At 45.5% G+C, this 72,089-nt stretch overlaps 2 protein-coding genes across 2 annotated transcripts in view; one reads left to right on the forward strand and one right to left on the reverse strand.

Moving 5' to 3' along the window:
- Positions 1-10,567, forward strand: part of SLC13A4 (solute carrier family 13 (sodium/sulfate symporter), member 4) — an 81,289-nt gene extending 70,722 nt beyond the window's left edge. Inside the window, exons 12-16 of the mRNA XM_015429315.1 lie at positions 2,307-2,404; positions 3,998-4,131; positions 7,218-7,379; positions 7,933-8,070; positions 10,417-10,567. Of these exons, the coding sequence (XP_015284801.1) occupies positions 2,307-2,404; positions 3,998-4,131; positions 7,218-7,379; positions 7,933-8,070; positions 10,417-10,554 (670 nt within the window). The 3' untranslated portion in view covers positions 10,555-10,567. The remainder of the gene's footprint in view (positions 1-2,306; positions 2,405-3,997; positions 4,132-7,217; positions 7,380-7,932; positions 8,071-10,416) is intronic.
- Positions 10,568-16,885: 6,318 nt separating this feature from the next.
- On the reverse strand, positions 16,886-36,798 carry LOC107125860 (chromosome unknown open reading frame, human C7orf73). Its single transcript, XM_015429326.1, has 3 exons — positions 36,666-36,798; positions 22,011-22,064; positions 16,886-18,568 (listed from the first exon to the last, which is right to left on the reverse strand). Exons 1-3 carry the CDS (start codon positions 36,678-36,680, stop codon positions 18,491-18,493), a joined length of 147 nt encoding a protein of 48 aa, XP_015284812.1. The 5' UTR covers positions 36,681-36,798; the 3' UTR covers positions 16,886-18,490.
- Positions 36,799-72,089: the final 35,291 nt, after the last annotated feature.

The raw sequence follows: 72,089 nt of genomic DNA on the forward strand, positions 1-72,089 counted from the left end.
TTGATAACTATTGAAATATAAAAGTTAATAGAATAGAGATATATAACGTATAAGAACAAAGCTTGAAAAAGAAGTTACCTATAGATATGAGATGAAGGTGGAAGGAGTAAATAATAGAATTTAAGACATGGGCTGGAGGTTGGAGCACTGTGGGAAGCCTAAGAAGGGGGGGGAGGTGGAAAGGATATATAACAAATGTAAGTTTGATATGTGTTTGACTTTTTTATTATATCCCAATAAAATTGTTTTAAAAAAAGAGAGAGAGTGAGAAGTGGGTAGGGAGGACCCATGTAGCTAGCCCCACCTTTGTGGTGCTAAGCCCTAAAATATATATAATAAATAAAATAATGAATTAATGAAATTAATTAATGAAATAAATAAATAATAAACACTGCAGCAGCACTGTGGGATTTCCTGTTTTCCTTCCTGTCTTCCTATACTGAGGGCATCCATGGCTGATCTCAGAGTCTGTAATAGGGCACATATAAGGGACATCATGGGCATAATCTCCAATAAAAAGGATTATGGGTAGGACAGTTGGGAAGACTTCTCTTCCTGAATCCTCGGAGCGGTTCCGCTAGTCACAGCAGACAATACTGGGTTTATTGAGCCCTGACCTGGATCGCCCAGGCAAACCCGATCTCATCAGATCTCAGAAGTTAAGCAAGGCCGACCCTGGCAAGTACTTGGATGGGAGACCTCCTTGGAATACCAGCAGTCGGGAGGTGGGGGCAGGCTTTATTCAGTCACCTCTCTAAAAATCCTCCAGGCCCCCAGTAGGGGTCAGTCACCATGACTTCCAGATGCACATGTATACACATACATACACATACACACACACACCACACACACACAAAAACCACTGGGTTTATTGCGTTAGCAATCTGAATCAGTTCAAGTCTGCTTCCAATGTTCACATTGTTAATCAGTGATCTCCAAGTATGCTGGGTTGAGGCTACTTCTGGAAATAACTTTAAAAAAAAAAAAACTGCCATAGCTTACAAAGGGGGTGTAAGTTTTACTTAGAGAAGGTATGTAAAGTTCTTTGCCCATTTAGCAGAGCTGGTTCTAGGTTTTGGGGGGCACTGGTCAGAGAGTGCCCAGCCCCCCCCCCCATGCCCACCTTCTTGTCCATCCACCTACATGCCCCCACTTGCCTGTGTATCCCTCTCCAACAGTGAATTCTCCGGAGATAGATCAAGATGGATAGCCATCTTAGTCTTTCTGTAGCTGTAGAAAAGAGCGAGAGTCCAGTAGCACCTTAAAGACTGTATAAGTGAGCAGTGACTCACAAAAGCTCATTCCCTGCCACATATTTTGTTAGTCTTTAAGGTGCTACTGGACTCTTGCTCTTTTCTAGTGAATTCTCTGCTCTTTAACAGAACTATAACAACTGTTCAATCCTTTTTTATTGGGAACAATCAAATTGTTACAAGCTTTAGCATTCCCAGAACTCCTCATAAGGCTAGATGTTCAGCACCCAAAAAGGGGGCGAGGACATGTTTTAGGACATGATGGGAAAGCCCAAGGTCTACAGTTTATGGCAGGGGTGTCAAACATATGGCCTGTGGGCCAGAACTGGCCCGTCCCAGGCTCTTATCCGGCCTGCAAGCAACTGGTCCTGTTTTCAGCCTGTGAGGAAAAAGGGGTCATGGGAGGATGAAAAGCATCCCCTGGAGGTTTTGGAAACAGCCTCTCTGTTAGGCCTTCTCCTCAGCCCTGCTGCTTCTGTGGGATATGCATGAGGGATGAGAGTCAGGGGAGGGATCTGGGACAGCCAGGCTTTTGCGGGTTCCCCAGTAAATCAATTGCTTTCACTGCTAGGAATCAATTGCTTTCCTTTGTCTTTCGAGTAAAAAATAATATTGTTAATTGGGTTTGCCTATACCCTTTATAAAGTTTGTATCTCTAGTACCTGGCATTACATTTTATTGCATACATGGACAAACTGACATTTATGTCATATCCAGCCCTCGTAACAAATGAGTTTGACACCTCTGGTTTATGGTCTTTTTGTGATGGACACCAGGAATAATTGCAGACTTAATTCTGTTGAGCTGGGCTCAGAGCACATTTCAAGGACTACTGGAGGTCATGGGAACAGAGAAGGAAACAATTTAAAATAGCCACTCTCCCTTCGGAAATATAAAAGCTAGCTATTGATCTCTCCCCAGCACTAGCTGGAACATACAGATCTCCTGGAAGGCACAGCACAGAAAAAAATAGTTGTCCTTGTAGTGAGATGAAAAAGAGTAGCTTCCTGATACTCTTTCCTCTTGTAAAACAATTCCATGTATCTTCCCTAGGAAAGGCTACCGGACTGATGCTACAGTCTCTGTCTTCCTTGGCTTTCTCCTCTTCTTGATTCCTGCAAAGAAACCTTGCTTTGGAAAGAAAGGGACAGGTAAGAGGAATTCGATATGTAACTTCATGCATCTTTCTTCCTTAAGAGAGTCCTAGGGGTCTTCAACCAACCAGGCCTTTCATGATAAGTTCACACCTGCAGGTGGCTAGAATTAGTTGTAATGTGATGAGCTTCACATCACAAACTCTTCTCACTTCCCATATTGGTTCCTATTTGTGGCATCTGCTTCGGGTGAGTAAGAAGCAATGATCTGTCATGACAGACCACATGGTAGCAGTTCCAGTCATTCAGAGTATCATGGGTACTCAAGTTTATCTCACAAACTCACTGTGCGTCAAGCAATAACTGTGTGCTGGGACGGAGAGAGAAAAATCCCTGATTGTAACTTTTCAGAGAGTTGCATAAACTGATCAAATAAAACCTATGAAAACCGCAGAGTCATTCTGTGTAGCATATATCAGTGGTGCCTAGTCTTGTTAGTATGGGACCCATAAGTCCAAATTTACTTGGTATGGTGACGCACTGCAAAACAACAACAGAGCATGGCCAAATTAGTGATACTTCAAATGCCTGGGACCCACTTTCACAGGTCTCATGATCCACTTTTAGGTCAGGACTGACAGGTCAGGAAATGCTGGCATACGTGATTGATATTAAATTCCATGGCAAATGTACAGTGAATTCCTTTCAGTGAACTGAGGCCAGAGCAGTGGTAGTTCTTTCCCTGAAGTGCTGGTATGTTGCAGAGCGTGGAAACAAAGTTTTATCCCAACTCTGATACACACTTTTACTTAAACCTTAACCATTCATTGGTACTACTGGGAAGTTCTGATAACAATTTAAAACCAGGGCTATTTTTGGGCAGGAACGCACAGGAACGGAGTTCCGGCTGGCTCCCAAGTTGACCACGCCCAGCAGGAACTCATTAGCATAATAGGCCACACCCAATAGCAGAAACTAATTCGGATTGGCTACATTAGGGGTGTGTGGCCTAACATGCAAAGGAGTTCCTGCTACAAAAAAAGCCCTGGGTGTGGACAACAAACAAGGTAAACAGAATAACAAGCAAAAGGTGGGTGTGGCTGGATGACCACACTTCTGGTAACATGGGGGTGTGGCCTAATGTGCCAGTGAGCTGTGCTGTCAGGGGTGTGGCCTAATATGCTAATGATTTCCTGCTGCTGGGTGTGGCCTATTATGCTAATGAGTTCCTGCTGGGCTTTTTCTACAAAAAGAGCCCTGTTTAAAACAAATATGGATCAGCCATGATGATCTCAGCTGTTTTGTTCCCGCTTAAGAACAATATATGCTCGTATATGTCTTTGTGAAAATGGTTGGCTATGTGATTCCCACCAGCCTAGGTTTGTCGTATATGGTTTGCTAAGAAATGTGGAAAAAATGGCAAGTTTATCTTTCCACAGGAGGGATGATGGCATAGTACAGCCTGATCTCATCAGCGCTCAGAAGCTAAGCAGGGTGGTGACTTGGATGGGGGAGGAAGGCCTTGTCCAACCGCCTCTGCTTCTGACTTCCCTTGGAAACCCCTTGCTAGGGTTGCCATAAGCCAGTTGCTACTTAACAGCCTTTGCATTTGTATGTGTATCGTTCCACCTGTGTTTTATATTCACACAGAAGACGTTACAGATTCTACAGATGATGATAACTCGGCAGAACCCATCATCACCTGGAAGGACTTCCAGAAAACAATGCCCTGGGAGATCGTAGTGCTGGTTGGAGGAGGATACGCTTTAGCAGCAGGATGCAAGGTGACTATAGATGCTTCCGGGTGTGAGGAGACCTTCCATGATGAAACAGAACATGCCTCTCTTCCTATTAGCAGTGCCTTGCTTCATAAAGGAACACTCATTTGGCTCAGATCACGTCCTCTCCTGCCCTCTGGTGCCAATCGAAGTTATTCTGTTTCAAGCACCTCCCGTCTCTCCTTTCCTCCTTCTTGTCTTCCAATGTCCCAGCAAATGCTGATTGAAATCGTGCTCTGAAATGGTTTCAGCCAGGGGTTGTTTAGTAGAAAAAGAGCTAGGGGAACTCATTAGCATAACTCATTAGCATATGCCACACCCCCTGACATCACCGGAAGTGTGTCATAAGTCCACACCCCCTGTCATCACCAGAAGTGTGTCATAAGGCCACACCCCCTGCCATCACCGGAAGTGTTGTTTATAATTCTTGTATTTCAACAGGTGAACATCATCCAGACACCAGAGTGTCGACAAGATGTACAGAACGGGACGAACTTCTCGAGTTTTGCCGTTCGTTTTGAGAACAATCTTTATCAAACTTCAATTTTCAGTGGTCCTTTCACAGTCTAATTCACCACTAAGGTATCCAAACATTCAGGAAGGCTTCTAACAGCTCTTATCACCAACCATTATTATTTCACTATGGACAGTAAGGTGATAAGAGCTATTAGAAGCCTTCCTGAATGTTTGGATACCTTAGTGGTGAATTAGACTGTGAAAGGACCACTGGAAATTGAAGTTTGATAAAGATTGTTCTCAAAACGAACGGCAAAACTCGAGAAGTTCGTCCCGTTCTGTACATCTTGTCGACACTCTGGTGTCTGGATGATGTTCACCTGTTGAAATACAAGAATTATAAACAACATGGAAATTGGATTTCAGCATTAATTTCTTTGTGTGAACTTATGCAGCATTTCACTTTGTATTGATGTTATATGTATTGCTGTGCCCTTAGTTTCTGTTCCTATCACTGGAAGTGTGTCATAAGGCCACACCCACCACTCAGTTAGTCTTAGTCTTAAAGGTTAGTCTTAAAGGTGCTATTTGTTAGTCTTAAAGGTGCTGTTTGAACTCTTGGACTATTTTGCAGCAACAGATTAACACAGCTACCTCGGGGAAGCTCCTGGATGGGGCTGGGAGTCCTTGCGGAGGCCATGTGGAGTGGCCTCGGCCAGGCAGAGGGGGAGGACGCCAACTTACCCTCCTGCTTCTTCCTCCTTCTGCAACAGAATGAGGCTGGAAGAAGGGGGCGGCTGGAAGAAGGGGTGGGGCTTCGTCATGTGCCCCGCCCCATTGCACCTCACCCGGGGGAACTGCGATCCCCCGCGATCCCCCCCGAAATGACCTCTGGTTTCAGCCATGGCTGGTGTCAGCATACCCTGTGGCAGGGCAGCTGCCCAGGCCCACAATCTCTGGTAGGGCCCACTGTTGCTGATGTCCCCTACGCACTCACTTGCCCATGCCCCACCACTTATGCACCCTGCTGTAAGCATTTTCAAGTGCCACTGGGAAAAGGGCTGCAGGCAGCTGTAAGAATGGGCAGCAGGACAGCTTGTGAGCAGACAGTGGAAGAACACACAAGCAGGTGGGAGGAAAGTGGGTGGGTGGGTAGTGATACCGGAAATCCTCTGGTTTTGAGGATATTCCACTGAGTTCTTGGCTGATCACTTGTATACAGAGATTTTAATTAGAAACAAACACTACTTTTCCCAATAATGGAGACAACGCTAGGTTTATGAATAAATGTTGCCTTTTACTAAACAATTCTCAAGCACTCCAAAATCAGATGCTCACACACAATCAAACAATCTTTCCTTCAGATTAAATTAGATACAGAAACAAATAGTAATGCAAATAACAAAGCAGTTAAACAATGGGGTGAGACTAAAAGGGATTTCGCTCATACTTATCTGAGTCCAGTAGGGAAATACCTCTTCTCTGTGGGACATCAGGGCCGGAAGGTCTCACTCGGGATCCTTCTCTCACACAGCTGGAGAAAGCCAACAACGTGTGTGCTTCCCCTGGTGTGCACTCCCAGGGAAAGCCCGAGAGGATCTCCTTCAGCAGAGCTTCGTTGCCTAATGTGGAAGGGGGGGGGGTTTCTCGCTGGCATGCTGGCCAACGGGCACTGCAGCTTAAGTTGCAGAAAGGTGGGGAGGGCTGAGCTAACCCTAACCAGAGAGAGAGAAACAAAGGCTGTGTTCCTCTTTTTAAAAGCTAGGGTTTTGGGCTTGGCTTTAAGGCCATAAACCCTTAGGGTACGTCCTCTCTGCTATGGCTATAGGTCAAAGAGTGGTGATGTCCTAATCAAGGGGAAGGGGCAATATTCAAATATGCTACCCTAACTTCAAACGAGAGCCATGTGGCCAGGTGTGAAACCGTCGTTTCCATTGGCAACCTTTGACTTGCAGAGTGTCCTGGTCCAGAGGCAATAAACATTATTGTCTTTGCGATGCCAAACCAGATAGCAGGAAGAGAGTTACGTGGTTTCCCACAGATCAGCAATGGTGGGGAATGCTGTTGTTTTCCAAGGGTCCAACCTGGGTGTAATGGCGCTGGTGTTCTTTGTCCAGAGGCATTCTGGGAATGTGCAGGGAGGCACGTGTTCTGTAGCAGGCAGCACAGGTCTTGCCCATCCATAGGCAAGCATAAGATGCAGAACAAGTCATACAAACACAGCAGTAATCCCTGAGTCCCAAATGCACAGATACACAGACATTTGACAAACACAGCATCAGCACAGTACAGAAAATGCAATTACAAGCACCCATGGTAACAGTAGGTGGGAGGGAAGGAGGGCACGAGCAGAGGGCCTGGTGATGGGCAGAGGATTGCGGGTATCCTGGGAACTCTCTGCAAAGGACCCCACAAAACATGGAACCGACCCTGGTTCTAGCTGTCATATTGACCTGATCGGAGTCAGAAAATGTTATGCCCATATATGCTTTGGGCGGTGGCCAGGCTGGGGAGAAGAGGAAAGTCAATTCTGTATTTCTTGTCATCCTTGCAAGATAGAAGGATCAAGGTTCTGTAGAGACCACAACGTTGTTTCATGACACCTTCTATTTTAAACCAACGTCTTTTTCTTTCAGACATCTGGCCTTTCCACGTGGATTGGGCGGCAGATGTTGTCCCTGAGTAGCCTTCCCTTTTGGGCTGTCACTCTGCTAGCCTGCATCCTGGTGTCCATTGTGACGGAGTTTGTTAGTAACCCAGCAACCATAACCATCTTTTTGCCTATTTTATGCAGCATGGTGAGTGTACATTTGGGGCTGATGTGGATTTGGTACAAACTTGCTAGATACAAGGAACAGTAGGTCGGCTCCAACCGGAAAAAATCTGCCAGCAGCCAGCAAGGGAGAGATTTTTGCTGATTCCTCTCCAACACCCACCTCTTCATGGTGCTTTGATTAAAGCTTTCTCAGTCTTTCTTCCACTTCAGCTCCCCTGTGAAAAATGAGAGCTTTTCAGGTGACTTCTCTTGGTGGAAGTCTGAGGGATAGCAGTTAGTGGAGAAGGGTTAAATGTTGTGGTTTCCTTCAAGAAATCTTGGGAATTGCAATTTTGTTAGGGTATTTCTTTCATCACGCTGACCAGGGTGGCCCAGGCTATCCTGCTCTCGTCAGATCTCAGAAGCTAAGCAGGGTTGGCCCTGGTGAGTCCTTGGATGAGAGACCACCAAGAAAATCCAGGGTCACTTTGCAGAGGCAACCGATCACAAACCACCTCTGAATGTCTGTTGCCTTGAAAACCAGCATTTCTTTCATCAGCTGTGCACAAACAGCCTCTGTCTCTTCCTTTCCTCAGTCAGAAACCCTGCAAATCAACCCTCTGTACACCCTGATCCCAGTTGCAATGTGTATCTCTTTTGCGGTGATGCTACCAGTGGGCAATCCTCCAAATGCCATTGTCTTCAATTATGGGCACTGTCAGATCAAGGACATGGTAAGTACTATGCTTGATGCAACTGGAACCCATGATCAGATCAGCCCATTTCAGAAGGAATGGAGTACCCCATTTCTGAATAGTAGCAGCAGTAGTAGTAGTAGTAGTAGTAGTAGTAGTAGTAGTAGTAGTAGTAGTTTATACAGTGTGGCTGTTTTGTGGTAGGTTAGAAATTATTTTCCCCTCCCACTCAAATTTGAAAGTGAATAATGTTTTGTAATTGTGTGGTCAGAGTTTAAAGCCAAAAATTATCTGAATATCAGAAGTACGAAAGTATATTCTCCAGAGGAAGAAAAAGGCTCTATTCCATGCATACTTGCATAAGAGTCCTCACAACCCATCCTGTGTTTGAGGGTGGAAATTCATGTTTCTCTGATGCCACCACCTTAGACTAAAACCCCCAGCCCTTTCCATTTACTCATAGTTTGAGAAGTGCCAGTAAAAACTCTCTGAGCATGTACAAAAGGCAAAGTTTACCAGCCACTTCGTGCCTTTCCCTTTGTGTTTGTGATCAAGGGCTAGGTGCAAGGGAAGGTATCTGAAACACAGTTAAACGGGAAAGATTTTATTAATTACACTAGAGCAGTAGTTCCCAACCTTTTTCAGTATGGTGACCCACAGGTCCAAATTTACTTGGTATGGTGACCTATCCAAAGCTGGCCCAAGGTTTTTGGGGGGCCCTAGGCAAACGATGACCTTGGCACACATCTCATTCAGCATCCTATTTTCTACAGTGGTTAACCAGATGTTTTTGAGAAACCAACAAACATTGGACAAAGGGTGCATCTGCCCCCACCTTAGCTGGCTGGAAGTTCTTTGCCCAGTCCGGAGATAGGGGGTCTTCTCCCTGGTGAGATTGTGAACCCCTATTCCCCCCCCCCAGTCATTAAAGAGTGCATGTCCCTCACACCTTAATGCCCAGCTCCTGTTTTAACAACTATCCATTTTGCCCTTCTTGGCAATTAGAGAAAATGGCTCTTTGCCAAAATGCATCTCCAGCTTGTTGACATCCTGCAGATTTCATGGCCCCTTTTCCCTGGGAAATTGAGATGTTCCCAGAGCCCTTGGGACCCACTAGTCCCAAGTACCTTACATATCTGGATAGTGAAAAATGTAATAATAATGAAAACAAGTGGGATTTATTCCCCCCCCCTCCAATGAGTAGGACTTGGCTGTATCCCTTGCACAAGGGTAACAGCCCTAAAACCAGTGGGATTTACTTCCAAGCAAACGTGAGTAGGATTGGACTGTATCCCATGCATATTTGCATAAGAGTAATGGCCATTAAAAAAGCAAGGTCCCTTTGCCTATTGCACTTCAACAGGCACCAAAAGACCCACACTTCTAGCCTTACTGCCTCAGCATTGCCTGGAATCCGGAAAAATATGCCCATCTTGTCATGAACCTGCTTGGGGTCTATGTATGCTTACATGTGTGTGTTGCGTGTTTGTGGGCAAGTAAAGTATGGTCCTCTTCATTGTGCCACTACCCCAAGGTAAGAAATCCAGCCTCCTGCACTAGCAATGATTTGGGAAGATGCTGGTAAAAGCTGTCTTTGGGCAAGTACAAAGGGCAGAGTCTCCCAACTATCCCAGCCCTTCTTCTGCATGTGTGTGTGTGTGTGTGTGTGTGTATGTCTAATCGTGAGTTAGTGATCTGAGGCACACAAGTAGGACTTGAATCACAGTCTGCGGTCTGAAACGGGAAAAGACTTTATTGCTACAGATTAAGCTATGAGCACAAGACAGGGAAAATACTATCCAGCCTACTGCTTACAGATCTAAGGAAAATAATAGAAAATGTAGCACTAAGGTAAACTCAACAATACAGAAGAGTTACCTCCAACACCCCCCCCCCCCGGATGTCTTTGGAACAAATGCACCTCCAGACCACCCACCTGGTCTGCGTGGAAGAATCCAGCTTCCAGTATTTGGACAAAGGATTTGGACAAAGACTCATGGATGTTGCCAGCGTTTGTCGGTGGGAAAGCCTCTCCCAATCCAGATTTAGGGAATTTATACTCACATGGGAAGGTGCATGCCAATCTACCATTCAATCCCACACATCTCACTATCCAGATCACCCTCCTAGCTGGTAGAAAAATGGTTCTCTCTCTGCAGAAATTGTCTCTGCTCTGTGCCCCCTTGGTACATTTTATGGCTCTCTTCCCTGGGAACACAAATACCAAGGACTCCCTGGTACACTTCAAAGCGCCTTACCTCTCCAGGCATAACACACCTGTCCCTCAACACCACAGCCTGTTTCCCTGATTTGACAACCTTTGCCCTAACTGATTGCAATTAATTTGTTGAAACTTAATGTGGTGTACTTTCTTTTTTATCATAGGTCAAAGCTGGCTTTGGTGTCAATCTGATTGGTCTAGTGGTTGTTATGGTGGCTATAAATACTTGGGGAATTAGACTCTTCCAACTGAATACATTTCCAGACTGGGCGATAGTCGGCAATGTCACCGGCCCATCATAGTCAACGGTGACAACACTTGCTCAGCCACCAGCAAACTGGAGTGACGTATTTTATTTAAATTGCACATGCATAAAGAAAGAAACTTGAGAGTACATAGTTCCAATAACCAAAACTAACCAAGCAGCAACGCAACTGGAGATTCTCCCAAGGAGAATCTAGTGCTGAACTTCATTCATTCCTTGCTCTCGGAACTATAATGGAATTAACTTGCTTTGGCTTTCCCAGTTTTCTCCCTTCATTTCAACAGAAGACTTACTTTTGCTCTGCCAACATTGTGCTTCACTTATAGGGGTATATGTAATATCAGCCACTCTAGTTCAGCTCTCAGATTTCATGTAGCTTAAGATGGCTACCATCCTATATTTATCAAGTTGGTTCTAAAGAATATGTTTATATGTATTTATACATTTTTTTTTTAAAAAAAGTAGAAAATGATATATAGTTTACTAGATAAGGAGGTAGTACTATTTGCTATTTGATCATCTAGTTCAGTGGTTCTCAACCTACCCTTTAGTACAGTTCCTCGTGTTGTGGTGACCCCCAACCATAAAATTATTTCCGTTGCTACTTCATAACTGTAATTTTGCTACTGTTATGAATCGTAATGTAAATATCTGATATGCAGGATGTATTTTCATTGTTACAAACTGAACATAATTAAAGCATAGTGATTAATCACAAAAACAGGGATTCTGCGAAGAGACGCGATCCCCCGCCGCGATTTGGCGAGACTTGGGAGCCCTATCATAAGACCATCGAAAATTTGTGTTTTCCGATGGTCTTAGGCGACCCCTGTGCAAGGGTCGTTCGACCCCCAAAGGGGTCACGACCCACAGGTTGAGAACCGCTGATCTAGTTGCTCTACGGTATCGAAATAGTGTGGCTCTTTCTACAAGCTCCTCTAGATAGTGGTTTTCTCTCTTCCTGGTCTGGTATTAAATTCTGGAAGCACAGAAGGAGTCTTTGGGAAAGGTAGGTATCTTTCCATCTTTGAACCAGTCCTTTGATGGGTGTAGAAAGGTATCTGTACAGACTTAATGGTTCCTGCCATTCACTGTTAACTCTCTGGACTGGCAAGCCCAGTAGAGACTGAATCATAATGTTAAACTAGCTGTTTCTCATATACCAAATGAGAGCTGTCTGGGACTAGAGAATGGTTTTGGAGACAAAATTTGAGAAAATGGTATTAATACATATACACTACCATACTTTGTTGGGGGACGTTGTTCTCTTCCAGCTTTAATGAAAAATAGAAGGGATTTGGTTGAAGAGAATCAACAGTGTGTATTTTCTCAACCGTCTGGGGTCAGGGCTAGCACTGCAGCTGCACGGTAGCCCGCTTGACTAGGTGCCATCCGCCTGCTGGCTCCACATGGGCAATGAGCCCCCAGGGCCGGCCCCGACCCTCAGTCACATCAGCTTACCTGGGTAGGGGCAGCTGGAGCAGGAAGGGCCCGGGAGAGCAGCAAGGGTGGTGGGAAACCCATGCAGCAAGTGAGGCTGATGGTGAAGATGAGGGTGGTGCTGGGGCCGTCGCCACCCCCCAGCGAGCTCTGATGGTACCACCGAAGCTCCAAGCACCCAGCATGTTTCCCCAGTCCGGGACAAGCCCAGACACACCCACCCACACTGTGAAGATGGTACTCCAGGTCAGCTCTTTCCTAAGAGCAATGGCTAAGGCCCCTCCTCACACCATGTTCTGGTTGAAGTCCTGCTCTGGGTTGGGAGGGCCCAGCAGATGCTGAGGGCCAGGTGGCCGAGTGGAGCTTTCAGAAGGGCTGCAGCAGACCGGAGCCAATGGCCACATCCCCAACTTGATGGGCAGGTGTCTGGTCCATATGGAGAAGAGGGAGGTGGGTACAAGGGGGTAGCAGGGAATTAAAAGAAGGCTGCTGACAGCAAGCTGGGGAGGAGTGGCCTGGAGGCTCAAGGCTGCATCAGAGAGCCCTCCAGGTGGGGGAGGAGGAACCGGGTGGGCAGAACCCCTCCCATTCTGAGGCTTGTGGAGTGGGCCTTTTGACACGACCAATGCAACGGCGGAAGGCAGCATGCCCCATGGGTGTGGCTTGGGCATGACACTCAACAATCCTGCTGTAGTAGACCAGCTTCTCAGTTTTCCAGGTAGAAAACGTCTGATCAGATTTCAAAGACTGCCATTATGCCTTTGGTTTTCAAACCTACCCTCTCATCTTCCTATTAGGTGTGGTTTTGAAGCATTTTTGAGATTTATTTAAACTCCAGCATATTTTAGGCTCCAATAAGGGCGTCATGTGTAAATCCAATGTGCTTCGGTTCACGCTAGTCCACAGAGATTACAAAACCACTTTCAGTCCACACAGATAGTTTCTTGAGTATGGAAGGAATAGACTAGAAAATATGCCTGATTTCCCCTGGATACTTCATGCAGATATAGCAGGGGAAGCTGCCGGATAGGCCCTAAGAGGAAACAGACATTTAAAAACAAGAATATATGAAAGCTGGGCCTAGGTTAGTGCTAGAAGGAGCAACCACGGCTCGATGGTAGAGCATCTGCTTGCCATGCAGAAGGCACTAGTTTCAATCCCTTGCATCCCCTTGTTTAAAGGATCCAGTAGTCCAGTAGTAGGTGATGCAAACGACATCTTCCTCAGACCCTGGAAACAATACTGACACCGGTATGATTCAGTATAAAGCAGATTCATGCATGTCACAATTGCACGGCGGCAGTTAGTGAACCACTGCTTCCAGATTCAGAGCTGCTGCAGCCAGACTCGCTGTCCCCAGCGTTTCTTCTGGGCTGGCCCCAAATGGAATAAATGTAATTAACTTTAATTAGTTGTGGCCCCCTGAGCCCCCGTCCCCAAAAAATCCATAGCTACAGGGCTGGCTGCAGCCCATTCAGAGGCATCTTTTCACTCAAAGGAGTGTCTCCATTCAAAAGCAACCTGGCCTAGGCTGGATTTATGCACAAGCCAGAGTTTGGCCGACTCTCTCTGTATGGCCCTTTGTGACTGCTACTCCCCCTCTGTCTCCTCTTGTAAGCGAGTTAGAATGAGAGTGGTGTATGGCTCCCTGCAGGTGTCCAAAAAGTCCTCGCAAACAAGAGGAGGGCCAAACTCCTCTTTGGCCTCCAAGTATTAAAAATAAAAAATAGCTAAGTCACCATTTGGGGCTATACTGTGGGGTCTCTCTTAACCTTCGCATAATTTAGGGCATTTGCATGGTTTCATCCAGCCCTGGCCCTGGTCACACTAAGCTTCTGGACTGGCAAATTTCCTGCTGTTTTAATAAATGAATTATTCTGAAAATATTGAACTGTACGGCGAAAGATAGAGCAGAACCCCACATTAATCCACCTAATTGTACTATGAACTTTATTTTGCTGTTCCCCTAGGCCACTTATGTAACCAGAATACTCTTCTGCTGCTAGTAAAAACGGTTTTTTGTGGGGGGGGGTTGCTTGCCAACTAAATAAATTATTCCGCTTTGTGATATTCTTGTGATCTGTAACATACGAGCAGAGATGGAATGCTTTTACTTTCGGTGTTTTAAAACAGTAACATTCTTTGGCAGCAAACTGGGCAGGAGGTTATTTGGGACATATGAAATTATCATTCTTTTATGTTCTCATTTGTTGCCACTGCGCCTTTTTGTTTTTGTCGTTTTTCATTGCTTATGTTCCCAATTATTTTTTGATTGCATTTTCCACCATTTCTGTGCCATATTGTTTTTATCCTTCCCTTCCTTCCTATGTTGTTTTTATCCTTCCCTTCCTTCCTCTCAGAAACTCAGACCAGTATACATGTTATCCCTCCCTCTATTTTATCCTCACAACAACCCTATGAGGTAGGTTAGGCTGAGAAAGAGTAACTGACTTGAAGTCACCCAGTCACCGAGTGGGGATTAGAACTTGGGTCCCCGAGGCCCAGTCTGGCACTCTAACCCTTACCCCGTACAATTGACAGGCATAAATTTAGGGCATCAGCATGACGTGCAATGGACAGGCATAAATTTTAATGTTAAAATTTATATTCTATTCTTCTATTAAACGGCTGTTTTGTTCCAAATGGAGAGAAGGCTGGTATAAACTGGAAGTTCTGAACTGAAACAGTATGTTCACAGAATTCTTCTGGGGGGGGGGAGGGGGGATATTTTTCATTCTTGAAGGACTGACTCTCTCTGTATGATCCTTTGTGGCTGCCCCTCCCCTCTGTCCCCTCACGTCAGCGAGTTAGAATGAGAGTGGTGTATGGAACAGTCTCCCTGCAGGTGTCCTAGAAATCGCCACAAACAAGAGTTGCTTAAAAAGGGTGTATGGAGCAGTTGACACTGGAATGCTTTTACTTGGGACTGACTGTTTTGAGACAGATCTCCTTTTGTATATTATTATGCTTTCAACGAATTAGCTTTGTTATAAATACATAAACATAAGCCTTGTGATCTGCAAGTCAATTTCTTCATTATCTCAAGCCGTAATGTAAAAATGCAAAGCCCTTTTCTTACAGAAGGTGTGGGGGGACGACGACTAAGACGGCTATCAAGAACTGAAAGAATTCAACTGAAAAGGGAAAGAAAAGGGAAGGGAAGTCACCACACCTCAGAGAGGATACTATAGCATTGGGAAAAAGTGCAGAAAGGGGCCACAATCCAAGACACACGTACGATTCAGAAATGACAACAAGCCAGTTTCAGAGGGCAGCCATGTTGGTCTGCAGTAGAGCAGCCAGATCTGAGCCCAGCAGCACCTTATTAGGGACCAACAAGATTCTGGGGGTATCAGCTTTGGAGAGTCAAGCTCCCTTTGTCAGACACAAGTTCTCTACTTGTATCTGATGAAGGGAGCTTTGACTCTCCAAAGCTTATCCCCCCCCCCCCAAAAAAAAACCTTGTTGGTCTCTAATGAGGCGCTACTAGACTCAGCGTTAGAGTCTGCAAACAACAAACCATCTGTACACCCAAACCATCCAGCTATGGTTTGAAAGCAGATGTCAACCCAGGACCTCAAATAGTACTTTCAAGCCGGTTTGCAAACCACAGTTTAGACATTGCACCAAAATCATCACATCACGGTTTGAGATGTCACACTGCCTTTGGGGGTTCCCTGGCCACAGAGGGAGCTGGCAGTTCTTCCCCTGACACTTTTTAAAAGAAAACGATCCTCTAGATGGCTGATCATCCTACTGCTGAAATGCGTTGTTTCAGTCTAGAGTTACCAACCCCAGGATGGGGAATTCCTGGAGATTTAGAGGGTACAGCCTATGAAGGGTGTGGTTTGGAAACAGGAGGGAGCTCAGCAGAGCATAATGCCATCAAGCCCAACTTTCAAAGCAGCTGTTTTCACCAAAGGAAGAAAAGATTGGATTGGGTCAGTATTGGGCATTGGCCCCATCTGTACGCCGCCCTGAGCCCGTTCGCGGGGAGGGCAGGTTATAAATTTAAATAAATAAATAAATACATTTATACCCCGCCCTCACTCAGAGTCTGAGCGGCTTACGATCTCCTTTCCCTTCCCCACAACAGACACCCTGTGAGGTAGGTGGGGCTGAGAGAGCTCTGACAGAAACTGCTCTTGAGAGAGCAGCTCTGAGAGAACTTGTGACTGACCCAAGGTCACACCAGAAGCTGCATGTGGAGGAGTGAGGAATGAAACCCGGGTCTCCCAGATTAGAGTCCGCACTCCTAACCACTACACCAAACTGGCTTTCCAGTTTAAACTGATCTCTGTCACCTAGAAAACATTTGCAATTCCAGGGGATCTCCGGGCTCCATCTGCAGGATGGCAGCCACACTCCATCCATCCAGTTAAAAAAAACCCCTCCCCCTAGGCTTTTATTATGATGCTTTTTTATGGGGTAAAAGGTAAAGGTTCCCTTGCTCGAAAGCCAGTCGAGTCCAACTCTAGGGTTGCGGTGCTCATCTCCGTTTCAAAGCCAAAGAGCCAGCGCTGTCCAAAGACATTTCCGTGGTCATGTGGCCAGCATGACTAGATGCCGACACCACTAATATAGTAGTGGGGGGCAACACTGAGTATTTTGGGTTTGTATCGAAGGAGATAAATCCAGAAGAACAACCCAGTATTTGCTGTGTGCACATCTTGGACCCAAACCAAGGTTTGCCATTATGTCTAAATCATGCCAGAGTTAAATACAGATACAGACAAATGTCTGCACAACAAATCAAGGATCGTTGCAGAGATGAATACTGGGTTAGCCAGCAAAACATACAACATCCATTTCACTTCATGCAGGAGAGTAGGACCATTTTGCAAATGAAGTGGTATGCCATGACCTACAGTAGCCACACTGCAAAAACAAACCTTCACACATTCATCCCAGACACGGCAGTTGGGTTGTTTTTCCTTTTAATTTTCGGGGCTGGCATTGCATGCCTAGAACACTACAGTAATAACAAGTATCAAGATGCATCTGTTTTTATTTGTATCCAAGTTTTAAAAACAAGATTTTTGCAGATGTGGGTAGAGGGGACTAACGTTCCCATGAGGCAATGCAAGAAGGCACATGGGCTAATTTATCAAGATTTGGACTGGTCGGAAGCCATTAATGAACACCACATGCCACTGTTGAAAGACACACAGAGGATCTTAATTAGGAAGTCTCACTGCAAAATGTAATTGCTTTAGTGCTCCTAAGTCTGCTCATACTGTTTTATGGATTTTGCAAGCTGCTCTGAAGGTCAATAAACATTGAAAGAGTGCGGTAAAATAACCTTTTGAATAAAGTCTCTAAGAGTTCATCTGTAGGAGCATTACATGCAGTACCAACTGGAAAAAAAATGCAGTACTGAAGCACGGAGTCTCTCTCACACATCCACTTTTATTAAAACTGGATGGAAGCATCAGGGTAACAGATATGTTTTAAGCACCAATGGTTCACCATCCCAAGTTTAGGAAGTGGAAAGATCCATAAAGTCTTCTCCATGGGAGCCTTCCCCCTCCCAACTAATACTGTCTCTTGGGGTTTACTAAGGGAACCAAAGTAGGAGGAATACAAGAAGTTCTCATTAATTTATGCCCCAAGAGAATGTCAACTGGTGAGTGGTAAGCATGCCATACATGGAATTGGAAAACCTAGACTTAAATCTTATTTGGCAAAAAGTCATCATGTGCCCTTGGGCAAGCTACTGTGGCAGGATTCACAAGTAATGAGCAACAAGAACAAGCCAGGAAATCCTTCAAATTTCAAGCTCCACCGGTCCCTCCTTTTTGTCTAAGTAGACTGGCAGTATGTTGTAATGTTTGAATCAAGCGAAACTAAAAACTGGTTTGTTCTCTCCGACAACCCAAGACTCTAAACTACCGTTTAATTCTGTAAGTTTGCATGCTGGAAGGGACCTGAACAAAACACACGAGCCAAAGGACTTCTTGGTTCGTTCTTCTTGTGATGCCCGTCCTCAGCAAGGCACAAACCCCAACAACTTTAAAGCCAGCAAAGTTCACTCTGAGAACAAAGATGAGGTTTTATCACCAGTGGTTTGGTACTTAACAAGTTGTATAAAAAAGACTTTAACATTGTGCTACAGAATATATTGGGGGGGGGGGGAATCATCTGCGGACGATCCTTCCTAATGTATGTGTTTTAATTTGATTCACGAGTCTGTAACAGTCCATAATTTTACAAACTGGCGAGCTGGAACAGTGATAGGAATTTCATTTCTCTGTACCCAAAACACGTTAATACTTAATGTACAACATTACCACACACATGACAATAATCTAAATACTCTGGGGGGTTTCTTTCCCCTATCACACAAGGGGCTAAAAAAAGTCAAATGTCCAGAAACTGCTAGAAGGTCCCATGGTAAAGTGGTGACTTCAGCAGTCAGACGAAGGGCAGTCAAGTCCTCCAATTCCAGGCCATTCTCCAAAGCCACATCAAGAGCTCCACCCACTGGAGAAACTACATCATCTATGCTTGTACAGAGATGGCCAAAATCATCATCATTTGTCACTTGGAGGCTTCTTCCTAGCTTCCACATCTCGTTTGATGTCTTCAATCTTCTTTGTAAGGTTTGGAATCTATGGGGGGGGGGGGAAGACCCAGAAGAATTGTGTCAGAATTGTTCAGAGTTTTTAAATTCAGTAACTCAGGGGATGATCAAGGAAGACAAGCTTTCACAAATCCAGGAATACAATTAACAACAAGAAGGCAACAGAATAACAAAAGAGATGAAAAGCAAAAGATGCAAAATAAGTGCTTAAAAATGTATTTTGGGGTAGAACATTACAGAACTACTACATTAAAGAAAATGGGAGTTTACAGTACATTTTGTCTTCTATAAAATCATCCCAATGTCCTTAGTACAACTAGTATGCATCCATGCCATCTCTCTTATTCAAAACATTTAAGGTCATTCTCTCCCTCTGTCACCTGGTTAACATGAAAACTATTTTTGAAGCTATGGGAACAAGCCTTAAGTTGGCATGCTCCAATTCCTTTAGTTACTTCCTGTTTAACACACATTTCGTTAGTAACTTCCTGTTTTACATAGGGTTGCCAGGTCATCCCGGGCCACCAGCAGGGAATGGAGGAGTAAGGTTGCCAGATCCAGGTCGGGAAGCTGGCGATTTGGGGATGGAGGCTGGGGAGGACAGAGACCTCAGTGGGGTACATGGCCATAGAGTCTACCCTCCAAACCATCCCTTTTCTCCAGGAGAACTGATCTCTGCAGTCTGCAGATTGGCTGTAATTCCAGGGGATCCCCAGATCCCACCTGGAGGCTGGCATCCCTAGTTTTACCTATGCCCTGGCAAGTTAGGGTCTGTGCTCACTCTCCAAACCAGAACTGTAAATTACGGTTTGAAATCAGTTTGCAATCCTGGTTTGAAGGACAAGCTGTTGTTTTTTTTGCCGTCAAATCACAGCTGACTTATGTTGACCCCATAGGGTTTTCAGGGCAAGAAACATTCGGAGGCGGTTTGCCATTGCCTGGCTCCACGTCATGACCCTGGTATTCCTTGGTGGTCTCCCATCCAAATACTAGCGAAGAACAACCCTGCTTAGCTTCTGAGATCTGACAAGATTGGCCTAGCCTGGGCCATCCAACGTCAGGGCTTGAAGGGCATGTGCAAACCATAATTTGCTTTTGATGTAACAGCAGCAAACTATGGTTTCTAGTTCTGCTAAACAGTAAATAACTAATGAATTGGAGTAAGAGATGGGAGAATGGCAAAGTATGGCTGGCCCGTACAAGTGAACCAACTGTGTATCTGACTGTATCAATTTTACCGAAGCAAGAGTATGCCGGATTCTTCTTATTCAGTTTTTGGCATAAACATCATTAATTGCCATTCCAGCAGTAACTGAAACAAGTTACTTGTTTAGATAATCCAGCAGTATTACAAGGGGTAGAATCTATCATATCTATAACAGTCAGTGTGGTATAGCAGTTACAGAGCTGCATTAGTGAGAGAGGAGGATTCAAATCCCCATTCTTTAACCAAACTCACAGGGTGACTTTAGGCTGGTCTACCTTGCAGGGGTGTTGTTGTAATAAAATAAGGAGAATGTGCACCATCCTAAATTCATTCAATAATGTTAAATACTGCTCTGCAAGAGACTGAAATGTAAAAGAACTCAAATGCAGTAATTATTCTACCAGGAATCTGAAATTATCACTGTACATTGAGAGAATATTTCCAACAACACCTTACCTTTATAAGATGCATCTTCCTCTATTGGTGTCTTGTAACACCAACATTCAACACCCCCATACACACCATACACACACTCCTGGTTGCAATCTCATCTGACTATTTTAGTTGGGCAATAACACAATTCTAGTTTTCTGAGAAGATCTGACCTAATCTGTCTCCCAATAAAGTTTAAACTTCTATTCAAGTCAAACAAATGTCAATATATTCTACCCTTAAGAGAAACTAAAAACTACAAAAATGAACACACATGCCAAATCGACCGACATAAGAATTTTAAAAACCTTATTTTTAGATCCTTCCTTGACTGTTTCAGGATTTGTGCTGAAACTGTCTCAGCTGAGTATAACCAAAAAGACCACAGTTCACCTTCTCCTTCTGTGGACTCTTTTCAAGGCCTTCTCTCAAGTACAGCACATGTTTTTTCCCCAGCCTAGCACCCTGTCTTGGGAGCAGATCTTCCCAGCTTCAAGCAGGAGTCTTTTCCATCATTCCCACCATTAAAGGACATTCCATCCAATGTCTAACAAGGTAAGTTAGTCACTGAACTTGGGACTTTTTCATTCAAAGCACAAGCTCCAAAATTATCTATTCCCCCCCCCCCTCTCTCCACTCCCAGGTTGGTGGAAAGTGCCATCAAGTCCCAGCTGACATAGCAACCCTGTAGGGTTTTGAGGGCAAGAGACTTTCAGAGGTGATCTGCCATTGCCTACCTCTGCAGAGTGATCCTGGACTCCTTTAGTGGTCCCCAATCCAAGTACTAGCCAGGCCCGACCCTGCTTAGCTTCCAAGATCTGACGAGACCAGGCTAGCCTGGTCATCCAGATCAGGGCACACTCCCATTAACAAAAGCAATCACTTTCACTGAACAAGCCTATTTGGTTTTAAGGCAGACCAAGTGAGAAATGACCAGAGCTCCTCCATAACAGATGGGACAATTATGGACAACTACTCTGAAAATGAACCAGGCCCAGAGGCTTGTGACTGACAGGTCGAAGCCCTGCCCATTTCATGACCCCTACCAATCCCCTTTGAATCTGGCTGGAATGTTGTGTGAACCAATCAAAGCCATTCCAAGGCCCTTAGAACCTTGACAGCCAATAGGAAGGGAGAGTTGAAGCAAAGAATAGCTAAATTGCTAGTTTTCCCTCAGATCAGGTTTCACAGCTGGTGAGGTAGGCTAGGGAATTCTGTCTCAGGAGACGGTGTTTGTTTCACAGTCTGACTCCTGGGAAGCAGGCTGGGGTTCAATAAACTAAGGCCTAGGGCTGTCAACCTCCAGGTGGGGTTTGGAGATAGCCCGGAATTGCAATTGATCTCTGGACTACAGAGGTCCGTTCGCCTGAAAATGGCTGCTTTGTATTGTGTATTGTAATACTGTAAATGTATTTTACTGAAATACTCACAGTGAGTTTTACTCACTGAAAACTCTCCCCCAGGCTCCAGGATTTTCCTCAACCAGAGTTGGCAACCCTGCTAAGGTCCAGTCACTCACTATTTCTTCTCAGAGCGCTGTTATTTGCTCACTACCCTTACAATATGTTGTGTTGCTAATAACGGATTCTTATGTCTTGTGCCCAGCAGAAGCTGAGAGCTACATTTGAAAACGTTTTCAAGCTGTGGTGTTCTGTAACCCTTTCAAGGGGAGTAAATAAAGTAAATTAAGTATGAGCCCCATGTTGTCTTTGGGGATCAAACATGAATGACAGGTCTGAAAATAAGTGTTCTACAGAGTTTCTAACACAGCTTTAGGCTGTGACCACAAACACAAACCCACTGTTGTCACATAAGGTTGTAGTGTACTTACATCATAGTTCTGGGCCAGATACATCCCAACTACATTGCCAAGCGCAAAGCCAACCTAAAGAAGAAACAAGACAAGGAGGATTATACTTTTCTCCGGAATGTGCTTGAGAAAATAGAACTTTATTTTTCCAGTTGTTGGAACTTTTTTAAAACGCTGCTTTTTACCAGCTTCAAAACAAAACCTGCTTTTCATTAAAGTATTTGTCATTTTCTGAGCCAACATTTCTGCCAAACGGTTTCCACTTTTTAGAATGCTTGCTCCCACGTGAGCCATAAACGACTAATTCCTTCAAGTCAATAGCTATGCAAAAACAGAGGAAGCGTGCCATTTTGAACACTCTGTCCTGTTCGAGCACACATAAAGATGAAAGTGCAGCCACTATGCTGGTACAAAGAAAACATCCAAAAACGAGTGTCGTAAGATATTTTTTAGGACCGACCAAAATAAAACAATACAGCATGCAAATTTTTGCATTCTCTGGAACTCTTCATTGTGCTGAGTGTTCAAAAATCCCATAAAAGTGGGGGCGGGAGAGGAGATGTTTCAAGAACTGATATTAAGACCTCCTGTCTGCATTCTGTTCCGAACAACATATTTGAATAGTTGCAACTTTAGCCTTCGAGGATGAAATATGGGAAATGGCAGCCTTCAGACAAAAATCTGAAAAACAGAAGCTGATCCAATGTCTCTCTGGCACCGAAAGGAACGCATGGGTCCCTTGAAAGGCTGGAGGAAAACAAAGCCATTATTCTATTTACAAAACTGGAGCAGCTTCAAAATGAGCTAAACCAAGCAGCAGCAGCAACCTCTTCTACTCAGCAGCTTCACTGCTGCTAGACCCTGCTCTGCTGTTTGAGCACAAGGTGTCCACAGTGAACAAAAATGAATTTGGCCCATAAGCTTCCCCCCCCATTAGAGACTACTGACCTGGCCATGCTGATCCACGCAACAGTAACTTTGAGGCTTGACAACTGTCATACGCTCTACATGGGGCTGCCCTTAGAGCCAATTTTAAAACCGCAACTGGGGCAAAATGGAGCAGCCAATCTTTTACCAGCAAGGGGCTGTACATATTCTAATATACCTATTTTATGATCTTTGCATTGGCTGTTTTTGCACTGGTTTCCAAATCTTGTTCAAGGTGCTGGTACTTACCTGCAAAGCCCTTCGTGACCTGGGGACCTTGTAACTGAAAGGCCACAACTCATAAGCTAATTGAAGCTACCCCACACATGAACACACATTAAGCTGCTGCATACTGAACCAGAAAACTGGTCCATCAAAGTCAGTATTGTCTACTCAGACTGGCAGCAACTCTCCAAGGTCTCAGGCAGAGGTCTTTCACATCACCTACTGCCTGGTCCTTTTAATGGAAGGTGCTGGGGGTTGAACTGGAATCTTCTTCACACAAAGCAGATGCTCATCCACTGAGTCACAGCCCCTCCCCAAATATGTGCCTGATCTGGGACATTCTGTGAACAGAGAACGGTAGAGACAACTGCAAAGCGTTGAGAGGAAGGAGTGGGTGTCACACAGCACAACACCTGGAAACCCCCATCACCTGGAAGCCAGGAGAAGCCAGGAAGGGGGTCTTCCAAACTGCCCAGCAGACAGGGCAGAGTAGCAATATAGGCAATCCTGCCTTATACAACGAACCAAGCAAGGTGGATTCAATGCCCCTCTTCCCCAGTGGGGAATCATATGATATCAGGATGGCAGCTGAACACTCAGCAAAAAACCGCATCCTTTCCCCCACAAAAATTCTGTCTCCATTCAGCAGGTCATAATAAATATTTTAAAATGGTTACATGGTTAGCAGACAGCAAGTGCAATCATTAAAACCTTACACTGTTAAAACGGAACACAGGCTATAGCAAATAAAATGCAAGTCTGTGGTCAGGCAGGCAAAAAGGGAATATGAGGAGCATATAGCAAAAAACGTAAAAACCAACAATAAAACTTTCTTCAAATACATTAGAAGCAGGAAACCAGCCAGGGAGGCAGTAGGGCCCTTGGATGACCAAGGGGTAAAAGGAGTACTGAAGGATGATAGGGAAATGGCTGAGAAGCTAAATGCATTTTTTGCCTCTGTCTTCACTGTGGAAGATGAGAAGTGCTTGCCCACTCCAGAACCGCTGAGTTCGGAAGGGGTGTTGAAAGACCTGAGTCAGATTGAGGTGATGAGAGAGGCTCCTAAGTAAGCTCAAAAATCATGGGATAAAAGGACAAGTCCTTTTATGGATCAAAAACTGGCTAATTAATAGAAAACAGAGTGTGAGTATAAATGGGCAGTTCTCTCAGTAGAGGGGGGGTAAGCAGTGGGGTACCGCAGGGATCAGTACTTCGTCCACTGCTTTTTAACTTGTTCATTAATGATTTGGAGTTGGGAGTAAGCAGTGAAGTGGCTAAATTTGCGGATGATACAAAGTTGTTCAGGGTGGTGAAAACCAGTGAGGATTGTGAGGCACTCCAAAGGGATCTGTCAAAGATGGGCGAGTGGGCGTCAACATGGCAAATGGGGTTCAATGTGGCCAAGTGCAAGGTGATGCACATTGGAGCCAAAAATCCTAAATATAAATACACGTTGATGGGGTCTGAACTGGCAGAGACAGATCAAGAGAGAGATCTTGGAGTTGTAGTAGATAACTCACTGAAAATGTCGAGACAGTGTGTGACTGCAATAAAGAAGGCAAATGCTATGCTGGGGATTATTAGGAAGGGTATTGAAAACAGATCAGCCAATATCATAATGCCCCTATATAAATCAATGGTGCAACCTCATTTGGAATACTGTGTGCAGTTCTGGTCACCACACCTTAAAAAGTATATTATAGCTTTGGAAAAAGTGCAGAAAAGGTCAACTCAAATGATAAAAGGGTTGGAACACTTTCCCTATGAGGAAAGGTTAAGGCGCTTAGGGCTCTTTAGCTTGGAGAAACGACGACTGAGGGGTGACATGATTGAGGTTTATAAGATTATGCATGGGAAAGAGCAGGTAGAGAAAGAGGTACTTTTCTCTCTTTCTCACAATACAAGAACTCGTGGGCACTCCATGAAATTGCTGAGCGGTCGGGTTAGAACAGATAAAAGGAAGTACTTCTTCACCCAAAGAGTGATTACCACTTGGAATTCACTGCCACAGGAAGTGGTGGCGGCTACAGGCATGGACGGCTTCAAAAGGGAATTAGATAAGCATATGGAGCAGAGGTCCATCAGTGGCTATTAGCCACAATGTATAGATAGGGACTCTGGGGCAAGTGATGCTCTGTCATCTTGGTGCTGGGGGGGGGTCAACAGTGGGAGGGCTTCTAATGTCCTGGCCCCACTGGTGGACCTCCTGATGGCACTGGTATTTCTGGCCACTGTGTGATACAGAGTGTTGGACTGGATGGGCCTTTGGCCTGATCCAACATTGGCGTCTCTTATGTTCTTAAGATCACAACTTGTTCTCATGAAGATGTTTGGGGGTTGAAGCAAAAGAACATGAGCAAATGTATACGCTTCCAAACAGATGCACTTGATTCTTCCAATCAATACCCATCTAGAAAGAAGGCACAACACTGAATAATAGATACAGCTTGTGCAGCTCTCACAGCCACAAACACACGTTCCAGTTGGAAAACACTGTCTAAAAGGTTTTCGGGGGAAATTAAAACTGGTTGCTCGTTTTTCCACATGGATAGATGACCTGTCAGAATAATGACATGACATTTAATTCCTCCACTCATCCCACCCAATTACTGGCAACATTTTAAAACATGTTTTTTGTTTGTTTGTGTAAGGGTTACATTTTACTGAACAAGCTAATGAAACCTCCCGCCCCCCCCAATTAGGCGGAGGGGAGAGATAATGCATGCTACACTAAGATAAGGAGGATTTAAGCTTCATTCCGATGCTGAAAGTCAGAGACTGGGCATGCAAGGAGTGGGTAGTTCTTTCACTGCACCATCCCACTGACTGCTGAAAATCTGCCTCTTTAAAAAAATACACTAAATCTATGTTACTATAGATATTTGTTTATTCCATTCATACTCTGCTCCTACTCCAAGGAGTTCCGTGTGGCTCCCAGGGAGACCCCCATCTGGGGATTGCTCAGCATTAACAACTGAACTAATTCCTCTCAGTTCACTCTGAGCTGTGAAACCCAACATACTGCCCAATCTGAACACATGAAACTGCTCTGCACTGAGGCCACTGGCTTGCCAACATCAGTATTATCTACTCTGACTGCCAGCTGCTCAGGTCGATGCTTTTCACATCACCTTTTACCTGATCCTTTCAACTTGAAATGCCACGGGTTGAACATGCAACCTTCTACATCCAAAGCACATGCTCTACTATTGAGTCATAGCTCCTCCCTCTAATGCACGCTTACTTGAAAATGTCCACGTAACTCAAAGCGACTTACTGCAAAGCACAGCTAGTTTAACCCCTTATTTAAAGATCAGTATGTCTGCACTAGCAAAAGCCCAAGGCTAGATCCATGTTGGACTCATCCCAAAGCACATCTAGCTTCCATGTTTCTTGGTGTCCCATGCTCTTAATCAATACCTGGTTACTGCACATGGATGTGATGAAGCTGTGAGTATAGCTTGCATTGCTCTAGAAGTGATGTTTCTCATGGGCTCTGCTAAATTGCATCATGTCCACCAAAAGCAGAGCCAAATCTAAAAGGGAAACATTACTCGTGTTCGGCCTTCCTTATCAATCATTCCAAGCAGAGAGAGCACCGGTGCAACGTATGCTCTTGAAATCGAAACTACCCAGCAGGGAGTGATGTGGGTTTTCCGGGAAAATATGAACTGGAAAACATTCCAATGTCGTATGTAGAGCACGATTTGAACCAGCATGCTAATTTTGACTGCTATCAGTCAATAAAGTTTAAGGAGTAGCTTTTTTACAGAAAAAAGCACTTGGAATTGTGTCCAAGAACAAATGGTTAGCTGGTGCAGATCCTTCAGCACTTGCAGTGATACACTCCGTTTCCCACCCATGACCATAGCTTGGCTGCCATATTTTGGACAAGCAGAAGTTTCCAAACAGTTTTCAGTGGGAAGCTTATTATGGTCCTTGCCACCACGGCAGGGAAAAAAGCGCCCAAAGCGCGGCTTTTAAAAGCCGCACCGAATTAGATACGCCGCAGCGGGATCCCACGGATTCCCTGAGCCGTGGCACCGTTGCTCCCCGGCACGATCAGATGCTGGGGAGAAAACGACGGTGGGAAGGGGAGGCTGGCGAACTGCGCATGCTCACACATGCGCAGTTCGGCCAGGAGCCGGGGATGCGCCGGTGCAAGAACGCGCCGGCGATAGCACGGCCAAGCTTGAGGCGCTCTTCTCCGAAGAGCGGGGTTTTGGGCGGGAGGGACGGATCGGGGACGGACAGGCAACGATTCCCAGATGTTGCCGGGGGATCGCGCCCGTTTGCTCCGCCCCCGAACCTCCCTCTCTCGGCCCAAATCCACTCGTGTAACCGGGGCCTATGTTTATTATAGATAAAGATTGAAGAGAGGGGGAACGACTTACTACTATTGGGTTTGATTTGTGAGGAGCCACAGAAATGCTGTTTTATGGATTCTGTCATCGTTTTTTTTTTTTTTTGTAAAGATTTTATTAGCTCCCCTAAAAAGGGGAGGTATTTCGCTTAAAAGAAAAAAAAAGGGAAAGGTAGACAGCGGGAGAAAGAGAAAGCTGAGTGATATATAAACTGGTAAATTAAACTGTTAGTAATGTCCAATTAATCTTCTTGGGCTTCTTCTGTGTGTTGTCAAACTTCTTTTCTCAGTTCAGTCACATATAATTCTCTGTTAATATGTTAGTAATGTTCCCTTGAATTTCTGTTAATGTTCCCTTGAGTTCCCTTGAGTTTCTGTTAACAAAAAAATCTTCCTTTCATGCCTTGGAGGTCCCCAACTTTGAGAATGGTATTAATTTCATTTCGCTTTTATTTCCGCTCCCAAACTCTCTATTGGGTCCTCCTCGAAACTGGACGTATATAAGCGCTTGCCAGGCACTCCTCGCTGTCACAGTTCAAACTTTTCCATTTTACAAAACTCCCATCGGATTCACAACCATAAACAGTCCAAAACACTAAACAGCCGGCTCTCACACACAAGCAAACGCCCAGACGGAAGTCCCTCCCTTCTCTCCGCTCGTTTTTGCCCAGCTCCGACATCTTTTCTTTTTTGTTTACTTTTAGAAAGTTCTTAAATTGTGCTCCAGAGAGACAAAACTTTCTCTCGCTTTATTTCAAATACATCAAGGGAAAACATCACTGTTCGCTCAGTCCATTCCCCCCCTCCTTTTCTTTTTCGCTTATGCAGTTAGAGGGTTAACCTCCTCGCCTTTTTCGCTGGGTGGGGGGGCAGCGGTTTTAGATCTTTTTCTTTGCATTTTGACAACTCACAGTTAGGCCGATCTTTTCTTTTTCAACTTTTTCGGATGATCGCTTTATCACTCGGTGACGTCTGGTGGCTCCGCTAAACCCCGTAAAACGGGATCGCTCACGCAGCAAGGTCCAAAGGGGCAGGGCATGGCGGGCGCCTCGTCTCCAACCTCTCGGCTGAGAGCGAGACTCCCCCCTCGAGCGCCCTAAAGCGCCCCGGATCCGAGCTCCTCACATCCTGAGGGGCTCGTTCGGGTCTCCGCTCGCGCGGATTCCCTCCTCCACCGCGGGCGGGCGAGACGCCCCTCGGGAGCGACCCAAGGATGCGTCCGCCTTTCGCGGGAGCCAGACCGGAAGCCGATTCTGTCATCGTTTTTGACAAGAGAGATATCTAGAATTTGCTGGATTCGGGCGCACATCAACGTGCATTCATGAACATGGTATACCAAACGTTTGTTGCTGTATTCTTTGATCAGAAATAGTTCTTGCGCTCAGACATGGCCAGGAGCCATTTTGCTTAAATGACAACTACGGAATGTCTGCTTCCATCTCCCTATTCCCCCCCCCCCAATGCAAACATTTTAGATCAACTTGGTGTTAACCCACACACCACAAAATCCCACTCTTAGGATCTAGCTTCATGCCAAAGAAAACCTTTAATCCTGACCAAGCCTGCTTCACTGGTTTCTGCATAGCATATCGCTCTCCATCACCACCTATGCTTTTAGTCTTTTGTTGATTCTGTCCTGAAAGTTCTGTGGTTCCAGGACAGCCTTCCTATCAAACCTGTGTTGAGACACGGCTTTTGAGACCACAGTGTCTTCATTCTTCTGGGTGCATCTGGGGAAAGAGGAACAGCATCTACAACCTTCAGCAGCAAGTAATAAGGATAAACTCCAGCTCATCCCTGAAAGAGCAAAGCTGGATTCTTTGCTGCACACCAAATAAGCATAATACGCAAACCGGCATTATTCCACAGACTAGTGGTTGGAAAAATTGACTAATGTTTACAGCGAGTGTAAGCTAAGCCACAAATGAGCAGGGGGGGAACTTGGCCTTCTCTACAGCTGGACACACACATGCCCATCCCTTGCCTTGCCAAAGCAACACACCCGCCTAGCCTTCAGTCTGTATCTCCCCCCCACCATGTCCCCTTCTGTGCCACATACCTCCATTCTCCTTCATTAATTTCTGAAGGAGCCTGCCAGTGGTTTTGTGGTTACCCACATTTTGGCCACGAAGCCTGTTTTGCTGGTTTTTGGATAAAAGGAAAAGAGACAAAGCATTCTGACTGCTAACAAGACAGCGCTCTCTGAGAAACTGTGTGCAACTGCTACAGTTCCATTCCCGAGATGAGAATCCAGATCTATTACCCATATCTGGGGGATAAAGGAGGCCCATCAATAGGGGAACAGCTAGCAACTTTGCCTCCTGTTGTTCCTCAGAGGTGGGGGACACATGAGTTCCTCTCGGTTCAACCGCCTAGCCAGTGTACGCTGTTTGAATTTTTACACACTCAAAATGGACTGATGGTTTATTTATACTCCTGAGGTTAGGCAGTCTTCAGACAGTGATTTTATTACCTCAGCATTCATGTGGAGGAACAGTTTGTATGAAATCAACAGGCTGTGAACATCACCACAGCTACCACCTCAGGGAGAACTCTTTCAAACAAGTGTTTTCTCTGAGGTGGGACACTTTCAAGCTATTTTTATCAGACAATGATTTGGAAAGCTCCCGGTGTATGGATTTTATACTGTCTCAAGAACAGAATGAACAAGCTGGTCAACTGAATGGTTGATTTACAACCTATTATTGAAGTAAGAGAGCCAAGGTGCAGATCGCAGATCATCTTTTCCAATTAATTATGGTGCCCTTTATAACCCAAGGCAGGAATAATGCCAAGTCTAGCAACAACGGAGAACTCCTTCTGCTGGACAAAAATGTTTGTTTTGAACCACTGTTGTTACGTTTCTATTATTTATATCATTTCTAGTTTAATGGGCTGATCTGCTATTGGCTGATCCTGGTGTTTTGGGATCACAGAAGAGCTCTCCAATCAATCGTTCACATTTGCCCTTAACACTGTTCAAAGTACTAACGCTCCATCACAATTTTACAGTTATTTGTTTTAAAATACGCAACACTAGTAGAAAAAAAGGAATGCAGAATCTGCGTCATACTATCCTGGCTTGCGGAAAATGCTCCCACGAGATTATGCTTTCATGTTCCAACCAGAGGTCGATTCGGGGGGGATCGCGGGGGATCGCAGTCCCCCCGGGTGAGGTACAGGGGGCGGGGCACATGACGAAGCCCCGCCCCTTCTTCCGGCCACCCCCTGCTTCCAGCCTCATTCTGTTGCAGAAGGAGGAAGAAGCAGGAGGGTAAGTTGGCATCCTCCCCCTCTGCCTGGCCGAGGCCCCTCCACGTGGCCTCCGCAAGGACTCCCAGCCCCATCCAGGAGCTTCCCCGAGGTAGCTGTGTTAGTCTGTTGCTGCAAAATAGTTCAAGAGTTCAAATAGCACCTTTAAGACTAACCTTTAAGACTAAGACTAACTGAGTGGTGGGTGTGGCCTTATGACACACTTCCAGTGATGTCAGGGGGTGTGGCATATGCTAATGAATTCCCCTAGCTCTTTTTCTACGAAACGACCGCTGGTTCCAACACATGAATAGTGCTTACTGCACAAGTCAGTTCAACAGCAGCAAGCTTTTCCATGCCTCTGGGAAAAGTCTGTGTGATCCCAACACTCTTATGCTATCTACACTACAAACATGACACCTGTCATGGTGAGCATCCAACAGGCTGCATATAATCCTAGACTTTTTCTGCCCTGATACCTCCAGAAACTCTTACCCCACACTAGACTTCCAATAAGGTGATGCTGGAAATCACAGTATTTCCAAAGGCACCACATCGAGATGCAAAACTGAGGTGAGGATGATTCTGCCCAGTTTCCAGCCTTCACCATAGCTCTCTTAGCCATATGGCTTTTTCACAGTGTGGGACCACCAGTTTCAGCCTCTCAGACCTCTCAAGGGTTGCTGGTGGAAGGGGAAAGATCAGCAAGTGTCTTCTGCTGGCACTCCCATGGATCTAATCCAAACGGTCTGTGATAGCTGTGAAATGCTTCAAGTACCTGACATCCTCTACATCTGAATTCATACACTTTGTAACAGGAGGGGGGGAAAGCTGTTGGTGCATTTAGCAACCAGAAAGAAAAGACAAGTGAGAATTTACAGGGCTTCGGACAGTTCCCCTAATTTCATGCACAGTCTTTAAAAAAAGAAGTGCACAGCTACTGCCGCCTTTTGAAATATGAAAACAAAAACACGTTTAGAAGATTATCCCTTTATCTCCCTGCAGCAGCCTTAGCCACAGAGACGTTGAGCCAGCCTCTTCATCTACCTAACAAGAAAGACAAGACAGCATATAGAAAGCTTTTCTCCCCCACCCCCATTCTCCCAGTTTTAAAACATTCATCAGAAAGTCTTAATTAGAAGTGATTTCTATCGTAGATTTGCTACTTGAGAGTTGCCGGAAACTTCAGAGCCTGGAAGCGCTGAAGACGGCACCCTCTGTGGAAGGGTCTTACATGGTTGCCTCAGAAGAATTAAGAGGACTCTTGAAGGACTGATCCTAAGGAAAGGCCAACATATTTTTTTTTTTTAAAAAAAACCTCTCTCATTTTGTTTTTGGACTGCAACAAGTATAAAACAACTGATACCAGCAAACACTGGCTCTCAACATAGAGTAAGAATCCAACCTATGAACCTGTATATACAAAGGCAAAATAACAAATTAGGAGTATGGCAAGAGTCTGATTGGTTTTACAACGCTGACAGCAGACAAATTAATGGAGTACAGTGTTCCCTCTAAGCTGAGTTGGTGTGAGCGAGCTCAGTTTTTTAGCCTCCAGCTCACAGATTTTTGCCTTAGCTCAGGAAGGATGGCCTCAAAGCAAACTAATTTATGCAGCAACCTAATGGCTCGCTCACAACTTTAATGCCCATAGCTCACAAAGTAGGATTTTTGCTCACAAGACTCCACAGCTTAGAGGGAACATTGGTAGACCCATGGCTGTTTGGCAGAATGGCTAAATGGAACCTCCTGTCCAGAGGGTGCATGCCTGTGAATACCAGCTACTGGAGGGGCAATGGGGGGGGGGGTAAACAGAGGCCTTTTTCTCCTTGCCCCACTTGTAAGCCTTTTGGGAACATCTGGTTGGTAACTGGCAGAGGCAAGATTTAAACTGGGAGTCTCCTATGATGTAGCACATTCGCTTAGTGCACTATTGATTCTTTATAACACCAGACTGTTGACAACATGAACCACTGGTCTAATCCAGCGTGATGACTCTTATGTTTATGGTGGTGGTGCCTATGTCAAGGCAGAAAGGCCCATGTAACAATGATCCATATCTTTCTGTTCTGCCACTTAAGAGTCAGATTTCCACTCTACCAAGAAGTTCATTGAGTGACCTTGGGCCAGTCTCACACTGCCTCAGCCCAACCTAACACACATTGCTTGCGAGGACAAAATGGGAGTGGAGGTAGGAGGGAACCACTTCCACCATAATGAGCTTCTCAGTCTCATAAATATAATCTACTTATTTAGAAAATTCCAAAGGCACCACTGAAAAGGCTCACTTCTGGTTGCCACCGGCCTTGCCTGGGCAGGCAGGGCTTGCGAGGATGCTCTTGACTGGCAGGCTGGACAATACAGGAGGAAGTACCCAGCCACAAGAGGTTTATAACCAGCACTCTAAATTGTGCCTGGAAACAGATGGGCAGCCAGTGCAGATCTCTTTCAGCATACAGGTCATATGAACCCCATACCCTCCCCCTGACAGTAACCTGGTTGCTGCATTTTGGACTACCTGAAGTTTCTGGACCATTCTGAAAGGTGCGTTACAGTGATCTAACCTGGATATTTATAAATAAGACAAGTACTACATTTCCATACTGCCTCTTAAGACTACATGAATACATGGAGCTGCCTTATACTGAATCAGACCCTTGGTCCATCAAAGTCAGTATTGTCCACTCAACCGGCAATGGCTCTCCAGGGTCTCAGGCAGAGGTCACATCACCAACTACCTGATCCTTTGAACTGGAGATGTCAAGGATGGAATCTGGGACCTTCTGCATGCCAAGCAGATGCTCTGCTGCTAAGCCACAGCCCCTCACCAAGAAGTACAGACATTCTCTCCAAGACCCATGTGTAAACAATCCCCAAGACCTTTAGCCCTTTTCAGTGGCTCACTGAGACAAAGTTAGAAGGAGAGGAGTACATGGACAATGAAAAGCTGAACTTTGGGTGGAAACCCAGTTTTTTTAACCTTACTTTCCTGGGTGGGGGGAAGCTTAACAAAAGCAACTCAGACATATCACAGACACTTATCAACCTGGCTGAAAAATATCACCCCAGCAAACAACTATGTGGGTGAACATTCAGAGGGATTAAAAAAAAATGTTAAAAGGCCTGCAGGCAAAGGAAGACTTCAGAGGTTTAAAACAAATTGCACAAGCACTCCCTGTGTCACAAGGAATCCCAAGTGGATCAAAGTTCAAGCAACATCAAGGAGAGATTAGCCAACAAATTAGCTGTCACATTGGTCCCAGATAATGAGAAATACAAAATGCATGAGATTGTGCCCTGTGCAGAACCAAGCAGTATCTGCACTTATGGCGCACTTTCTCCCTGGAGGTCTGGGCCTACTCTTGACGCTTAACCGCCAGGTCAAAGCATTTTTATGTGGCCCAAGATTCCAACTGAGCTGAGGTGGGCGTTTTAGCATTTTCCTGTGGACTTTACAGTGTTCTGGAAAAGAGAAATATAACTCCTCTAAATAAATAAGTAAACATGCAACCAGAAGCAACTCTATTAGCTACTGAGAATCCCTTCCTTGGGCATATGACTTGGAGGGGAGAGAAACAGATGGAGTATAGCCAGGTCCCTGCTATTAAACCAAGTCTGCAGAACAAAAGAAGAAGCAGCAGGAAAAAACCCCAGCACTTAGAATCATAGATTTGGAAGGGGCTACATAGGCCATCTAGACCAACCCTCTGCTCAATGCGGGATCAGCCCACAGCATCTCTAGCAAGTGTTTGTCCAGCTGCTGCTTCAAGACTGCCAGTGAGCGGAAGCTCACCACCTCCCTAGGAACTACTCTTATTTGTTCAGTTAGGTCCCAAGAAATGCCATGCTGGCATCCGGGAATTGGAAATATCTATTTCTCATACTACTAAGGTAAAGGTTCCCTTGCTCGAAAGCCAGTCGAATCCAACTCTAGGGTTGCGGTGCTCATCTCCGTTTCAAAGCCGAAGAGCCAGCGCTGTCCGAAGACGTTTCCGTGGTCATGTGGTCGGCATGACTAAACACCAAGGCGCACGGAACGCTGTAAGTAAGACACACACACACACACACACACAAATACAATTATGAAACTGGCTCCTAAAATTATAAATCTGAAATATTGTTCCAATTCTGATCAAATTAGTTTCAAACAGGGTCCCCACAGAGCAGTTTCTGTGGCAAAAATGCTACAGCATGGAAGCCTGAAGCCCCTCCCTTCTCCGTGCCTCATCGGCAGTGGAATGTTGAAAGTGAGAGTTTATTAAAGGAAAGTCCCCCACTAGATTGTGTATGCATGAGTAGGATTGAGAACCTGTGTCCTGATGCATGGACTCCATATCATATATTTTGGCCCTTATCCTCTTTCCCAGAATGATAGCATGGCTGTTAAAGGATAAGGAGAACATTTATGGGTTCCCAAGGTATGCAGATACTCCCTACCAATTTGTTTAATATTCACAACAACCTGTAATTATTGGGGAGGGAGAAGCCAATTACATTGATTTCTATTCAGCAATCTTAACTGCTTTGGATTCTTCATAAAGCAGCTTTGAAACTAAAGAAACCAACAAACAAATGCATACAGGGAGGGCAAAAAAAACCCCCCAACTTAAAGGCAGAAGGAGAAAGCACATACTTTACGTTCTGCATTGCCGGTTGTTGTTGTTTTTAAATAGTTTTAGGAAATAAAACAGGCTATGTTTTCTTTACCCTGGTCTAAATGGCCAAGCCTAGCCTAATCTCATTGGATCTCGGAAGCTGAGCAGTGTCAAGCCCTGGTTAGCACTTGGATTGGGATCACCAAGGAAGTCCAAGGCTGCTGCACAAATGCAGCCAATGGCAAAGCACCTCTGAACATTTCTTGCCCCAAAAATCCAACGAGGTCATCAAACGTTGGCTGTGACTTGACAGCACTTTCCACCACCATGTCTTCTTTATACTGGGGGGGGGACTGTTTTTCTTACAGAAGGTGGAAACCGGGTATATGAAATTGGGATCATAGAACAAACCACTGCCCTTTAAAAAAAAACAAACCTGAAACATGACAGCTACTCTGGGTACACAGCACCCATAAATAAGAGAGAGGAAAGTCCGCGGCCCCAAGGGCACCCGGATACAACTGCTACAAAAGACAGGTGACGGGCAAGAGGGTATTCTAGGGATGCCAGGTCCTCACTGGCCCCTGGAAGGACATGGGGGGGGTAGGGTTGCCAGATCCTGGTTGGGAAATGCCTCGATTTTGGGGGAAAGGAGCCTGGAGAGGCCAGGGACCTCAGTAGGAAAATGCCATACAGCCCCACCCTCCAAAGCAACCATTTTCTCTGTAGTCTGGAGATGAGTTGGAATGCCAGGGGATCCCCAGGGCACACCTGGAGGCCGGCATTCTTAGGGTATTCATTTCTAAACATGATACCAATTCAAAGTAGCCAAAAGGTTGCAAACCCAGCGTGTACAGGTGGGTTAAAACTAGCCAGCAGCAGCTTTCCAAAAAGGACAGGGCAGTGGGCCGCTTATTAAACCCCAAAGGGCTGTACTACTCACTTTGCAAGCCCTCTTGCTTGTTCGGTCTTTAGCAAAAGAGAAAATGGGCGGGGACGACTGGGGCTTGGAGGGAGAGATACTTTTATCTTTTCAGGCTTAGTTCCCCCCCATCATTAACTGGCGAGGGGAGAAATTCTCCCGAAAGCCCAGTGACCATTTCACCCCCTCCGCACACTCCACACAGTGCAAGCTTACACCAAAGTAAGCCCACTGAACTCCGGGGGGCTTCCTGCATTAGCAAGAGTGCTTAGGACTGCAGCCACAGCTCTGGAGAAGAGAGGAGACGAGAGGAGAGGAGCAGCCAGGGCGAAAAAGGCTCAGCCCCCGGTTTCCCGGTCCCGGCAACGTGCTCCCCAATCGCCAACACTCACCAAAAACTGAAACATGGTGACGGCCGCCTCTGCCTTGTCTTCCAGCTAGACTCACACGAAACCCAGAGCCCCTTCCCTTCCGGGTCCCCGCCTCCCAAGCGTTCCGCTGACTGGCTCGCTGGCGTGACCGACGTCGCCATAGCCCTATCCCTGCTTCCTCGGGGCCTCTCCGCAACAAAACCCGGGCATCCCCATTTCCTCCCTCCCCCGTCGTAGGCGGGGAGTCGTCCCGAGCGAAGCTCGCTGCGTGATTCCTTTGGAAAAAACTGGAGCTGTAAGGAGGCTGCTTTTCCCCACGGACGGTTTAATGTGGGATATCGCCCAGCCCCGGATGCTAAAGGCGATCCGACCGAAACGCAACGAAACGGCGCGGGACGTACTGAACTCCGCCTTTGCAATCTGTGGGACTTCCGCAATGCAAAGCGTGTGCGTGTTTATACAAAAGGAAGCTATTAATTTATTCATTGGCGTTTACTACTTTTTCCTGGTACTACTACTACTAATAATAATAATAATAATAACAACAACAACAACTATACATAGCATTGTAGCCGAAAAGTGCCCTTAAATGTATAACTGTTCTTATGACCTTTATGTATATTTTTATTGTTATATTTGTTTTATTGTTTTAATCCTACCAATAAAATGTTAATGAGAAAAAAAAATGTGGCTGGATCGTTAACCATTATTATTGCTGAAGAAGTACCTGAGGTGCAGGCGCTCGAAAGTTTATACCCAGAATGAAAATTTGTTGGTCTTAAAAAAGCGCTACTGAACTCAAACTTTGTTCTATTATGATTGCTATTGCTGTTACAATATTGTTTCCACAATTCCATTAGGTAAGTTTGGAACTCAACTGGCTACATTTCGGTCTGGGGAAAAGTCGGATCTAAATGGATCCTCATGAATTCATATGATTTTTACACTGAAACGAAATAAAACCACCATCATATTGTAGGTCATGTATTAGCCTACAAGGGTCACCACAGATTTGTGGCACTACAACGGTGCAAAAATATGATTCCAAAGCACGGATCCTCATGAATTCATATGATTTTTACACTGAAATGAAATGAAACCAACATCATACTGTAGACCATGTCTTAGACTATAGGCAGCACTCCAAAAATCATGCCCCCCATGAATTCATGGCACCACAAAACTGCAAAAACCTGCTTCCAAAGGACGGATCCTCAGGGTTTTTCAGTTGAGTCACCTGAAACAAACCATCAAATCACATAACATGGCCACGGCCACGGCTTCGTGGTCAATCCATTCTGCAAAAACATGATTCTGAAGCACGGATCCTCATGGATGTTTGGGTTTTTTGTGTTGGGACACTCCCAAACATACCATTAAATCCCATATCATTGTTGGGGATGGGTATTGATTGGGAAATTTTGGGAATTCATCATCAATATTCTATCATGAGAAGTATTAGAGCCTGCTTTTAGAAGCTAGAAAGTAGAACACACTCTGTTAAGCTTACACAGCAGAATGCAAGATGTACAGCAGAATGCAGGAGGCAGTATGCCGTCCATCAGAAGGTAGACATCTATAGGAACATATTTGTTGATAAGGATAGTGTTAAATACCAGACTCAAGGCAGCAGGTGAACAGTGATAACAGCTTTATTAATGAAGTCAGAAGAAATCAGAATGAGACAAAAACATACAGCAACAAGCTCTCTTTTAAACAGTCCGGGCTTAGGTAGCCACGCCTATAGGTCAGTTAACAACCAATCAGTATTTACACATAAGGTCCAATCAGAGTGCTTCCCTCCAGAGTGTTGTGCAGCTCTGATTGGTCTGTTCACAATCCTGTTCCAGACTCAAGCTTAATGTTAGATCGTGCTAACAAAGGATCAGAGAGTGATTTCCAGCAAAAGTGATTCAGCTTTATTGAAGTAACGAACAAGCACTTAAACGCATTCATAACCAGAACAAGAAACAACTGGGAGCTAGGCTCCTTTTAAACATTCCCGGGCTAACATAGCCACACCTATTTACAATAATCAACCAATGGGGTTGTAGGGATAAAGTCCAATGAGCTTGCTTCCCTCGCAGGGACCAGTGGTAGTTCTGATTGGTCGCTGTTACAGAGCGACCAATAGGAGTTCCGTTCAGAGGAGCCTTTGCTCGGCTCAAGCTTAACATGGAATGTCAATGGAGTGATTCACGTAACACGTTCAATACATTACACTTAACATAGGTTTCTACACAACAATTCCTCCCCCCGAAGACGGAACAACTTGGGAGCACACATAGTCTTTAAGATAGGCAGGAGGTTGCCTGCTCCGTTGTGAACGTCTTAATGTTACCTCTGGGAAGTTGCTGAGATGTTCCCTATCTGTAGGGCTATTGAGGGTATCTGGTGTGACAACCGTTTGATACCTTTTCTCAGACCGGTTACTGGGTTTCATAGGAATACTGGGTGGTTATTTATTTATTTATTTATTTATGCTTTCGGCTTGTATCCCGCTCGAACCTTGAGGGGTCTCTGAGCAGCTTACACAATTATTTGTTCCCTAACTAAGGCCACAATCATGGGGGGGGGGGTGACTTCCTACCAGAACCTGGCAGCGAGGCCTCTTGCTGATGTCTGGACTTCTACGGCGGCCTCAGACGTTGGCGCTCTCCTTCCGTGTCCCGGGGCAGATCTTCTCCTCTTGGGAGTTGTCCGAGCTTGGAAGCTCTACCCGTTCGTCCAGAACGGGTACGTCTGCCACCGTAGTATTGGGCTCAGGGTCTACCTCAGCCCACCGTTTCCTTAGCTGGTTGACGTGCCTTTTAAACACTTGACCGTCAGCTAAGCTTACAGAGTAAGTTCGGGAACCCAGTATCTTGGTTACTTTGGCTGGCAACCACCGATGCCCCCCCTCATAGTTACGCGCATAAACATACTCCCCCTCCTCAAAACCCCTGGTCCGGTCGGTGGACTCACTCTGTGGGGGTTTGGACGTCGTTAGGTCCGGGTGCATGCGGTCGTGGAGCATTGTTAAATGCCGACCTATTAGCATTTCTGCTGGGCTCTGCCCTGTCACTGAGTGCGGAGTGGCGTGCTGGTGCAGGAGGAACGACGCCACCTTTTGGCTCCAATTGCCCTGCACCAGACGGCTCAGAGTTTCCTTCGTGGTCCGCGCCATTCTTTTGGCCTGACCGTTAGTAGCCGGGTGGAATGGTGCGGACGTGCTATGCTGAATGAGATTTGCCGCCAAAAAATCCTGGAACTCGGAGTCGGTAAAACAGGTCCCGTTGTCGGACACGAGAGTGTCCTGCAACCCATGAGTTGCAAAAATGTGGTGCAGCGCATTTATGACTGTGAGAGCAGTCATTTTGGACGTTGGGACCACCTCCAACCATTTGGAGTACGCATCGACTACGATTAAAAATATCTGCCCCTGAAATGGGCCCGTGAAGTCGATGTGTACTCTCGACCAGGGCCGGTGACTCTCTTCCCACTGCTGTACCAGGGCATGAGGGGGATCAGGCCGGGACAGCTGACACTCATGACATCTTTGTACTCAATTCTCAATGTCCAAGTCAACCTTGGGTAACAAAAAGTATCCCCGAGCCAACGCCTTCATTCGCACGATGCCGGGGTGGCATTCATGCAGTGCTTCCAAGACCTGGGTTCTTAGCTTAAGGGGAACCACCACCCGATTGCCCCACAATAAGCAACCCTCGTGTACAGCGAGTTCAAGTTGCCTTACTGCAAAAGGCTTGAATTCGTCAGCGACGCGCCCCACTGGCCACCCCCTCCACACCCAGTTGAGCACCCTGGCAATTGTGGAGTCTTTGACTGAGACAGTCGCAATGTCCGAGGTGTGCACCAGAGGTTTGGCCAGTTCCTCGAGGGCCATGACCTCGAATGCCGGTGCAGGATCCGAGTCCAGTTCAGGCAATGGACGCCGGATGAGGGCGTCTGCATGCCCCATGTTCTTGCCTGGGCGATGTTCCAGTACATAATCGTAGGCAGACAAGAATACCGTCCAGTGCAACATCCTGGCTGACAGTATGTTGGGTGTTTGCCGGTCAGGTACGAAAATTCCGAGGAGGGGCTTGTGGTCCATGGCCATCACAAAGGGTCTCCCGTAAAGAAAATTGTGAAATTTCTTCACGCCGGCCACCAGTGCCAAACCCTCTTTGTCTATTTGCGCATAGTTTCTTTCTGTTGGTATAAGTGTCCTCGAATAATAAGCGATAGACGCTTCCCTTCCGTCAGCCATCACATGGCTTAAAACAGCCCCCACCCCTTACGGAGAAGCATCCGCGGCCAACACCAGCTGTTTCGACTCCTTGTAATGTGTTAGAACAGCGTCAGAGGACAACAGTGACTTAATGGCTCCGAATGCACGATCGTGTTGAGAGCCCCACTCCCACTTCGCCCCTTTGTTGAGGAGCCTATGCAACGGCTCTGCAATGGATGCTTTATGCGGTAGGAACACATGATAAACATTCAATATTCCTAAGAAGGATTGCAGTTCCTTCTTGGACTCAGGGCGTTTTGAATTGCCTGTACTTTACCCATAGTAGGGTGAACACCATTTACATCAATTTGGAACCCCCAAAATTCCACGCTAGATACTCCTAAGTGGCATTTGACTTCTTTACCTTTAACCCTGTCGCTTGGAAGCGGCTTAACACGGACCTGAGGCGTTCTGTCAGTTTGTCCTCGGTTCTGCTGGCAATCAAGACATCGTCGAAGTAGGGTACCACCCCTGGCAGGTCCCTTAACAACCCCTCCATGAGCCCCTGAAATATACCTGGGTCCACGTTTACACCAAATTGCAATCTATTTACTTTGAATGCACCCCTGTGTGTGACGATGATTTGCGCCAAGGCAGCCTGCGGGTCTACGGGTAGCTGTTGGTAAGCCTGAGCTAGATCTAATTCAGCAAAGACTTTACCTTCCCCTAACGCTGCCAGCACATGACTAATCACAGGGACAGGGTAAGAGTGCTGCTGCAGTGCCCTGTTTATTGTGCATTTATAATCAGCACAGGCTTAATTGGTGTCACAATAGGGGTTTCCCATCTTGCATGTGATATCAGTTCTAACACACCTTGGGCTACAAGTTTGTCTAACTCGGCCTCAATACGTGGTTTCATGGAAAGGGGCACCTTTCGATACTTTAGCCATATAGGCGCTACTGAAGGATCTAAATCAAAGGTTGCCGGCGGCCCTCTATACATTCCCAGTGTACCATCAAATACATCCGCAAATTAGTATACAGTGCACTCAATTTATTCGCGCTGACCTGGTTAATTCCACTAATAGCAATTCCGAGGGCCTTGAACCACTCCAACCCCAAAAGGCTGGCTCGGCACCCCTCGGCAACAAGGAGGCTCAGTGGCTCTCGGAACCCCTTAAATTGTACCTCAAAAGTGGCTTCCTCAGCCACAGGAATGTGTCTCCCCTGGAAATCGGAGAGGTGAATACTGCTCGGCTTCAAACGCCAACGACTCCATCACGGGAACAAATGCTGCAATGTTTCTGAGGAGATGACAGTCACGGCTGATCCCGAGTCGACCTCCATCTCACACGGTACGCCATTCAGCAGGAACTCTGGCCAAATGGTCCCGCTTGTCACAGGATCGGCAAACGATGTCCTTCACCCAGCAGCGATCCCGCTCGTGGTCTCTGCCGCATCCTGCACAGGCTCGCCTTGGTGTGGTTTTCACTGGGGTCCGCTTGGCCCTCAGAGCTCGAGAGTGGTTGACGTCATCGCGCTCACCTTCGGACTTGCTTGTTGATTTGTGGTGCACTGACTTGCTGGCCCCCTGTTGGATTGGGGTCAGGTTCTGACGCACTTCTTGCGTTGTCTTCTCAGTGGCCTCAGCAGCTACAGCTTCTGAGTAGGCCACAGCGTAGGTGAGGGCTTCCTGGGCGACCACCTGCTGCTGCAGCTTCTCGTCTTTCATGCCACAGACGAGCCGGTCGAGGAGTGCTTCCTCTAGCCTGGGTATAAGCTTTCGTGTGCATGCACACTTCTTCAACTCAAACTTTGTCAGAAGAACCAATTTCTCCTCCTTCCACTCTGAAGTACTCCCCCCCCCTTTTTGGAAGTTTCCTCAAACACCCCCCCCCAAAAAAAAACCACCACCACTCTCTAACCTTGGCCCAAAGAGAGTCTGCCATCAAGAGGAAGGAAGGTACAGCACAAATTGTACCATTAAGGTATACATATTTTGTTCCAACAGATTACCCCCACTACACTGGTGCGCCACCTAATTTTTATCTCCTGGTGAGGCATTGTGACTACCTCACAATAAACCATAAGTGCAAAGTATTTCCTGGAAAACTAACACATTTTAAAACACACACTTCAGCTCGACAAAAGAATTGACAACTCTGCTTTGCCTAGGACTGAATTGTTTTAGGGCCCTTGATGCTGGGCTGGGAAATTCCTGGAGATTTGGAGGCAAGGTTGCCAACTTCCCGGTGGGTCCTGAAGATCCCGTGGGATTCCAGTTGATCTCCAGGCGACAGAAACATTGGACAGTTTGCATGGTGTCAAGAAAAGGCAATCTTGAATTTGTGTACTCACAGAAGCAGTCTTCTGGCCTCTTAAGGACAGTAAACTGCTTAACATCACAAAGTTAGGTAGTTCTCTTCAACTGCAGCCAACGTGAATGGTCGCTATGCATATCTTGTATTTTCTTCTTGACTTTCGTGTAAGGATGTCACAGCCTAACTACTTTCTGCGAGTTTTGTTCCTTCCTCTCTGCCTGTGTGTGAATATTCTTGGGACAGAGCCTCCATTTGATGCTTCTGACAAATTGGGATTTAGCCTGTGAACGTTTCTGTTTCCATAAGTGCTCTAAACACTACAGTGAGAATCCCCGTTTTTTCTGCAGCAACTTTCTAGCTGGGCAACCCCAATGGAATTCAAGTGGGAATAGAATTCTGTCAAATGAACACTAGATGGAGCCAATAGCTCAGTAGAATTATTTCCTGAACAATGCATATGGACAGTATACCTTTGATAAAATGAGAGGGGGGCGAGTAGAGGGTTGGACTCAGTTGGGATGGGGAAAACACGATTTCTGCACAATGACTTTCAAAAGGGTTTGGGGGGGGGCATATTTGTTAAAAGTGTGAAAAGGCAACCAATTTTTTAAAACTCCTTTTTCTATAACGTATTGTTAATGCTGTTTAACAGTCAGCAATTTAATACCATACAGCACAGTTTCTTTATTTCTTTAGTCCTCATCTTCCACCAACCCGTGAATACTTTTTGTTGTTTGGCGTTCCCTCACTGATCCTCCTTCCTGCTTATGTGTTTTATTTAATTGTTGCTTTTTAATTGCTTGTTCTGTATGCCCTTTTAAAGCCGTTTGTCACATTTTTAATTGGGAGCCATTTTGGGGACCCTACATTGGGTGCATAAAAACATTTTAAATAGCTATTTTTTTGTAGTGGTTAAGTACACCAGTTTGGTGTACGCAGTTGTACACCAGTTTGGTGTACGCGGTTAAGTACACCAGTTTGGTGTAGTGGTTAAGTGCACGGACTCTAATCTGGGAGAACTGGGTTTGATTCCCCACTCCTCCACTTGCACCTGGCTGGATGACCTTGGGCAAGCCGTAGCTCTGATAAGCTGTCCTTGGAAAAGAGCAGTTTCTGTCAGAGCTCTCTTAGCCCCACCCACCTCACAGGGTGTCTGTTGTGGGGAGGGGAAAGGAAAGGAGTTTGTAAGCCGCTCTGAGACACCTTTGGGTAGTGAAGGGCGGGGTATAAATCCAATATCTTCCTCTTCTTCTTCTTAAAAATCAGCCTTGTCAAGCCTTTTGGGACTGCTTTGGGGGTTATTTTGGTCTCACATGTGCTTTGTTGTTGTTGTTGTTGTTCAGTCGCACAGTCGAGTCCGACTCTTCGCGACCCCATGGACGAGCTCTCTCCAGGCCTTCCGGTCTTCTGCCGTCCTCTGAAGTTGGCTCAACTTCATGTTCGTTGCATCGATGACACTGTCTAACCATCTCATCCTTTGCCGTCCCCGTCTTCTTTGACCTTCAATCTTTCCAAGCATCAGGGTCTTCTCCAGTGAGTGCTCCCTTCTCATTTGGTGGCCAAAGTATTTGAGCTTCAGTTTCATTATCTGGCCTTCCAGGGAACAGTCAGGGTTGATTTCTTTGAGGATTGACTGATTTGTTCTTCTTGCAGTCCAAGGGACTCTCAAGAGTCTCCTCCAGCACCATAGTTCAAAAGAATCTATTCTTCGGCGCTCGGCCTTCCTTATAGTCCAGCTCTCGCAGCCATACATGACTACTGGGAATACCATTGCTTTGACCATGCGGACTTTTGTTGGCAGGGTGATGTCTCTACTTTTTATCATGCTGTTTAGGTTCGCCATCGCTTTCCTCCCAAGGAGCAGGCGTCTTTTAATTTCATGGCTGCAGTCACAGTCTGCGGTGATTTGATGACTAGGGAGCCATGTACCTGATGTTATCTGCAGGTCGTCTTGAAGAAACAGGCTCTGAAGAACTGCTCTTCCAAAAGCAGCATCAGTTTTAGCACAGTGCATCACCACCAGGAACTTCTCAAAGGCTGAAGTCAGTGAACCAATAGCAGACCTGCAGAGATATGTCACCAAGTATCTGGAGAAAGTGGCAGAATCAGGAGCCATAATGACCCTTTCACAGTACTAGCTTGCTTGATACGTTCGCATCAAACTTTAAAGCCAGGCATCTTTCCCGGCATTTGAAAGACATGTTTGCACTCACTGGAGAAAACCCTGATGCTGGGAAAGATTGAAGGTCAAAGAAGACGGGGACGGCAAAGGATGAGATGGTTAGACAGTGTCAAATGAAGCAGAAGTAGATATTTTTCTGGTACTCTCTTGCTTTCTCCATAATCCAGCGAATGTTGGCAATATGATCTCTCGTTCCTCTACCTCTTCGAAACCCAGCTTGTACTTCTGGTAGTTCTCTATCCACGTACTGTTGAAGCCTAGCTTGTAGGATCTTGAGCATGACCTTGCTAGCGTGTGATATGAGTGCAATTGTGCGATAGTTTGAACATTCCTTGGCATTGCCCTTCTTTGGGATTGGAATGTATACTGATCTTTTCCAATCCTGTGGCCACTGTTGCGTTTTCCAAATTTGCTGGCAAATGGAGTGCAGAACTTTAACAGCATCATCTTCTAAGACTTTGAATAGCTCAGCTGGAATACCATCACCTCCACTAGCTTTGTTGTTAGTAATGCTTTCTAAGGCCCATTTAACTTCACATTCCAGGATGTCTGGCTCAAGGTCAGTGATTATACCGTCGTGTTTGTCAAGGACATTGAGGTCTTTCTTGTATAGTTCTTCTGTGTATTCTTGCCATCTTTTCCTAATCTCTTCTGCTTCTGTTAGGTCCCTACCGTTTTTGTCCTTTATCATGGCCAGCTTTGCATGGAACGCTCCCTTGATTTCTCCAATTTTCTTGAAGAGATCTCTAGTCCTTCCCATTCTATTGTTTTCTTCTATTACTTTGCACTGTTCATTCAGGAAGGCCTCCTTATCTCTCCTTGCTGTTCTCTGGAAATCTGCGTTCAGTTGGGTAAATCTTTCCTTTTCGCCTTTGCCTTTCGCTTTCCTTCTTTCCTCTGCTATTTGTAAAGCCTCATCAGAAAGCCATTTTGCTTTCTTGCATTTCTTTTTCTTTGGTATGGTGGTGATTGCTGCCTCCTGTACGATGTCACGAACCTCTGTCCATAGTTCTTCAGGCACTCTATCTATCAAATCCAGACCCTTGAATCTATTCTTCACCTCTACTGTATATTCATCAGGGATGCGATCTAGGTCAAACCTGAATGGCCTCGTGGTTTTCCCGATTTTCTTCAGTTTAAGTCTGAATTTTGCAATGAGTAGCTCATGATCTGAACCACAGTCAGCTCCAGGTCTTGTTTTTACTGACTGGATAGAGCTTCTCCATCTTTGACTGCAAATTATATAGTCAATCTGATTTCGGTGTTGCCCATCTGGTGATGTCCATGTGTAGAGTCGCCTCTTAGGTTGTTGGAAAAGGGTGTTCGCTATGACCAGTGTGTTCTCTTGACAAAACTCTGTTAACCTTTGCCCTGCTTCATTTTGCTTTCCAAGGCCAAACTTGTCTGTTATTCCAGTTACCTTTTGACTTCCTACTTTAGCATTCCAGTCCCCTATGATGATGAGGACATCATTTTTTGGTGTTAGTTCTAGGAGGTGTTGTAGGTCTTCATAGAACCGGTCCACTTCAGCCTCTTCTGCATCAGTGGTTGGGGCATAGACTTGGATTACTGTGATGTTGAATGGTTTGCCTTGGAATCGGACAGAAATCATTCTGTCATTTTTGAGATTGTATCCCAGTACTGCCTTTTGCACTCTCTTGTTGACTATAAAGGCCACACCATTTTTTCTACGAGATTCCTGGCCACAGTAGTAGATATAATGGTCTTCTGAGTTAAATTCGCCCATTCCTGTCCACTTTAGTTCACTGATTCCTAGGATATCGATGTTCAGTCTTGCCATCTCATTTTTGACCACGTCAAGCTTACCTTGATTCATAGATCTTACATTCCAGGTTCCTATGCAGTATTGTTCTTTGCAGCATCGGACTTTCCTTTCACCATCAGACACATCCACAACTGAGCGTCCTTTCGGCTTTGGCCCAGCCGCTTCACTCTTTCTGGGGTTACTTGTACTTGTCCTCTGCTCTTCCTCAGTAGCATATTGGACACCTTCCGACCTGAGGGGCTCATCTTCCGGCGTCATATCTTTTAGCCTTTTGATACTGTCCATGGGGTTTTCTTGGCAAACATACTGGAGTGGGTTGCCATTTCCTTCTCCAGGTGGATCACGCTTATCTGCCCTAACATGGCCACCTGGGTTGTTGATTCCACTTTCTTCTGCTATGGTGACCTCTGTGGTCCAGATCCTACTCTGTCTCCTGCTGCAAGGGATATAGCAGAGTTCTCATGCTGTCTTTTGGGGGTCTCTTCCCTTTAACTGTTTGGCTTCATCATCTTCATACCAGCTTTTCTCAGGCACTTTCTGCACTGCTTTGCTAATCACACAAACAGAGTGACCATTACCAGGCTGCACATCTACTGAATCGAGCAAGGCTCGGTGGAAGATCCTCTGCTTTGCATGCAGAAGGTGCCTGGGTTCTGTCCCCAGCGTGTCCGGTTAAAGTGATCATGTAGGAGGTGATGTGAAAGACCTAGGGTTGCCAAGTGTGATTTTCGCCGCAGCGGGGGACTCCCGGCTGGTGGCTGGAGTGCACACGCGAAGCGCGCGTGCCACATCCACATCACCCATAAGTGACACGACCACGCCGGGCACGCTGGGGGCGGGGCCATGACCATCCGAGTGAAAACCATAGAGTTTTCCCTCGGATGACCATGGCCCCACCCCTAGCATGCCCAGCATGGTCGCGTCACTTTCGGGTGATGTGCACGTAGGGGTGGGGTTCCCCCTGGGGCCCGATCCGCTGGCGGTGGGGAACGGGCCTCTGGGGTGGGGGTTTCTCCGCCCCTCGGGGGGACTTGGCAAGCCTAGAAAGACCTCTGTGTGAGACCCTGGAGAGCCGCTGCCAGTCTGAGTAGACAATACTGACCTTGATGGACCAGTGGTCTGATTCAATATAAGGCAGATTCAGTCTGCAAGTGTCAGGGCTGCCAAACCCCCCACCCCACCCAGCCACTAGTGGGGGTGTTCAGGGGCAGGGTTGCCAGCTCCAGGTTGGGAGAATCCTGGAGATTTGGGTGTGGAGCCTGGGACCTCAGCGGGATCCAGTGCCATAGAATCCACCCTCCAAAACACCCATTTTCTCCAGTGGAATTGATCTCTCCATTCTGGAGATGAATTGTAAATCCAGGGGATCCCCAGGCCCCACCTAGAGGCTGGCATCCCTAGCAAGTCTACATGTTTGGAGAGAGGCTTAGCTTAATGGCTGAACATATGCTGGATGAATATCTGACTCCTCAAGTCAGTCAAAGAATTTCAGGTAGCAAATGATGGGAAAGGCTTTTCTTTGTGTGGGACCCTGGAGAGCCACTGCCAGTTAGGACAGACAATGCTGACTGGGCGTAAGGCAGATTCTTGCACTACAGTCCTAAGCAGAGTTATACCTATCTGTTGATGCCAATGGATTTTAAAGGGTATAATGCCCTTTAGCATTGTGCTGTTATTTATTTTAGCCTTACATGATTCAAAAACCAGGACAGCATATGTAATAAAAGTGACAAAAACATGCTTTTTAAAAAACAAGCAAATAGTAAGAATGTTAAAACGTAAAATATCCAGGAAAACATATAACATTTAGAATTTTCAGTGTCTACAGCTCCACCCAGGATGGTAGATGGCGCCAGCTTGAAAATAATGTATATAATGCAATAATGTGACCTGTTTTGTGTTTTTGTCTTTTACGGTCGGGGTCGCAGCACCTATTGATGGTTCCCGGCCCCAAGGACATCAAGCTGGCTGCAACCAGGGCCAGGGCTTTTTTGGTGGCGGCTCCTGTCTGGTGGAACGAGCTCCCAGAGCAGGTTTGGGCCCTGCGGGACCTGGCACAGTTCTGCAGGGCTTGCAAGACGGAGCTCTTCCGCCAGGCCTTTGTATAGGAGCCGCCACCGCCACTGTACCACCACCGAGCTGCCATCTTCGACGGTGGATTAGATCTGGAGGTGAGCCGTCCCTGGGCAGACGCCCAGACGCCTAGGTAACCAAAGAATGCATGCTGTCAGGTTAGGTTAATGAATGAACCCATCTTGGATTGAGAAAATTTTTTAACATCAAGAGCACCGCACTTTACTTAATGATTGTTTTTATTGTGTAATGATTGTTTTATGATGTTTTAACTGTTGTTATGGCAATTGCCTTTGTTGTAGCCACCCTGGGCCTGCTGGGGAGGGCGGGGTATAAATCTAACAAATAAATAAATAAATAATCTATGCTATCTTAAATTGTTTTTAATTATTCTGTAAATTCTGTTTATGTGTTTTAGGGTCCCACTGTGATCCACCCTGACCCCACTTGCAGGGGGAGTGAAATATAAATTGAATAAAATAAATAAAGTGGTTGGAACCAGCATGGTGTCATGGGTAGAGTGTCAAACTAGGATATGGGAGTCCCAGGCTTGAATACTGCCATGGAAGCTCACTAGGTGACCTTGGGCCATTCATACACTCTCAGCCTAACCTACCTCACAGGATTGTTGTGAGGATAAACTGGAAATGGGGAAAATGTTTTATGCCCCTTTGGGTTCCCTTTTGGGGTGAAAAGTAAGGTATAATTGAAGTAAATATAAGTAAATATGTACCCAATCCGAAACAATGATTCCAAAAAAAGTAGCCTTACAAATCTTGTGGAAAGAAGCAATTGATAGAATCTCCATGTTCAGAGGCAGCCAACCTCTGAATCCTAGTGCTGGGAGGCAGCATCCAGGGAGGCCTTGGCCTCTATGCCGTGTTGTTGGCTATCCAGAGGAACAGGTTGGCCACTGTGTGAGACAGGATGCTGGACTAGATGGACCACTGGTCTGATCCAGCAGGACTCTTCTTATGTTCCTGTTGTGCACTCAGGGCCTCTTCTGACAGACCCCTCATAGAACTGGTGCTACCACACAGAAGGACCTTTCTGCAGAAGTTGAAGGCATCATGAGAAGAGAGGACCTAATGAGCATGTGAGTTCACACTAGGATAGGTGGTCCTTCAGTATTTCAGTTCCAGGATGCCGGGCCTTTAAGGGTAAGAACCAGCCCACTGAATTAAGCACAGAACCCACCAGCCAGCCAGTGAAGCTCTTTCCAAAAAGGCTTGATAATATGTATTCCACTCCACACTCACCTACTTAGGCTGGCTTCATTCAACTAGACATAGTACACCATTGGGACTAATTTACAGTGTAATCCTAAATATGCTCTGTCAGAAGCCTGACATCTTCACGTCAGAGAATCAAGGTGAAGCTGTTTTTTTTAGGCATTTTGTACATACTAATATGCTCCGCATCCTTTAAGGGCATCCTTTCCTCCCATACTGTTCAGTCCACCAGTCAAAATCTGCCTCCCACACCCTGATCTCTCTGTGCTGCCACTTGCAGAGTAGAGGCAGGTGGCGACTAGAGACAGGGTTTTTTCAGTGGTGGCCCCTCACCTTTGGAATACCCTCCCCCTTGAGGCTCCCCTGCTGCCTACCATATTATCTGTTAGGTGCCAGGCCAGAACATTTGTTTTTCCCAGGGTTTTGATTAAGGTGTTTTGTTTCTTTTAGTTTTTGGATGGTTTGCCTCTGGCCTGAGAACTTCTTTGTGAGTTTTTTTAGGCTGCTCAGTGTTCATGTAATTCTGGGTTTTGTTTTTGTTTTGTCCCTGGCTTGTTTTTAATGGCTTGTTTTTTTAACATGGATAATTAAATCAAGTTTAGCTTCACGTTATGGTATTGTTTTTATTCATGGGCTGCCTTGAACCAGCCTCAGGAGATCAAGGATTATAAATGCTCAGTAAATAAATAAAGAGCTTACAGGAACAATCAATGAACTCAGGGAACAATAATTAGGGGTGGAAATCAGATGCGTATGTTTAAGGAAGAAGTATGAACAATGATACAGTGGGATACTCTTTGACTAGCTGAAAGAACAGCTTTTTCTTCGGGAGGAGTAGTCCGGTTTCATATTGTCTAATATATCTTAGATCAGTTCATGGCCCAAGGAAACCTTTTGATTTCTTGATAATAGCTTCTGCAAGAGCCATGAGAATAATCTCTTTCTAGCAGACAGTATCCTCAGCTAAAGTAAACTTTGATTAATAGGATCTTGTGTCCTGACAGAAGCTCCATCTTCCTGTAAGTGATTCAGACAGGGAAAACTAGAAACGTCCGGCTTCAGGTCAGATTCAGGCCAACCAAGTCACAGCCTTTAATAGCAAATGTAATAAGAACAAGCTGGATGCCTGCAAGGAATTGTGGGAAGAGGCCGGGTTCAATGGCTGAGACATTTTCCCCACCTCATATCCAAATTCCCTCCTTCAGGACTCAATACTTCTCAGGAGCTTGCCTTGAACAGGTTAATCTCTCTCTCACTCTCGCTCTTTCTCTCTAATTATTATTATTAATAATAATTTATTTTATTCCTCTCAACCACTTTCAACATTTGTTACCTCCTGGAGCACACTCAGTATGCATCAGGACCAATGTTCCCTCTAAGCTGTGAAGTTTTGTGAACAAAAATTCTACTTTGTGAGCTGCTGGCATTAAAGCTGTGAGCGAGCAATTTGGCTACTGCATAAATTAGTTTGCTCTGGAGCCATCCTTCCTGAGCTAAGAGAAAAATGTGGGAGCTGGAGGCTAAAAAACTGTGAGCTAGCTCACACTAACTCAGCTTTGGAGCCACCCCCACCCCATTTTATTTCAGTTAATGTATAAAGTCATGTTTTCCAATTCCTGCACCACTGGATTCAGCTGCTTTGAATGTCTGGAAAGGAGTGCAGAGGAAGGGACATTCGCCCTTTCTGCACTTGCCGCCTCTTCCATGATTTAAATTACCCCTCAGAAGCGGCAGTTAGCTCAGCAGGGGTGGGGGAGGTAGAACAAGTACAAGGGCCAGGCCTTTCCCCCCTCTTCAGAGCAAACGGAGGAATTTAAATTATGACTAAGGGGGCAGGAAGAAGGGTCAAACCCCCCTTTCCTTGGCATTCCTTTCCTTCTCCAAAAGCTTGTGGAGCTGCTAATTAGATTTTAAAAAATTAGAAGTGATCACAGTCCCACATCTGTGGAATCACATCTTGGTTGGTCTTGAGACCTTAAAAATTGCTGTTGGAGGAGGCAGTTCTGGGTTAGATATATTCATGCTATCTCTTCACATGCTCAAGGTCTCCCACCTGTGTTATAGCCACAAGTGACTTGCCAGTTCTCCTCCTATCCCCACCTATGCAGTATGCTGTTCAGTTGGGGTATATGTGAAAAAGAGGCTTCAGCCTCCCCCCTCTGCCATGTTCCTGACCTGCAGTGGTCCCGAGGGTGCATTAATTGATCTCTTGGGGAAACCTGCATGTACGTGGGTCTGACGTGCCTTCTCCACACATGCCACAGCCCCAGTCCAAATCAGGTGCTGCCCGTTGGCAGAGGAACGGAGAACCAACCGTTTAAAGAAAATAACTTGGTTTATTAAAGAAGAAATAAACTCTGAAAGAACAGAGGAGAGTAGGGTTGCCAAGCCGCGGCGGGAGATCTGCATGTCACAGGATCCCTGCCGCGGGGGACAGCGATAGGCGTTGCACCGCTGTCGCCAGGATGTGACGCTACGTGTCGCTCTGGCAATGGGACTCCAAACAGCCCCGTTGCCAGAGCGACGCATAGCGTCACATCCTGGCGACGGTGGTGCAATGCCTATCGCTGTCCCCCGCAGCAGGGATCCTGTGACGACGTGCAGATCCCCTGCCGTGGCTTGGCAGCCCTAGAGGAGAGGGACAGAGGCTTAACTAACTAACTGCTGTGAGAGACAGGAACGAAGGGGGAGGGCTCAATTGGAGCAGGAAGTCTCCAAAGAGCCAATCACAAGGCAGGAAGGACATAATTTGAGATTGTGGAAAGTCCCTGATCTAGATGTGCTAACTAGCAGTCCTTCAGCTACCCCCTATAGCAGGGCTTTTTTTGTAGAAAAAGCCCAGCAGGAACTCATTAGCATAATAGACCACACCTAAAACCAGAAATTCATTAGCATATTAGCCACACCCCTGACATCACAGCTCATTAGCATATTAGACCACACCCCCATGTCACCACACCCACCTTTTGCTTCTCATTCTGTTTACTTTGTTTGTTGTCAAAACCCTGGCCTTTTTTTGTACCAGAAACTTCTTTGCATGTTAGGCCACACACCCCTAATGTAGCCAGTCCTAATGAGTTTCTGATGTTGGGTGTGGCCTATTATGCTAATGAGTTCCTGCTGGGCGTGGTCAACTCAGAAGCCAGCCGGAACTCCGTTCCTGTGCGTTCCTGCCCAAAAATAGCCCTGCCCTATAGGCTGTTCTTCTGTTCTTCAAGTAGGTGCACTATAGACCTTGTATATTCCAACACTGCCTCCATGGAAATTGAGAAGAACCTGCAAGTCACACATGACTTTTCTACACCTGAGCCCACTCCGTGTCCTGTAATGTTTGAATATTGTTAAGGTTTAAACTGGTCCTTGCTGAATGAGGCCATCGTAATGGACAGATTTCTGTATCATCACATATCCTGATTTACAGATACGTTCCTTTTTTGTGATGGCTTTTTTTTGGCCATCAAGTCACAGCTAACTAAAAACCACAGGGTTCTCAAGGCAAGAGACATCCAGAGGTGGTTTGCTGTTGTCTGCTTCTCATTGCAACCCTGGTATTCCTTGGTGGTCTCCCTTCTGAATACTAGCCAGGGTTGACCCTGATTAGCTTCTGAGCTCTCACTGGGATCTAGACTGGGCTATCAGGTTCATAAACAAAAGGAATAAACTCATCTCATGGAAATTATAGGTCACGGAGACTAGATGGCAGTGTCTGCCTTTCCAAGTGGTTTAGTCTCCCCCCCCCCCTTATGATCCTTTTCATAGATTTTTTTCTTTTTTCCCTAGCAATTTCTATGACATGGTAGACAGAGTTTAATCAAAGCTGAAATGTGTCATGTTATGCATTCTCCCCCCCCCTCCAAAAAAAAGACCATGTCATTTTTCTATTTTATTTTGGACCATGAAACGCGGCTTCAAATGTCCACTACATTTAACAGATCAGGACAATAACCCTGGAGAATAGATATGCAAAAGCATCCATGGATGTGCCTAATCCTCTTGAATCTTATCTAAACTCTTTGGGTGTTCCTCAACATTCCATGTGTATTTTGCCAGAGGAAGAAGCGAGCCAGTGGGGTGCAGTGGTTAGAGTGTTGGACTAGGATCTGGGAAAACCAGGTTTGAATCCCCACTCTGTCATGGAAGCTCACTGAATGACCTTGGGCCAGTCACACGCTCTCAGCCTAGCTAGCATCATACACCTATTGTTGTGAGGACAAAATGAAGGAGAGGGAAATTGTGTAAGTGTTGGATATTTAGCAGTATGGTGGAATAATACAGCACAGACACGTGTGTATTTAACTTCTAAGAAAAAAATTACTTCAGAATTAGGGAAAGAATTACATGGAAAGAAAACAACAACAGTCTATCTCATATTTCTAGTTCTGATCTACTCCATCTTGTTTCTTTGTTCCCTTAGACCCTAAGAAGGAAGGAATGGAGGTTCCCCCTCCAAAGTGCCACCCCTTGTGTACCTGCAGACTAGCATGAACTATCTCCAATATATTGATTAGCCAGTAGTCAATTTTAAGGTCACCTCATTAAGAATAAAACCTCCCCCCTTTTGGTTGGAAGACTCTACTCTACACCTAATTGGTTCTATGCTAAACTTGCTATTATTAGCTTACAGAAACCTCAGCTTAACCCTTTCATGACTGAAGGGATGATACTTGCAAAACCCAACATAAACGCTGCTACCAAAGCTTAAATTTTGCTGGAGAGTTTTAGTGGAGAAGACATGCAGTGAAACACATGATGCTAAAGCCTCTTTTTCCCGAAATTGAAGAGAATCTAGAGCAAATAGTACAAGTAGTGATTATGCAGACCTGCTGTGTTACTCAGAATTCTGCAATATCTCTTATTATTTTCCATCAAATCTTATGTTCTCAAGGCAGGGCGAATGCTGCAGGAAAACTGTTTCCTGATATTCAAGCTCCTTACCTCCCCAAGAACAAATGGAAGCTCTAAACCAGTGAGGTGTTCAGATCACATGGTTACACTCCATGCCAGCTCCAACAGTACCAATGGAGTTGTAATACCAGGCTGGGAAGTGATCAGGTGATCCAAGCAACCCATGTGATCAGAATTTACTGATAGGAATGAGAGTATGAACAAAAGCTCTCACTGGCTGCCACAACATTTAGACAAGCATAGCTCTTCATCAAACATGGATTCCTTCTTCCCCCTCAGTTTGCCTCATGGCCCTACACTTTCTGCTTCTTCCCTTTTAGGAAAAACAGAGATATCAAACTCAACCTAGCAGCTTTGCAGGAAGAGCATACAATTCAAGACTCACATATAATGAGTCATGTTGTATTGTAGAGCTAAGTTTCTCAAGTTCTTCATCCAGTATGACCCTGATGCTGGGAAAGATTGAAGGTCAAAGAAGACGGGGACGGCAAAGGATGAGATGGTTAGACAGTGTCATCGATGCAACTAACATGAAATTGAGCCAACTTCAGAGGACAGCGGAAGACAGGAGGGCCTGGTGGGATCTGGTCCATGGGGTCGCGAAGAGTCGGACTCAACTGTGCGACTGAACAGCAACAAATGATTTTCTTGTCACCTATTTCCCTTCTTAGTGCAAACCCATTCATGTTCACCCAAATATGCGGATGTGTAAGTTCTTTGAACTGTCTAAATAAAGGTCCATCAATGGAGCAAAAGAGATTTCCTAGTGAGCAGACTGGCATAATTGTTTCGTAAAAGGGCAACAGAATCTTTCATTCAACAGTTGTTTTCCCTATCAGGCTTGGTTAGCCAGGGTGATTGAAGGGCTAGCGATTTCAAAGTCGTCCTTTCCCGATGTGCTAACAGAGAGAGTTGCCGTCAACTCGGAGATGGTGTGTGTTTCTTTTAAAAACTTCAAGGCAAAGAAGTAGGATATAACAGATGTGCCTCTCCCTTATTTTTACCCCCCAACCAGCTGTGAAAAGCTGAACTAGAATTGCTGAATGTGTACTGCATTTTGTGACAGTTCTGGTTCAGTTTAAACATTTAAATTCCTTCTCTTGTTTCTCTGTACATGGGATGAAACTAGAATCCTTGAGTAAATGAATGAAATTTAATTGAAATATTGTCATTAGAAGCGACACCTATTTTTCTAGCTGAAAGTGTGCTTAGACTTTCTGGACCTGTGAGAAGCCCCATTCCCCAAAGCATCTCCTGGCTTTCCTCTACATCATTCAAGTAGGCATTGTATTACACCTGGGTTCATTAAAGACTTCCTTCCCACACCACAGGAAATCACAGAGATAGGTATTTTAAGAGAAATTCTGTTTATTCAGGCAACGCACAGGCAGCTTCCAAACAGAACAACATCTCAACAGTTACTGGAAAATGAAAGTAAAAGACCTGAGGATGCTAAAATCCTACATCCAATAACTGTCCAATTAGTTAATCCTTTGCAAACCGTAGCAGGGTGTGATGGGCAGGATAAGTTCTGCCTCTCTCCGAGAGCAACCAATGAGAGCTGACAGAATGTTGAGAGAAGGAGATTTGAAAAAAAAACAGCAGTTGAAAATGACAGGAGTTAGCAGCAAAGGAGTTAACAGCCTAGGTTATGAGCAGGTGGAAAGGAGGATGTCTGACCAAGTAGAACTTTGCAAAGGAGCTGCTTAGAGCAGGCTGAAAATAGCAAATTTGCAACAGAAGGGTCCCAGTTGTAGGAATAGGCCTTCAGTTCAAACGTTCAATGGAAGTGAAACATTACTTATACCTTATTTTCCTCAGTGTTCTGCTCATATCGTAAATAAAAGTATTCTTGTTTTGATCAACCCTGTGGGTTGAGTGTCTAAGGGAAAGGAACACACATGATTTAAGATCTCAATCTATATACATATAGTAGAGGATAATGAATAAATAGTGGCAGCAAGTGATTGGAAGAGTGTTTGCGCCCTAATCCCAATAGCTCTATGGGAGCGAGGACTTATTATTAAAAGGGGCTGGGCCTACCCTGTTTGTGGATGTCTTTGGGAGTGAGAGATACAACCTGAGGTGTGAAATGGTCATGGCTCTCTGTATATTTTAAAAGAGACAAGAAGGGTAACTTGTGACGTCCTGACCTATGTATAACCCATAGCATGAGAGAGAGAGGTTTAAGAGGGAGGTAGGCACTCTGTGTGAGGGGAAAGGGCCATCACACAGGGTAACTTGTAAACCCTTGTAGTAGGGTTGCCAGACTCTGCAGGAGACGTACCTGAGGGTATGCCTTGTCAGCGACGTCATGACAGTACCAGCAATGTAGTGACATCACTTCCAGCATAATGTCATCACACAGGAGTGATATTCTAACATTCACCCAAAACTATATGGTTTGACCACAAGACTTTGTGGTGGATGCTAGAGCATCACCCAATGTGATGATGTCACTTCTGGGTTGTGCCAGAAGAGACATTACTGTATCAGCCTGACATTGATTTCCCCCCCCTCCATTTGCCCCAGCATTTTCCCAATGATGCCCTGGTGGACAGCAGCAGGCAGAGCTAGCAGGAGATGGGATGTCTCCTGCCAAAGCAGGAGACCTGGTCTCCCTAACTACAAGTATCTTCAAAAGAGTCCAGGAGGCATCGCCTTTGTTTCTGCAGGGAGCACCCACTTGGAAACAGTGGCCTCCTTCATAGGAGGACACGTGAACCCTAACGTTTTGTGACTGGCCCCAGCCTCTGCTTTGGCAGCCATTTTGTTATGGTGCCTTCTATCTCTTCTCAACATTCAAAAGTGTTCACAGGCTCAACAGGGTTGGGGGAATCCCAGTTTAAGGTTTTAAAGCTGAAAAACAGCATTTAACATTGTACTGGAAAGTGGCAGCTCACGAAGTTGGTATAATATTGGCAGCATATGCTATGCGGATATTGTCGTTTTTAATGTTTATAGTAATTGGCGACAATAAATTAGTAAATAATGCTGAAAGAATGTCTAGTATTATTATCTGCATACAAACAAAAGTGAGAGGGGGAAGGATGATTTTTTTTATCCCACTTTTCATTTAAGACCTCAGGATGAAATACATGGATTTTCTACACACACTTTGTAGTCACAACAATCCTATGAGGTAGGTTAGGTCATGAGAAACTGACTGACCCAAGGTCACCCAGAGAGTTTCATGGCAGAGCAGGGTCTCCCAGGTCTCCCAGGTTTTTGTCCAATTCTCTAAGCACTATATTAAGGAAAACCCACCAATCTGACACATAGTGATAGCAGCTTGCTCTTTCTACTTGTTAGTTAATTTCTTTCCCCACTCAGGATACAAGTTCTTAAGCATCGAACACTAGCTTTCCATCAAAGCTGCAATCCAGGTGCCAAAATAGCTTCCTTACACAAATCTACCTGCTCAATGTGCAATTTTACACAAATATTTTCTTGGCTCTGATCATTGCTGGAGAAGCTAGTATAATGCAGCGAAGGGCAACACTTGCCTGAGGATATACTGACAACTTTAAGAAATGTCATTGCTTATATATATTTTTCCCATGGACTTGTTAGGTAATTAGGCTTTCTAAAATTGCCCCAGAAGTGTGATGCAGTTCAGTTGTTCACAAGGTTCATTTCTGTTATTGTAAGATGATGACCAGTCCTCCCCATTATCCTGCAAAGAGTCATGCTTTAGGAGTCACTGAATGCAAAGCCCTGGTGTTTTCTGTATAAAACAATCATTGTCTTAAAATAGTCGAACTGTGAGAGCCAAAGTTGATGAGATACTAGGATTTTTATACTGGAAAGCAGCTGCCAAGAGCTCAAATTTCAATCCATGATATGATGGTCACGGATAGTACCCTTCCAGCACCCATTTTCCCAACTTCAAATGACCCTCTGGAGCTGCTGCTTGCCTTGTTGGCAGAAAAATAAAGGCAACGTTTACACTAGAGCCTATATTTTCCCTAATGTTGCAGTGTAATTTGAAGACAGAAAAATTGTCTAGGGCGTGTGTGTGTGTGTGTGTGTGCTAAATGTGGTACCAAGGCTTAGATGTGAATCGAAAGCCTTCACAGCTGCTCTCTTACAGAGCCAAATGCTTGGAAGATCCACTTGCCAATTTCCTATTTTTATTTATTGTATTTTATTTTGAAAGATTTATAAGAACATAAGAGAAGCCAATGTTGGATCAGGCCAATGGCCCATCCAGTCCAACACTCTGTCACACAGTGGCCAAAAATACCAGGTGCCATCAGCAGTAGGGCCAGGACACTAGAAGCTCTCCCACTATTGCCCTCCCCAGCACCAAGAATACAGAGCATCACTTGCCCCAGACTGAGAGTTCCTATCTATACCTTGTGGCTAATAGCCACTGATGGACCTCTGCTCCATATGCTTATCTAATTCCCTCTTGAAGCCGTCCATGCTTGTAGCCACCACCACCTCCTGTGGCAGTGAATTCCATGTGTTAATCACTCTTTGGGTGAAGAAGTATTTACTTTGATCTGTTCTAACCTCTCAGCAATTTCATTGGGTGCCCACGAGTTATTGTAGTGTGAGAAAGGGAGAAATCTTAATCTTATAAACCTCGATCATGTCAGTCCCCAGCCGTCGTTTCTCCAAGCTAAAGAGCCCCAAGTGCTTTAACCTTTCTTCATAGGGAAAGTGTTCCAACCCTTTTATCATTCTAGTCGCCCTTTTCTGCACTTTTTCCAATGCTATAATATCCTTTTTGAGGTGTGGTGACCAGAACTGCACACAGTACTCCAAATGAGGTTGCACCATCGATTTATACAGGGACATTATGATACTGACTGATTTGTTTTCAGTCCCCTTCCTAATAATCCCCAGCACAGCGTTGGCCTTTTTTATTGCAGTTGCACACTGTCCAGACATTTTCATTGAGTTATCTACTACGACTCCAAGATCTCTCTCTTAGTCAGTCTCTGCCACTTTGGACCCCATCAACGTGCTTTTATAGATAGGATTTTTGGCTCCAATGTGCATTACTTTGCACTTGGCCACACTGAACCCCATTTGCCACGTTGACACCCACTCGCCCATCCTCGACAGATCCCTTTGGAGTACCTCACAATCCTCCCTGGTTCTCACCACCAGTGTTCCCTCTAAGCTGAGTTAGTGTCATTTGCAAATTTAGCCACTTCACTGCTTACTCCCAAGTCCAAATCATTAATAAACTAGTTAAAAAGCATTGGACCAAGTACTGATTCCTGTGGTACCCCTCCGCGTACCACCCTACACTGAGAAAATTGCCCATTTATACTCACTCTCTGTTTGATCCACAAAAGGACTTGTCCTTTTATCCCGTGACTATTGATTGAGCTTACTTAGGAGGCTTTGATGAGGAACTTTATCAAAAGCTTTCTGGAAGTCAAGGTAAACATCATCTATTGGATCCCCCTTGTCCACATGTTTGCTCACTCCCTTAAAAAACACTAACAGGTTAGTGAGACAAGATCTTCCCTTACAGAGCCCATGCTGAGTCTGCCTCCACCTCATGAGAGCAACCAAGGTGGCTGGCAAATTAAAAACATACGTAATAAAATCACATCTGGGAAACCATTAAAACCAAGTCATCTAAAAGTAATACCGGGGGGGGGGGCACTGACATAGCTAAAGATTTCTCCATACAGATTTCCCATTGTAGTTCTGCCCATGCTACTCTTCATCCATCCATAATGTTGCTGAGGTTCCCAGTTTGGCAACTGAACTTTGAGCTAAAGATGCCAGCCTCCAGGTGGGACCTGGGGATCTCCCGGAATTACAGCTCATCTCCAGACTAAAGAACTCAGTTCCCCTGGAGAAAATGGATGCTTTGGAGGGTAGACTCTGTGGCACTGTACCCCACTGAGGTCCCTCTCTCCCCCAGACTCCGTCCCCAAATATCCAAGATTTTCCCAGCCTACCCTACCCCCATCCCCCACTAGTGGCAAGGGCAGACCTGGCAACCCTCCTTTGAGTGAGTGTACTCAAAATGGCAGGGTTCCGTGCAGAACAAAGGCCATTTGGCACGTTGTGCAGTGTAGACACAGATTTGCGACCAAAAATATACCCTTGTCAGAGAGCCCCCCTGGCCCCTTGAAAAGTATCCTGTAGGATCCTCCTGTCTGCGGACTTGAGGTTCTCTCATCCATACTTTACATTTTTAGGTGTACTTTTAAAAATTGTAATATACGAAGAAGCTCAAAGGCCCGATGCTTCAAAGGCTTTCTGGCAAACAGTCCAGCATTCAGAGAGAGACCCCCCCCTTTGAGAGCAGTAAGTTTAAAGGAAAGTTTCCCCTTCCTTGGGAACCAAATCATGCACACCAGCGCAGCTGTACCATAGCCTTGAAGAAAATTCCATTGCTTTATTTCCCTCTCTGTAGCTAAAATTACAGAAAAGACTACAAACTGAACTGCTGGGTGCATTAAAGTTCATATGCTGCAAACACACTGTGGTGGCAAGATGTGAGATGTTTGGAATGGGATTGAGAGCAGAGCTGGGCCTAGCCCCAGTGACTGCCACTGTCGGGCAGATTCTGAGGCCCAAGAAACCCAGCAGGACCCATAATTGATCCTTGATCTTTTGTGGCACAGCAGCAAGTGCCAGCTGCTGGGGCAACTGGGACCTCTTGAAGCCTGCCAAGGCAATCAAGCGGTGCTGGTAGCTAAGAGGAGGAGCAGGAGTATTCACTTGTCTGGTTCCTCTTTCTGTGTGGCTGCTGTTGCTCCTAGTCACCATCCACCAACATTCCTTTTCTTGGTGGTCAAGCAGTAGTAACAGGGACTGTTGTCCTCTTTCTGGGAGGTGCGGAAAGATCAGGTGATGGTCTTATCCACGTCCTTAGCAGTTTGCAGCCTCCCGAGGATATCTTGCTCAGGGGCCGGGCCCTACAAAGCCAGTCTGATTTTTATGTAAATTCTGTGATTTGCTTTTGGACAAGGCAGGCTTGTTTTCTCAGTGCTACAATTGGTATGCAAACTAGAGTTGCCATGGACATGTGCTTATAATGAAATCTGAGGAGGATTTGGTAATACTGCTGGGACAAAACACCCCAAAAAATGTCAAGGGAAGGCAGTAGAGTTTTGTAAAACTAAGTTTCTCGGATCTTGAAAGTGCCACAGGATCTCATCTAACACATTCCCTAGGAACTTGTCTTAGGCATCATTTCAACAATGCAGCAAATGCCTCAAGAATTTCAAGGGATGTTCAAGGAATATTAATAATAGCAAAACATTTTCCAAGTCATATTTTGCATATCCCTACTGTAAAATCAGTTGTTTGTCAAACCAGTTTTAGTTCTAGTAATCCCTTTCCCACCTGAAACCAAGACTGAGTGGGCTGATTATATCATACAGAATTGTTGGATTATATCAAATTGTGGTTTAATGACACCTTATTACCATTCCAAACTGCGCAGAACATGGCAGTAATACGTATATGTTTCTACCAAGAGAATAGTGCAAGCTGCTTCTAGGGCAGTTTGCCAGATGAAATAATAGGACAGGATGCATTTTAATGATACACAGGATTTGATCTTACTGTCTGCAAAAAGACTGTGAATCACAGGAAGGTAAAAACAACAAGGAATCTCCATTTCAATTTTTTTAAAAAGAATCAGTGGTAGGCAAGTGAAGTGACAATGTCTTTAAAAACAAGTACCTTGGCATTACCAGAAACTTTTTGTCAAGGAGCAAGTTGGTTATTCCTTGGGCTGGTTCCTCTGCTGTATTTGCATGGCTCTGGAGCATCCATGTGCAGTCCAGCAGATAGTTGGGACCCCCCTCCCCCCGATAGTGTATGTGCATCCCTGAAGACATGCACAGAGCATTATTTATTTATTTAAATGTTTAGTTCAGCCTGAGAATATTGTTTGAAGTGGTTTACAGTATAAATATTTTTAAAGCTCCCCCTCCCCAAACCCAAAAGTTAGATATAGAATCCGGGCATCTGGGCTGCTGGTTGACATGGACAGAGAGGTAGTTGAGAAGCACCTGGCTGCACTGAATGAGTACAAATCTCTTGGGCCAGATGGCATGCACCCAAGAGTGCTCAAAGAACTTTCAAGAGAGCTTTGCAGAGCCTTTGTCCATCATCTTCCAGACCTCTTGGAGGACGGCAGATGTGCCACAAGACTGGAGGAGGGCAGCTGTTATCCCAATTTTCAAAAAAGGGAGGAGGGATGACCCAAGAAACTACAAGCCAGTCAATATGACCGCTGTCCCAGAGAAAGATACTGGTGCAGATTTTAAAAGGATCGATCTGTGAGCATCTAAAGGACAACTTGGTAATCTGGGGAAGCCAGCACAGAATTGTCCCCAACAGGTCCTGCCAGACCAACCTCATTTCCTTCTTTGATCGAGTGATGAGGTTACTGGATCGAGGGAATGCTGTTGATATTGTTTACCTGAATTTCAGTAAAGTTTTTGACAGGGGTCCCCATAATGTCCTGATGGGTAAACTAGAGGGCTATGGACTGGACTCTAGGATAGTTAGGTGGAGGTGGAACTGGTTGGAGAACCACACTCAAAGAGTAGTTGTCAATGGTATTTCATCTGAATGGAGGAAAGTGTCCAGTGGGGTGCCACAGAGCTCAGTTCTGGGCCCAGTACCTTTCAATATTTTTATAAATTATCTGGATGAGGGTGTGGAGGGGCTACTCATTAAATCTGCAGATGACACCAAATTGGGAGGAGCAGCAAACGCACCAGAAGATATTGAATTCAACGAGATCTGAACACACTGGAAAAGTGGGTGGATGTGAACAAGATACAATTTAACAGGGATAAGTGCCGAGTTCTACATCTGGGTAACAAAAATGAGGAACACACATATTGGATGGGGGATACACTTCTGGGTAGCAGTGTGAGTGAACAAGATCTTGGGGTACAGGTAAACCATAAGTTAAATATGAGCAACCAGTGTGATGCAGCAACAGAAAAAAGGCTAATGTGATCTTGGGGTGTATCAACAGAGGCAAGATGTCATAGTCCCACTGTACATGATATTGGTCAGGCCACACCTGGAGAACAGTGTGCAGCTCTGGAGGCCTCACTTCAAAAATGACGTGGAAAGAATGGAGCGGGTACAGAGGAGAGTGATAAGGATAATCAGGGGCCTGGTACCAAGCCCTATGAAGAAAGGCTGAGGGGCTTGGGAATGTTTAGTCTGGAGAAGAGGAGACTGAGGGGGGACAGGATTGCCTTCCTTAAGTATTTGAAGGGCTGTCCCTTAGAGGAGGGCAGGGAGCTGTTCCTTTTGGCAGCAGAGAATAGGACTCACAATAATGGGTTTACATTAAGGGCAGGAAGGTACCGGCTGGGTATTAGGAAAACCTTTTTAGCAGTAAGAGTTATTCAACAGTGGAATCTGCTACCTAGGGAGGTAGTGAGCTCCCCCTCACTGCCAGTCTTTAAGCAGCCGATGGACAAACCCTTGTCAGGGATGCTCTAGGCTGATCCTGCATTGAGCAGGGGGTTGGACTAGATGGCCTGTAGGGCCCCTTCCAACTCACAGAGTCCAGAATTGATTTAAACTTCCCTTGTGCAGTGTCTGAATATAACTCTTGCATGAACCACTGCAATTCACTGGGGGGGGGGATGGGGGGGACAGCACTACAAGGGTACGGTTGCAATGAGGGCACAATCTACTCTCCACACTGGTGGACCTAGTTGCGTGGTAGCATACTCTTGTGTCATGACCAATCTGCAAGTGTGCCATGAAAAATAAATTAATTAAGGATTACTGCCCAGGAGGAGGAAGGTTCCAGTGAATCTCTACATGAGTCCTTGCTCTAGCCACATCTCTTCAGAGATAGGATCCACCAACATTCGACAGTTTCACTGCATCTCTGCATCAGGTGTGATTGGTTCATGCAATATCCCCACCCCATCACGATGAAGGGATTCAACAGAATGAGCCAATCGCAGAGGATGCTCCCTGCTTTGATCCACCTCCCAGTAATATTTAACATCTTCAAAAACAGTATCTACCTTTATGTCAGAGGCACTTTTTCTAACTTGTAGGCTGAGGGTAGTACATCCTCCCTTGCCCTGAGTGACCTAACCCAAGCCATGGAAGGAAGGAAGTGTGTTGACAGTCACACACATGGGTTTTCTTCCTCCTTTCCAGGACTGCTTTAAGAGCAGCACCAAGAAGAGACCGTTTCTCCCCAACTCTCATTCACTCTGCCTCTCCCAGCTGCATCCATTTCATGGTCTTCTTCTCCTCCAAATTTGTAAGTCATCTTTAACTGATGAGTAGGCCTTTGGTCAGGGCTTCTTCCTGAGGGAGTGCTTTTTGCCCTAGGTTAAACGGTCAGAAAATATGGCTCCCTCTGCCTCCACAGCTGGTTGCTCTTCTCTCTGCAGGTCTTCTAAATCAGCCTCCAATTTTCTTTTCCCTTTTCTCATCATAGATCTGTGGACTATGACCTCAGGGCCATGGGGAGGAAGCCTGCAAAAGCACATATCTGTCTGTGCTCTCTCTGTCCCTGTCTCTCTCTCCATCTTTCTCTTGTGCTTTGTCCCCAAAATATGGCAGTCTATAGATCAGTTCCGCTGGAGAAAATGGCTACTTTGGATAGTGGATTCTATGGGACTATACCCTACTGAGGTCCCTCACCTGTCCAAACCCTGCCTTCCCCAGGGTCCACACCCAAATCTTCAGGATGTTCCCAACCTGGAGCTGGCCAGGCCCTCACAGAGGTCAAGAGAGGCCCAGGCCACTTCCATTTTTGAGGGTCCCCCCATAAATTAAAACATGAAGTACTGTGAAAACAATGATACAAAATTAGTATTATTATATTTCAAATGCTTATATTTAATATAGAGCTGCCAAGTGGGGGTGGGGGGGGAACCCCCGCTTTGGAGGCCTGATTTCTGCCGTGGCGGAATCGGGCCCCAGGGGGAACTCCGCCCCCTGACCTCTGCCACGTCGCTCACATTGGGGGCGTGGCCCAGATCATCGGGGGGGAACATATGGTTTCCCCCCCGATGACCTGGGCAACGCCCCCGGTGTGAGCGACATAGCACGTCACTTCTTGTGACGTGTTGATGGCGCACGCACACATCCTAGGAGAGCTCCTGGAGCCTGGGAAGCCCCCCCCCCCCCCGCCAGCAAGGGTAAGTACACTTGGCAACCCTAATTTAATACAATAAGAAAAAGAATATTGTAAGACTTTGTAAAAAATGTCCCATTTTTATTTAACGTCAAAAGTGTAAATTTGAGCCACCACCCCCTCAGAATGTGAGGCCCGGGCCAAATGGCCCTGCTGCCCCCCCCCCAGAAGCCCTGGTCATGGCCCCTGCATTAAGGCCACCACTGTATTCTGCTTCCTAATATTTACGTACATTCTACAAAGAAAGAGGACCCATCTGGCTACATATTTTCTAGGCCTCTTCACCTTAAGTGATAGGGGGAGGAGTGCAATGGAAGGGTCATTTAAGTAAGAGTTAATTTTATTGCTGTTCATTCTGATGCAACAGTTCTGAGCCTGGGGTAACATAGCAACAGGCTGCAGCTTTTCATTATCATCATGATCTGCTACCTTTCTAAAATCCAAAGGTGACATTTAAGTCAGGCAGAGCTTTGTTGTGAAGCCGGCAGCAGTGTAACCGATTTCTACCCCCCAAAATACTGGGGCAAACCTCAGACAGGCATATCTTGCAGAGCACAAACAAGCTGTCTTTCCATAATACTGATATTGTGGTGAAAAGGTATTTTAAAAAATTACACTTAAAAACAGTAATTACAAACCCAGCAGGACCACTGCAAGATTAGGGCAATTTGCCCACCAGACATATAAAACCCAAACCAAAATTACACCCTCCCCCCACCCAGTTTCCAATTTCCAGAGAAGGAACATACAAAATATCTGATCGGAGAGGAGGGATATGCAAAACTTTGAGAAATATTCTTTAAATTTGTTTAGCAGTAAGCAAGAACAATCAGTTCAGAGAATAGTAACGAAGATCTGTAAATGTCTGCTTTGGGAATAATTTAGCCTGTGTTTAGAACAAATCTTAACATATATGGAATTCACTGGGGCACAGGATTAAAAGCACAATGCCAGGGGAAAGGGAGGGAGGGAAGCTATAAAACAGTCAAGAATTTGGGTACACCAGGCAACATTTTGGAAACTGAATTTAACACACTTTTCTGATGAAGTTGGTGGATTCCTTCGTGATGTTTGGGCAAGAGGTTTCCCCACTCTGGTTAGGGGGCGGGATATTTTAAACCATAGGTGTCAAACTCATTTGTTACGAGGGCCAGATCTGACGTCACTTTGTTGGGCTGGTAACCCGAGGTACCAGAGATATAAACTTTATAAAGGTGATTTCTGATGCTGAATGCCAATAGCAGGTGTGACTGGATTAGGTGTGATGTGCAGATGGGTAGTAGGTGTGAAGAAATCACCATTGGTAATGAGACAGGAAACCCAGGTCTCAGTTTGGTAGAAGAGGATTCAGTCCAGGGGGATGCAGTGAATAAATGGAATTAAGTCCAAAGTGAGCCGTGACTCACAAAAGCACATACCCTACCACAAATTTTGTTAGTCTTGAAGGTGCTAAGTAAAGGTAAAAGCCAGTCGAATCCAACTCTAGGGTTGCGGTGCTCATCTCTGTTTCTAAGCCAAAGAGCCAGCGCTGTCTGAAGACTTCTCCATGGTCATGTGGCTGGCATAACTAGACGCCAAGGTGCATGGAACGCTGTTACCTTCCCACCAAAGTGGTACCTATTTATCTACTTGCAATTTCTTGCTTTCGAACTGCTAGGTTGGCAGGAGCTGGAACTAGAGACAGGAGCTCACTCCATCATGCGGCACTCGGGTCTCGAACTGCTGGACTACCGACCTTCCAACCTGCAGTTCAGCGTCTTAACCACTGAGCCACCGCAGCTCCTCTCTTTAAGGTGCTACTGGACATGTGGAAAGCTGTTCAGCGGCTATCCAAGGTGGCTGGCTAACAGGTAATTGTGGCTGTTGGACAAGGTTTGTTTGATAATTGAATATGTTTGCTGCAATATTCACAGTGTCTCAAGTAGAACCAACCAGCCTAGTTTCAGAATGACAACCAAAGCACCTGTTCTGAAGATCATAGTGGAAGGCTACTTGTGATGACACAACTTCAACTGGAAGTGCCAACCAAGTTATTCTGGCACAGATATCATCAGCTATCCAACAACAAGCGCTTTGACTCTCAAAAACTTCTACCCTGAAAATCTTGTTGGTTTTTTTGGTGCTCCTGGACTGAAATCTTGCTCTTATGTTGCAGACCAAACACAGCTACCCACCTAAAACTATCCGATGTGAGGAGTTTCATACCAGCATCTGTTGCTCACTGGAAGTGATGGTGGTTGATGCAAGAACTGTTTATAGGAGGAATCAGAATAACATGATAGGCAGCACTATGCTGGGATATGCTAAGGACCACAATTAAGAACATGGGAACCTGCTGAATTAGGGATGCTCAAACATTCTCTGGTTATAAAGCTTATCACTCATGGCTTCATTTCTAATTGCCTCGAATCTCAATCCTTGACATATTGACAGAGTTTAGTTTAGTCTTATCATTACTGAACACCATTTCTAATTATAATGACAATATGATGGGCATGTGTATGTATGGATAATTTCTGTTTTTGCTTTGTACAAAGTAATCAACTAAGTTAATGCTCTTGTTTATGCTTATTATAGCTCTTCAGAGTATTGTTACAATTTACTTTTGGTAATATGCTAGCTGTTATGCTTTGTTATTGCTTGAATTCTTCTAATAAAAATTGAAAATAAAATAAAATTCTCTGGTTCAGCTCGTGTCCTGTTCACCAATTGTGAACAGGGAGCCAGTTTTTCAGCAGGCTGTTTGTCCATAGACCCTTTTTTGGCAAAATGATTTATTTCTTAACAATACAGCACAACTGTTTTTTTAATGTATGTGTGTTCTCCCATACCCTGATGGATTTCTATCTCTCCCCTTCCTTGCTATGCCACTGTTTCAAATGATAGGCAATTGTAACTGACTGTTAAAACACTGACAAATCATAATAATTCTCTGAGTTCAAAAAATCCTACTATTTGGTGTTCCTCTTAAGTAGTCCTTACTGACATTAATGATTTCTGATCCACCTGGGTCAGCAGCATATTGGCATATACATAGTTTTACTAAAACCAGGTACAAAGCTGCTCAATAGGCATTCACGTTGTTCAGTCCTGGTGATCAGCTCATGTCTGACTGACACAGTCCAGTATGACAAATTTGACTGCTGAACATACTTGTCATGAACTTAATGGACACGTTATCCATCTAGCCCAGCAGGCTGTTGGGCATCTCTGTTTCCCATGAACTTTCCCATGAACTTTCCCATGAACTTTCCCATGAACTTTCCCATGAACTTCATGGACTCATTGTCCATCTAGTCCAGCAGGCTGTTGGGCATCGCTGTTTAAGTTGTTGTACTGAGGCCATTTCCTGTGGTCTCCATGTGATTAGTGGAAGGCTTTTGTGCCTTTAATAACAAGTGAATAGTCTTTGTACTTAGGTTTCTATCTATTTAATTAAAATAGTTGGGCCAAGGCCATTCACAATAATGTGCCTGGCATATATAACAGCTTAAAAAAAATGAAAACTGCAATCATTCTAACAAAGAAACAGCAGCCCATGCCCCCCTCATTCATATTCTAGGCAGCTAAAAATCAACTGAAATTCAACCAGAGTCCTTCAAAATTCACTTCATTCTATGCCTTCTGAAAGCATACGAGAAACTAATAACTCTTTGGCCCTGACCTAGATGGTCCAGGGTAGCCTGATCTCGTCAGATCTTGGAAGCTAAGCAGGGTCAGCCCTGGTTAGCACCGGCCAGGATAGGAGTCTACTAAAGAAGTTCAGGTTGTGATGCAGAGGCAGGCGATGGCAAAGCACCTGTGTCCAGCTTTTGCTTTGAAAGCCCCATAAGGGTTTGCCATGAGTTGCCTGCTACTTGATGGCACTTTCCACCACTGCTGACAGTTCCCACTTTTACTGGCGGTAGGCCCTTTCACAGCACTGGAGGAACAGTTGGGAATGCCCTGGAATAGAATCCCCTGTCACAGAATGAACCCCCAATCCTTTGGGAGAGCCCAGGAGGGGTTTGCAAGAGGAATGCAGTGCAGAGGGCTCATATAGGAAGAGTCGGTCCTTCAGGTATATGGATCCTGGGTTCCCACCCTTTTCTACTCTCCAGCAACTGGCATTCAGGGGAGGTTCCAATTTGGCAACAGAACCAATAGCCACTGCTGGGTCACTCTTTCATGAATCTGTTTAATCTCTGTCTAAGACATTGTACAGAGGCCATTTCCTGTTTCCATGTGATTATTGGAAGGCTTCTGCAGGGGTCGTTTCGTAGAAAAAGAGCTAGGGGAACTCATTAGCATAACTCATTAGCATATGCCACACCCCATGACATCACCGGAAGTGTGTCATAAGGCCACACCCCCTGACATCACCAGAAGTGTGTCATAAGGCCACACACCCCGCCCCCAACGGTCCCAGCCTCCGCCGCTAGCCTTGCAGCTCCACTGCCGAGCCCCATGAGGGGCCCGGCGGTGGACCTGCAAGGCCGGCGGGAGTGCGAGGAAGCCCCGCCAAGGCCCTCCCTGGCCCCAGGCAGGCAGGGGTGGGGAGAGGCGGGGAGGAAGCAACTTACCCTCCCTCTTCTCCTGCCTCCTCCTGGCTGAATGAGGGCCGGAAGTGGGGCGGCCGGAAGCAGGGGGCGGGGCTTTGTCATGTGCCCTGCCCCCCGTACCTCACCCGGGGGAACTGCAATCCCCCGCGTTCCCCCCCGAAATGACCTCTGGGCTTCTGTGCCTTTAATAACAAGTGAACATTTTTTCCACTGTGGTATTTCCTACCACTTTCTCTGCATTCCGGGGGGGGGGGGGTTTTTCAATTTTTTCTGCCTGCCGCACAGCTGTCATGAAGACACAGGAGCCTTGCCAGGAAAAAAAGGTTGGCAACTTTTTAATTGGAGAATGTGGAAATGGAAGTCTAATCTTAGAACCAAAGTATCAGCAAGCTGTTTATAACTCCTCCAAGACTAGGGATGAGTAAAGGCTCCCTAATCTATTTCTTTTCCTGTACAATTTGTCTGTGGTTTCAGCCCTCGGCTTTGTATTGTCAGTGGCATAGATTTATTTGCAGTGTGCACACATGTGATTTGTTTTATGTGCTAGGTGTGTTGATTTGTAAATGTAATGTTTCAATTGTTAATAATGCTGATTCAACAGTGAGAATTGTGGGCAATGTTTTACAGGGGGATTTTGGTTGCAAGGAAACAGAAAACAATGCAAAAAATAAATCACAGGTTTGCTTTGCACGAGGGAGAAGCAAAATCGAAATAGGATTTCCTGGGTCAGGATAGCAGGAGTGAGAAATTCAAAATCATCCGTACTGTGGACACAATTTAAAAATCCCCGCTGGAAACAGTCTGATCCTTTCCATTCTCAAAAGATGTTGTAATATTTCTGCCTCTACAGATAGACTAACAGAATGAAGAATGACTTAATATAAAAGCAGCTAAAATATCTTGTACAGCAGTCTCAGCCGTGGTCTAGAACAAACTAAGATTATGTGATCTTAGAGTAAGTCCCTGAACTACCGTTTCCCTAAACCTGTTAAAAATAAGGGAATGTCTCTAAATTACAAACTCTGCCCACACAGATGTGTTCCTCCTTTTCTTCTCTATCTGAAAAAG

Source organism: Gekko japonicus, unplaced genomic scaffold (genome assembly GCF_001447785.1).
Source record: "Gekko japonicus isolate JY-2015 unplaced genomic scaffold, Gekko_japonicus_V1.1 scaffold804, whole genome shotgun sequence".
In the NCBI taxonomy this organism is placed as follows: Eukaryota; Metazoa; Chordata; class Lepidosauria; order Squamata; family Gekkonidae; genus Gekko; species Gekko japonicus.

Bases quoted from the DNA above. Each gene is read 5' to 3' on its own strand.
- LOC107125860 (XM_015429326.1), bottom strand. The intron at 18,569-22,010 runs GTAAGTACACTA...CCCCCCCCATAG, and splicing joins ATCTGGCCCAGAACTATGAT to ATTCCAAACCTTACAAAGAA.